This window comes from Dermacentor andersoni, chromosome 11, assembly GCF_023375885.2.
Source record: "Dermacentor andersoni chromosome 11, qqDerAnde1_hic_scaffold, whole genome shotgun sequence".
In the NCBI taxonomy this organism is placed as follows: Eukaryota; Metazoa; Arthropoda; class Arachnida; order Ixodida; family Ixodidae; genus Dermacentor; species Dermacentor andersoni.
This window is the reverse complement of record NC_092824.1, coordinates 56,315,514-56,387,602: the sequence shown is the minus strand read 5'-3', so window position 1 is coordinate 56,387,602 and position 72,089 is coordinate 56,315,514. Positions and strand designations below refer to the sequence as shown.

General features: G+C 45.0%; 1 long non-coding RNA gene and 1 pseudogene across 1 annotated transcript; one reads left to right on the top strand and one right to left on the bottom strand.

Annotated features, from left to right (window-relative positions):
* Positions 1-38,082: 38,082 nt before the first annotated feature.
* Positions 38,083-55,828, top strand: LOC129382062 (uncharacterized). The gene is made up of 4 exons (XR_008610134.2): positions 38,083-38,301; positions 49,958-50,094; positions 50,268-50,332; positions 55,742-55,828. It is a non-coding gene; the product is annotated as an uncharacterized lncRNA (long non-coding RNA).
* LOC126519793 (uncharacterized) lies at positions 47,200-47,841 on the bottom strand (annotated as a pseudogene).
* Positions 55,829-72,089: the final 16,261 nt, after the last annotated feature.

The window sequence follows — 72,089 nt, the reverse complement described above, 5'->3', positions numbered from 1 at the left end:
CAACGTGAAATTTCGGGAAAGTGTGAGTGGGTTTGAGAGAAAACTGAAATGTAGCATCGGTGCGCCCCCTTTTAGAGGGACGATCGGTTGGAAAAGGGTTGGAAGTTCCCATGAAATATGTTTAGTGTTCAGCGACGATGTCAGCCACCCACCACCGAGCCCAACAAGGGGACAAGGCTGGGTATGTGGTGAAACAAGCCCTGCCATGCCAACTGTACGTCGTCGCCATAACCACATATATTACAACCAAGGTAGGTCATACCACACCAGGTTAACCCTCGCCGCCAGGAATGTTGGAAGTTATCAGAAGAAAAAGAAGACAGGAAAGACTAAAAGAGAGAGGGAAAGACGAAGATGTGTGAAGAGAGAGACAGGAAAAGGCGACTGCCGATTTCCCCCAGGTGGGTCAGCCTGGAGGTGCCGTCTATGTGAAGCCGAGGCCGAAGAGGTGTGTTGCCTCCGCCGGGGGGCCTTAATGGTCCAAACACCAAGCATCAGCTCAACCGCCAGGATCCCCTTTTCCCCAGACACAGCTAAGCCGCGCACGACTACACGCGGCAGGGTCCAGCCCTCGTGTGCTTGGGTCCGTGGTGTCGCAACACACCAAACGCCTGCTTACGCAGACGCCCCTGCGGGGATGTTGTCATACCAAGCGCTGTCGAGGACAATGGCGTCATCCATTCATGTAGTCATTCGTGGTATGCTGACGCGCAAAAGAGCTCTCGCTTGACAGATTGCCTTGTAGAATATTTCAAAGCAATATCAGCTGCTTAGGTCTATGCAGAGTGCAATGATCGTTGCACTAGATGTCACCGGGTACTTCATTAAATGTTTGTATGATTTCTCAAATGGTGGCTGTTCTGGCTTGGGACCAAATTTTACGTTTGTGTTTTTTCTTGTGCGAATGAAATGTCATGTTGGGGTTGACACCGGAGTAAGTGACGCATGGGATCGTGTTATACTGGTAATGTGGTAATGTATTCAATGTACGTATAATGAAAATGACGAATGCGCGGCCTTTCTCCTGGGAGAAACAAACATGCCACCAATGTGCTCTATGTAGAAACAGATACGAGAACGGCTATTGCCGTAAATGCGTCAAAATATAAACAGCAAATGCAATTATCCTGCTAACCTTGCTAGAGTATGGACGCGAGAAAGTGCGCTGCCGTATAACTCCACTCCAATTTCAATCCCAACTCACCCAAAAAGACAGTGTTTCTCAGGAGCAACTGCAAGATTATTGGCATGCCAATATTTATCCTCTCCTTCTGCCAAAAAAAAATATCGGAGGTTGGTTACAGTTCTTACAGTGCCTACAGACGGATGTCATATGCATCATTCTCTTTGAGGCAATATGGTTGCTAAGGATGTCCACCCTTGAACAGTCCAGAACAATTTCGTGCCTACTACATGTCGGAAAACTTATTCACCATATTTCTAAGAATGTCAAGCTTATACCTGCTATTTCCGCTTCACGAGCAACATCGAGCAGACGTATGACTCAGGCAACTGGAATTCATATAAATTATTAACTTCAATGGAGTAAAATATTTCAAACTATTTTCGGCTGTGCAGTGACACCCACCATTATCACCAATGACAAAAACCTCCGAATATTGTGCGCTAATCCGAAGAGTCTTTTATAAGATTGCATGCTTTCGAAAAAAAGGAAATGACCCAGAGCTTACACCAGTGCATCGGGGTTTGCAAGATGAGACTCCAACTTGGGTTGCTGAACAGCAATAGTATTTTGCTTCGAGGATAATTATCTGGATGGGGCGGAAACATCTGATGACTTTCCTTTTTATAGTCCCTGTCTTTTGTGAAACTGAAGTAGCATTTCTATAACTATATTTAATCAGGGGAATAAATATGCAGATACAGTTATCCCAGTGCGTTTCTTGGAACATAATATTTATTTGCAGTACTAAAAAATAATAATGCTCGGTTTCGTTTGAGGCTTACAATACCACAATAAAGTGAGAACTGCTATGAATGAAATAAGTTCGTCATAGTCCTGCTATCAAGTAGGAAAGAACCTTGGTCCAAACTAGGCAAATTCTCGTTTAAAGTTGTGGTAGACTTCGTGAATATTGTAGCACCAAAATGACATATCGTACTAATCAATAAATATTGAACGATGGACTCGAGGGTCACCTTGAAGCATTCCTACAGCCCGTCTTTAATTGTGCTTTGTCTGGTGCATGAGGATTCAGCATGCGTAACTCGTGCATAAACATCAAGCGCGATTATGTTTTTTTTTTCAAATCCTAAGCTAATTTGCATGAGTCCTGTTTATGTGGTTTTTGTAAGTAGGAAAAAAAACGAAAGCGGCAGTTTCATCCGAAAGACGAAACATTGATTTGGATGAGAAATTATCAGGCAGTTATTCGAAGTAAAAAAAGTAGCTTTATCCGCTGTATAAACGGATGAAAACATGTCCGACAGAAGGAGATGATTACGCGAAGAACGCAAGCGTCATGTTTTCACCTATTTAGAAGCCAACAACGCCAAGAAAATTGTAGGTGAAATTACTTGTACCTAATAATAAATGAAAGAAATGATAAATTATAGGCAATGAAAGTGATTGAAACAAGTTGCCACAAATGGGGAACGATCCCACGTCTACGCAATACGCATCGCACGCGTAAGGCGAATACGTGGGATCATTCCCCACCGGTACCAAGTTCTTTTTTCATCGACTTTCATTGCCATTTATTTGTTATTTCTTTATTTCTGTGATTTCCCCTATGTTTTCTTCATGTCTTTGTTTGCTGGCTTCTCAAGATATGATTAATAAAAATGGGACCCCTCGGTTAAACCCCCTTTGTTCATGTTTTCACCTTTGCATTCTCTTCTTTTCTAATTTGCTTTCTACCTGATCCCACGTCACCAAATCATGAGAAAGAAAATTTCACACGTAAGCTCTATGAAGCCATTGATGATGACGTCAATTTGAAAACACACGAACTGAACACTATGTGTTTGATCGGTAAAGAAATTATGATACGCTGGAAGGTGTCACAGATGTACCATTTCAGCTGGCTGAAAGCAAATGATGTGCCCATTTAAAAAAAAATCTCAACATCCCTGAACTGATATTGGCATTTTGGAAATTGTCACTTTAAACACATAGACATAATAATGTATACATGCCTTTTACAAATTATGAAATTTTCAGCCACAAATTGCAGTCAGCTGCCGCGTGATATCCCCATTTCAAAAACTAAGGTCTTCTATTTCCTACCAATCTGAAAACAGCACGTTTTGTTTTTGCATCAGATTGCACTGGACAGCCTGGCGCTCCCTGGGAGCCACCGCGACACTGGAGAGATCAGTGGATAAGAGCTCGGGAAAACTAGACGAGCTGCTAGTTTTACTGCTATGACGCTCGAAGCGCCGTATGCATATGTGGAGTTTGCTGGCTCGTATTTGAAGCTGCGCTGGTCTCGTTTGTGTCGCACTGGTTCCACTACGCACGGAGAATTGGGGCTAATTAACATTAAATGTTTGATAGAATTTCTGCAGAAGATACTTGGCCCCGTCATGAATAACGCCATATTTTGCGTTCACAAACGTATGTCTCTGTCGCAGTTTGGAATAACGTTCCTTTAGCTGCTCTTTATATGATTGCATTTTTGGCACTGAAGATAGCTTTCGTTTTTGCATTTCCCATTTGACTTGGCTGATAGCAACATTTTCGAATAATATGACGGAAACGCAGGCAGTGCCTCGTTTTTTTTATTTTTTGTGCGCGACCGATGACTGCGGCTTATCAGCATTGTGGAGCCGACACAAAATAACAAAGCCAAGCAGCCTTTCAGCAGCAACATAGTAGGGATAATAAAAGTTAGTACATCGTGCGCTTTCACTTTCCCTTGTGTACTGGAACATAATTCCTAAATCATTCTGAGGCTCAAATATAAATATTTTACCATTTTTCAGATTGCCGCGCCGAGGTCATTCGCTTACTATAGATTTCGGCTAATTCTTAACCGCCCGTCTGGGGTCAGCAATGCAAATGCGTAATGAGGTCAAATACATCTGAATTTCAGATTTCGCATCGGTGTCTTTTAAAGAGACCGCATTTTGCGTGCGCACAGTGTCAACAGAAAAAGCCATGAGAGCCCATGTAACTCGTTATACGCATGCTTACATGTGCTGTCACCAAAAGCTGCCAGTCACAATGACAGGCTTCTCTGACGGAGATATGCGACTACACAGTCCTGTAGATTGAAGCGAATTTTCGGAATGCTAAAAACTAATAAATTATGATGTTTTGCCTGGCAAAACCACTTTCTGATTATGAGGCACGCCGTAGTGAAGGACTCCGGAAATTTTGACCACCTGGAGTTCTTTAACGTGCACCTAAATCTAAGTACACGGGTGTTCTCGCATGTCGCCCCCATCTAAATGCGCCCGCCGTGGCCGGGATTCGATCCCGCGACCTCGTGCTCAAGCCTAACACCATAGCCACCGAGCAACCACGGCGGCTCAATTTTGGAAATTAGAAATGTTGCATTTCTCTTGCGCGCAAAGAAACAAACTGCTATGATATCGGCAGTATGAACTATTAGAACATCCTGTATTGGCGGTTTGTTTAATACTTCAATCGGAGTTAAAAGGTCACAATACCAATGTTTCAAGCGAATCAGTGCTATGGCCCTTCGAGGGATACTATTTAAGAAGGATAACTTTTCTTTTTTTCGCTTCATGACACAGGCGTAAGATTTATTTGTGGTGCAATAGCGCGTCTTCCATATATTTACGAACCATTCTGTGTGAAAGCTAAACCACGGCGTGGCGAAGCTGTAGATTAATGGCATTTAGCGTCTGTAGGCGAGACCATGACCAGATCACTGTGACAAGAGATCTTCTACAGGAGCCCGTGATGTCCATATAATTGAATATCATTTACATAGGTTAAAAATAGTAAACTTGTGCTGTCGTGCCTAACGAAGTACATAATGTGGACTATAGTGCGAATTTTTAGTGTAGTGATCATCTGCACTGAGCATATAATTTCACTCTAAAGAAAGTAAGGCATAAATTTCAATATAAAAGAAATGGGAATAATTTAGGTATAAGCATACTTTTGCTCAATATAGTTGACGATTTCTTGATTTAGAAAGTATGATGTTTTGTTAAATGCAGTTGCTGTCAGACGATTCCATATAAGCATTTGTCCTTATGAATATACTATTTGCTTTAAATAAATATAAAGCCTGCGGTTCTATCTGCCAACAGCCTTATATGATTATGAGGGTAGCTGTAGCGGGGCACCCCAGATTCATTTTCAAAACTCGCGGTCTTTAACGTGGACCCAAAGCTTCTTATTTTTGCATTTGGAACACCATCGAAATATGAGTGCTGTGGCCGTGATTTTACCCAGCAACACTCGGCTCAGCCGTGCACTACCAAGACCACTACGTGACAAGGGGTTTTAAATGGCTAGCAGAAGGGTAGTTTCCAAGCTGTTTAGTTAGCTAGGACTATTCTTGCTTTTTTTTAAAAGTACATTTTTTGCTTGATCCTTCTGTTTCTTCACTAAAAGTCACAATTGGTAATGAAACAATGTGTCTATCTTTCCTTTTTACTGTGATAAGACTTGTTTTAGTGGCCTCCTAAAGTGAGAGGTTATTCTACCGTAGCAACACATCTTTTTTAGGAGTCATATGCCTTGCACGAAACCAGTTATATCTGAACAAATTCTTCAATATGTCATATATTCTCACGGCTGAAGTATTTTTAACTGTACGAATGTAGGCGAAACTGCTGTGGCCCATTTGTGATCCAATTGCATGAGTGAAAAGAAATTGTTGACTTTACTTTTTCTAATAATTTTTCTGATGCATTGCTAACTCTCACTGAAGCAACACATTCCACTTGGCTTCTGACAGTAGACTGGCCGTTTACTGAACCATGAGAAAGTCCAGTAAACACACCTTGTCAGATCTATGAATGGCTCTTGCTTAAAATCGGAGGACTTCACTACTAATGAATGCTTAAATGGGGTGCATAGAAATATGCCTAATGTGCGCTCTCTCATTAACAAGTAAAGGCCACTTTCCCCACAGAATTACTCTTTACTGAGCAATTAAGGACTAACCATTACAGCGACACTCCAGGGACACAACACTGCAGTAAGGTCAGCAGAAGTGATCGTGCATGTAGTGCATTGAGAAGAATTCTGATTGCATTATTATAGAAGATAGAAGAGGATGTGCACATCTCTTTCAGGGTGCATACTCTCGCAGGTTGCACAAGTTCGTTCACCTCCTATGCGCTCAGCTGCGCTCATGTTATGCGAGAATCTCGTTGAGTGACAAGGACAGAATATCCAACGCACGTGTAGTATAAGAACTCGTTCAGTCTACGAGAGTGCTCCAGTAAAATGCTCCGTTACACCTCTCCTAAATTCCGTAATTGAGATCTCATTTGATTTTTTTTTTCTTTACACAGATTAATAAAATTCACATTTGAGCATACAAAACAGTCTTACATGTCAACGATTCGCATCTTTCTAAAATTCCTCTCCGCATTGGGCGTTAGTTCCTACCCCATGTACCTAACGGTTATGGCTATAAAGGTATTGGGTGCTGGCTCGCCGTTTGCTAAGGCTTCCACTTGGAAGCGAAATGTTGGAGGAGAATACATGAATCACTTTAGGTTGCTGCGAAGAAACACCCAGCCATTCTTTAAAGCGAGGCTCTGCCATCTGCTATATGAAAGCCAGAATTCCAGCGCCGCCGGCAGCTTCTCCCGAGCGCGTGTCTTCCGACGCAGAATAAAGCCTGCGTACATAGGTCAAAAGGCATTGAACTGATTCTGTATAACACTTCTTTCTCGGTATTAGATTGCTGGTCCAGAAAAGTGCAGTTCTGGTACTCCAATGAAAAGCATTCGAGTATGTGTGCGAATGCTTAAGTGCCCTTTGCTGTGGTTACATTGTATTTTTTTAGGTTCGGGCTTTATAAATTTTTCTCGCTTTCTGTGGGGAGGTTCAGAAGCGAACAGGCATTGCATTTACTAAGGCCATATTTGCGGTTATGGCTTGCCTTTGTGTAGCCCGCTGTATTATTATTTTAGGCTTACTGCGACATTGAAATATGCAGTTAAGTATACGTTCCTATATATATATACAAATGATATTATTAAAATCCGCGTGGCCCGTCTGTTGGAGGACTGTGATATTGGCAGTGATGGCAACCTATTTCTGCCTAAATGATTGTTAAGTTGCGTAGAAAGTGAATAAGTACTGTAAAATGTCCCAGTTAGACAACCAGCTTATTGTTGCACCTTCTTAGGTCAAGAAATAGGACAGACAATTAACGATGATCGCCGAAAGCACAGTCGTCCGTTGGAGGCATTATTCTACAGGCAATAAAGGTCTCACGAAAATTCGATGGCTCTCAGGGGAACATTCATACAATCGAGAATTTAAAACAATATTCATGGCTCGCGCGCAATAAAATTCCACACTACTGTATTGTCAGAGAATGGGCAACAACATTCAAATAAAAGTCTTAAGGAAATGTCGATTCTAAAGAAGACAAGTTCCACGAATGCGTATGTTCAAATGACTTCTTGGGTTATGGCGAAATTAGTGCAGCCCAAAAATTTGGGCCGACAACGAATGACATTGATGATGATGATGTGTGGAGTTTTATGGCGCAAGGGCCAGGTGTGGCCAAAGAGCGCCATGTCTGTGGTAATGAGTTTGCGGTGTAATTATGATTGCTATGAAGTTGGTGTGAGGTGGCTGTAAAGAGGCCTTAAAATATACGCTCTATAGTGCGTAAAATCTGTATGATAAAATTATGGCGATGACGTATGACTTGTACTATGAAAATTTAGATGCATATAAAAAGAATGATACGATAGGTAAAATATATCACGATTATAAGAAATGCCAGAGCACTACTGCCTCCTTAGAGCCCTTGAAGCACAAGGGCCTGGAGGCATGTGCTACGCAAAAACAATTATCGCAGTGGCATCCTCTCGAGAGAGGAGGCGCTACGAATTCATGGGACTAATAACATGTAAGACGACATCTCTGAGGAAACCAAGCACTGAGTCTGTATTAAAAAGCGGTTCTGGACCGAGAAACATTAGAGGATGAAGAGGAATGTGCTGTCGGTATGCTAATGAAAAATGTTTCTTTCTCTCAGATTCGGCTTCCCGACACTCCAGGAGGACGTGGAGTACGGTCAGCCTCTCCCCGCATCTACCACAGGTTGGAGGCTCACTTCCGGTCAGTAGAAAGTTATGGGTGCCGTATGTGTGTCCTATTCTGAGACGACAGAATAGGACATCTGTTCGGCGCGATTTTGTAGTAGAGGGCCAGAATCCTAACTGGTTTTATCAGGTGGAGCTTATTATCCGTTTCCGCATCCCACATGTGTTGCCAGTGATCTCGCAGCCTCCTTCGCAAGAAAGGCCTCAGATCTGTGACAGGCACCGCAGCGGTAGGGTTAACCGCTTGCAATGTGATTGACGTGGCCATCTCGTCCGCCAGAACGTTACCTTCGATTCCCCTATGGCCAGGGACCCAGCATATTATGATATTCTGGTTAGATGAGTACGCTTTGCACAAGACCGAATATAATTCATTAAATACGGGATTTTTATGTTTGCTGAGTGACATTAAGGCCTTCACGACGCTGAGAGAGTCTGTATATATCGCCGCTTTTGGAAGTTTCGATTTTCTTATGTGCTTTACAGCAGAGAGTAATGCGTAGGCCTCGGCCGTAAAAATACTTGTTTCCGGATGCAGTACATCGCATTCCGAAAACGATGGGCCGACGGCTGCATAGGATACCCCGGCATTTGACTTCGAAGCGTCTGTGTAGAACTCTGCGCAGGAGTGCTTGTGCTGGAGTTCTAGGAAATGCATTCGGATTTCGGCCTCAGGAGCGTGCTTTGTAACTTTTATAAAGGATATGTCACATTGTATCACCTGCCACTCCCAAGGAGGTAAGAGCTTGGTAAGGTGCATTAAGCGATGCTCGAGGAGTGGGACATGCATTTCATCGCTAAGCTCCTTCACACGCAGCGAGAAAGGCTGTCTTATGGAGGGACGATTGCTGAAAAGTGTAGCGCACGTCATATCAGTAACGGTATCAAAACATGGATGTTCAGGATTAGAGCGTACTTTAAGGAAATATGTATAGCTAATGTATGATCTCTGTAGGTGGAGAGACCATTCATTTGATTCTACATATAGACTTTGTATGGGACTCGTTCTGAAAGCGCCAGTGGCCAATCGGATTCCTAGATGGTGGACAGGATCTAGGATCTTTAGTGCGCTCGGGGCGGCAGAGTTATATACTACAGCACCATAATCCAATCGAGACCGAATTAGGCTCTTGTATAGGTTCATTAAGCACTTCCTATCACTACCCCATGTAGTCTGGGATAGGAGTTTCATTAAGTTCATTGTTTTTAGACATTTTTCTTTCAGATATTTAATGTGTGGAATGAAAGTGAGTCTGTAGTCAAGTATGATACCTAAGAATTTGTGCTGTTTGCTGATAGGTATTCGTTGTCCACACAGTTCTAAGGAAGGATCCGGAACCAGGCCTCTCTTTCTTGTGAAGAGAACACAAGAGCTTTTGTTAGGATTGATCTTAAATCCATTTTTGTCTGCCCACATTGAGACTTTGTTCAGGCCGTGCTGTACCTGTCTCTCGCACACTGCGAGGTTACAGGATTTGAAAGCTATTTGTATGTCGTCCACGTAGACAGAATAAAAGATTGCCGGTGGTAATGAAGCGCGAAGCGTGTTCATCTTCACGATGAAGAGTGTGCAGCTGAGCACGCCTCCTTGCGGTACACCAGTTTCTTGCGTAAAAGGACGCGAGAGTACATTTCCTACTTTTACCCGGAAGGTACGACTGGACAGATAGCTTTCTATTAGGTTAAGCATATTTCCATGGATACCCATTTCTAACAAGTCTCTTAGGATTCCGTAACGCCACGTCGTATCGTACGCCTTCTCCATATCGAGGAATATGGATAAGAAGAATTGTTTGTGTACAAATGCGTCCCGGATATTTGCTTCTACACGTACAAGATGGTCAGTTGTGGAGCGCCCTTCTCGGAAGCCGCACTGATAGGGATCAAGGATTTTGCTCAGTTCAAGGAAATGGATAAGTCGCCGATTAATCATTTTTTCAAACACCTTACAGATGCAACTTGTGAGGGCTATCGGGCGGTAACTTGCCACTGAGGAAGGGTCCTTGCCTTGTTTCAAGACAGGGACCACAATGGCTTCCTTCCATGCGGTTGGAAGGTACCCTGCATCCCAAATGGTGTTGAAAAGTGTGAGTAGTGTAACCTGCGTGTCATTATGTAAGTTTTTGAGCATTTCATACATGATTCTATCAGATCCTGGTGCGGAGCTGTTGCATACGCTCAAGGCAGCCCTCAATTCAGCAATACAAAAAGGACGGTTGTAAGGCTTATTCTCTCGACCTTTTCTTCTTAATGGCTTACGTTCTTCTGTTTCTTTGTATTTGAGAAAGGACTGTGTATAATTTGTTGGACTTGACACGCTCTCAAAATATTCCCCAAGTGAGTCTGCCTGATCTTTCAGTGTTTCACCTTGTGTGTTTACCAGGGGGAGTGAATGTGTTTGCCGCCCTCTAATCCTATTTACTCTGTCCCAGGCTTTGGCCTCATCCCTAAACGAGTTAATACTCGATAAAAACTTGTGCCAGCTTTCTCTTCTGGCCTGTCGGCGGGTTCTCCTACCTTGGGATTTTATTTTTTTAAAGTTGACAAGATTCTCAGCTGTGGGAGAAGCTCGCAGCAACCCCCACGCCTTGTTCTGATTCTTACGGGCGGTCCGACATTCGCTGTTCCACCATGGTACACGTGGTTTGCATGCCAAACCACTTACTTCGGATATGCATTTTGACGCGGTATCTATTATGAATGCTGTAAGATAATCCACAGCAGCATCAATTTCTAAAGAAGACAGGTCAGCCCATGAGATGCCAGAGAGAGATCGAAATTTCTGCCAGTCGGCTGTGTCTATCTTCCACCTAGGAGCTTGTGGAGGATATTCGTTTTCTTTGGATGTTCTTATCAGTATGGGGAAGTGGTCGCTTCCGTAAGGATTGTTCATAACTTCCCATTGGAGTTCAGGCAGTATACACGGGGAAACTAGGCTGAGGTCAATTGATGAAAATGTTCTGTTGGCGAGAGAATAATATGTGGGTGCCTTCTTATTCAGCAGGCATGCACCAGAAGAGAAGAGGAACTGTTCAACAAGACGACCTCGCGCATCTATACGAGAGTCGCCCCACAGGCTGTTGTGCGCATTGAAATCTCCAAGTACAACGTAAGGTTCTGGCAATTCATCTATGAAGGACTGAAATTCATGTTTGCTTAGTTTGTACTGTGGGGGTATATAAATCGAACAAATAGTGATAAGTTTGTTTAGCAAAACAACTCGCACCGCCACTGCTTCAAGGGGCGTTCGAAGCTGTAAAGGTTGACATGCTATACTTTTATGTGTGAGAATCGCAACACCACCCGATGATGCGATGGCATCATCGCGATCTTTACGAAACGTAACATACGTACGGAGAAAGTTTGCGTGTCTGGATTTTAAATGTGTTTCCTGTAAACACAGCACTTTTGGATTATGTTTGTGGATGTGTTCTTGCAAATCATCAAGGTTTGTAAGGAGACCTCTAATGTTCCATTGAATGATTTGTGTATCCATATTTAAAATAAATTGGTGCTGTGTTTACGGAAACGGACGGGATGCCTTAGATTACAGAACCCTTTCGAGGCCCTGTAATAGGGGTTTTGTTCTTTCTGGAGCGTTCGAGGGAGCCTCGCCGCTCCTTAGGCGCTTGGTGCGCCTTGAGGATGGGTGTAGTGTCCATTGCCTCTTGTGAGGCGCCGGACACGTGCTCTTGCGAGCGGGAAGATTTCAGAGGGAGTCCCGCCTTGGAGGGCAAGACCCCTGCGCCCACCAGCCCGGAGGTCGATGGGGCTCCCAGAGGGATTTGGCTACGCCGGCCGTTGCCAGCGCAGGAAGGAACCTCGGAAGTTGAGGCAGCCTCGGCTGCGCCCTCCTTCGGGGTCGATGGTTCCTTCTCCTCGGTTGACGGAGCAGCGCTAGCTGCAACCGTCGCGGGGGCAGATGGCGTGACTGCCGACTCACTGCTTGTGGGTCGGACAGCTGCCGGAGGCCGTTGTGACGCTGCCCCCTGACGCGCCACTTCGGCAAAGCTTTTCTTTGGCAGGTATGCAACCCGCCTGCGTGCCTCCTTAAATGAGATATTTTCTTTCACTTTGATCGTTACGATTTCTTTTTCTTTCTTCCAGGATGGGCACGACCGCGAGTACGCGGCGTGCTCCCCATCACAGTTTACACAGTGGAGTGTGTTCGCACAAGCTTCAGTGGTGTGTTCGTGGGCACTACATTTCGCACATGTTTGGCGGCCGCGGCAGCTCTGCGAACTGTGGCCGAAGCGCTGACATTTGAAACATCGCAGTGGATTTGGCACGTACGGCCTGACACGGAGCTTTATATACCCGGCCTCTATTGACTCGGGTAGGACACTTGAGTTAAAGGTGAGTATTAGGTGTTTGGTTGCAATCTCTTTACCATCCCGCCTCATCTTTATTCTTCTCACATTGACAACATTCTGTTCACTAAAGCCCTCCAGGAGCTCTGCATCTGTCAGGTTAAGCAAATCATCGTCTGAGACAACGCCGCGGGTAGTGTTCATAGTTCGGTGGGGAGTCACTGTCACTTGAACGTCCCCAAATGACACGAGACTCGGTAACTTTTCAAATTGTTTCAGATTCTGGAGCTCCAAGAGGAGATCTCCACTTGCCATCCTTGTTGCCTTGTAACCTTGACCAAGAGCCTCAGTTAACGACTTTGAAACTAGAAATGGGGAGATTGTGCGTACTTGGGTGTCTGACTTTTCCGAGTGAATCACATGAAATCGTGGGAAGTTGGGTCTTTCACGACCAAAGAACTTGAATACATCTTCGGTGCGCCCTCTTTTCGGAGGGCGATCAGGGAGTCGAGGAAAGGAGCTATCCATAAATAGACGTGATATTTCGGCAGTAACGCCAGCCACCCACCGTGGAGTCCTACAAGGGGACGCTGCAGGACCTGTGAAACAGCCTGCAAACGCCAGCTGTACGTTACCACTATAACCAAATATGAAATAACCAAGGTTGGCTATTCACACAAGGTTAACCCTTGCTGCCTGGAAAATTTGGAATAAACGGAAGCTAGAAGAAGACAGGAAAGATGAAAAAGTAAGAGAAAGACGAAGGCTGGAGGGAGAGAGAGACAGGAAAAGGCAACTACCGATTTCCCCCGGGTGGGTCAGTCCGGGGGTGCCGTCTTTGTGAAGCAGAGGCCAAAGGGGTGTGTTGCCTCCGCCGGGGGGCCTTAAAGGTCCAAACACCCAGCATCAGCTCAACCCCCAGGATCCCCCTTTCCCCAGACACGGCTAAGCCGCGCACGGCTACACGCGGGAGGGTCCAACCCTCGTGTGCTCGGGTACGTGGTGTCGCAACGCACCAAACGCCTGCTTGCGCAGACGCCCCTGCGGGGAACGAATGACATTAACAATGCGTTTTTATAAATATATATCGAAACATTATTGTCCCCGTGCTGAGGCGCAAGGTGACGACATGAGAGAGCTGGCTAGTCCACTAGCATCATGCGCCATTTATAAACAGGCAGAGAAAAAATTCAAATACCTTCTACACTAAGAGTATTGCAGAAGACCGATTGCAGGACAGAACAAGATAATGTAGGTTTGGTAATATGGTACACATTTGCAGGAAGGTTACACAAATAAGGTGTTTAACAATGAGTTTAACAAGGGGCTGAACAAAAGTTGGGGAACCATGTTGTGTCCAAAAAACCCGCCAATACAAGTTTATGAAAATCGGGAAAATTTACGTTAGAGGTACGGCAACGCATATATATATATATATATATATATATATATATAGTAAACAAACAAACGTTAACTTCTCCCATGCAGGAGTCATGCAGAAGTCACCTCGCACAGCAACCCGACGCTATAGCCCTACACCAGAGGGGTCTGCACGAGCAAGCGGAATATATCATCCTTTGGCAATTCCCGCATACTAGCAAGCGTGTTGAGGGGCATGCTGCGTTCTGTGGCAAATTACTTCAATAAACATTCCCTGCAGTCTGTCCCTCATTGATTATTACTCATTAAAGTCTGCAGCACACTACTACGTGCCACTATGGTCCGGTCAGAAATAAAGAACGAGGACAGGCCAAGCACAATGACGGTGCGGGAACAGGGAAATGAAAGGAATCAGGCTTCCGCCTGATTGAGGGAGTTTGGCTAAAAATATATTTTGTTGACACCAGGCACCAGCGTCTCTCTGACTTTGCTTTACCCACAAATTGCTGGCTCCAGAAATCAAGTCATTTCTTTCAGCTCCGGGTCACTCAGCTACCACCAAGGCATACCGGCGAAGAGAGACTGTGCCCCATTGACTGCGCAGTCCGCCTTCTATCCCGTCAGTCATGGACTTGGACTCTCTCTCCCGATCAAGTGCTACCGTCAACGCCGCTACCTCGTGATCCTGAGGACTCCGCTCACAGGCTCCTGCAGTTCATGGCGTGGGGCTCGACACTTTCGATTCTTAGCTTCGTATCATTGTTCCGTGACACCGGCTCAGTTCACAGTTGACCATGTTTGACCACTTCACTGGAGCGTTTCTCTCTACTTCTGCTGCAATTTTTCCCGATCTTCGACGTACCCCGCCGGTCTGGACGGCGCGATCGTGACGAACAAAGCGGTCGGTGAGTTCGGATTGCAGTGACGTGAGCTGTAAATCGCGCTACTTGCCCTGCAATCACCTCTTTAGCTTGGAGGAGACGCGTCTAGCTGTCTGGAGCGGCTGCATCATGAGACAGATCGTCAGGAGGGCGACGAAGTGTGATCACGACGAGATACCGACAACAAACCACCGAATTCTATTTGCACAAACTAGCTTAGAATAGCTGTGTTTTTTTTTTCTTTTTAAAAGGACGCGTGACTGAAAGGACTGAAATGGCAGAGCACGAAGAGTCCAAATATGAAATGTTTAAAGCATTTGGCACGTATTCTGCACAATGCATTGGATCGAAGTTCATTGATACATAGGCTTAAACAAAAGTTGTGTGCTGCATTCAGCATAATACCTCGGCCCTCACGGAGCCCACGTCTCTTTACGGTACGCAATTCGTTCATTCAACAATACTCACTCAACATTTCAGGTCTTTAGCCAATTTCTCAATGATTGTGACATTTGCTTGGTAGCAAATGAGAACTTTATTTACTTTCGTCAGCTTTATTCTTTATTATACTGCAATTGTACAAGTCCTTATTGAACAGCAAATTTGCTGCGCTATCTGATTATTTTGCGGAAGTGCGGAAGGCACCTGCAACTTGCAAGGTGTTACGATAATGATTTCCCTCTCCTGTGGCCATAGTTTCAAGTCATGCTACAATTACCTGGGTTTCAGAGCTGATACCTATGCACTCCTCCTTGGCAGCGAATACCGTGGGTAACTACTTACTTTATATTATTTTATTGATATTCAAAAAGCATACATTGAAAGTCGTTGATAAACCCTCAACAACAAGGAACAGACCAAGGTTTTTAGACATTCTCATGATATTATTTGGCAGTCAGTGGCCACACGACTGTCAAGCTATGTTCCAAACCCCTCACACACCCCGACTAATTACTCACGCCGACTAAACTTTTACTGCGTTTATGTGGGTCCATATACCTTCACATCCGTCACAATAAGTGGCACAAAGTTACGTTGATATGTTAGCTGGCACAAAAAAGCACTTGAACTCGCACCCATCTTGCAACAGTGCATTGCGTTCGCATTTGCGCGCACTAATTGAAGGTCATTCACTTTGCTACTCATATGTATTCACATTGAACGACAATTATTTCTACCCCTAGTCATGCCAAATTATTCCCTTGCTCGCTGCTCTTTAAACTTCTTTCCGCAAAGAGATTTCTACGCATTTACTCGAACCTCCAAAGTTGGTGCAATTCTGATTCGTTATGGTGCAAGCGTGTGTGCCTGCCTATGATTATTCCATGGAAAATGAACCCAGCTGTAAATTAAGAACAGTTATGGTCAACTACCTTTGAAGTTAGGTCTCTGGTTATAATGACATTTTGCAAAAGCAGTCTTACAGAATATATACTACGATCGGGAATATTAAAAATCAAAATTATCATTTATTCTACACAGAACACCGCACTTAGGCGTATTCTTATTCAGGAACGATGTTTTGCGAAGGACGTGGCTCGAAGTCACTCGAAGTCAGGCGGCAGAAGCATCGCAGGTAGTGTAACGAGCTGAGGAACACATGTAACTCCTAGCTTTAACTGGGCCTCACCTAATCAGACTCGGAGTCTCAGTAAAATAATATCTGAGTTTTTGGGCACGTAGAGGTCGTTATATGCTTTTAAGTGTATAAAACGGTAATTATGCTACGCAAACAAATTCTATCCCATGGGGAACCACATGAAAAAATATTTCCATTTTCACACTTTCTGCCTACGGTTAGAAGAGTCAATGACATATATTGTCATACCAAGCGCTGTCGAGGAGAATGCCGTCATCCCCTCACGTAGTTATTCGTGGTATTCGGAGAGGCAAAAGATGGCAACATCTCGCTTGACAGATTGCCTTGTAGAATATTTCAAATTAATATCAGCTGCTTACGTCAATGCAGAGTGCATGATCATTGAACATGAAGACGTCTCCGGGTACGCCATTAAATGTTTGTATGATTTCCCAAATGGTGGCTGTTTTGGCTTAGGACCGACTCTTACGTCTTTTTAATTTTTTTCTTGTGCGAATGAAATGTCATGTTCGGGTTGACATCGGACTAAGTGACGCATGGGATCGTGCTATACTGGTAATGTTCAATGTGCGTATAATGAAAATGACGTAGAATGTGCGGCCTTTCACCTGGGAGAAACAAACACGTAGCCAATGTGCTCTATGCAGAAACAGATACGAGAACGGCTGTTGCCGTTCTCGTATCTCGTATCGTTCTCGCAAGGATAATGATGATGATTATGTGTGGTGTTTTATGGCGCAAGGGCCACGTTTGGCCAAAGAGCGCCATGACAAGTGGTAATGTTGACGATGAATCATGGAAGGTGTGACTTGGCTGTAAAGTGGCCTAAAATAGTCGCTGTAAAGTGCGTAAAATCTACGTGCTATAAAATTATGGCGATGACTAATGACGAATACTATGAACATTAAAATCCCTCGTAAAAGAATGATGCAAAATAGAAAATATATAAGATGGTAAAATTGCTTGGAGCACTGCTGCCTCGCCAGAGCCCTTGAAACACAAGGGCCTAGAGGCATGTGCTATACCAAAGAGCTATCACAGCGGCATCCTCTGAAGAGAGGACCCGCTACGAACATGTGGGGCTAACAACATGCAGGCCAACATCTTGAAGAAACTTAGGACTGCGTTGGTGCCAAATAAAGGTTCTGGGCCGAGTAGCATTACGGGATGAAGGGGGATCTGCTGCCGGTATGCTAGGGGAAAATGTTTCTTTCTCTCAGATTCGGCTGCCCGACACTCCAGGAGGACGTGGAGGACGGTCAGCCTCTCCCCGCATCTACCGTAGGTTGGAGGATCATTTTCAGCGAGTAAGAAGTTATGTGGGCCAAATGTGTGTCCTATTCTGAGGCGACAGAATAGGACATCTGTTCGCCGTGATTTTGTTACGGAGGGCCAAGAACCTAACTGTGGCTTTATCACATGCAGTTTGTTATTTACTTCTGCGTCCCACTTACGTTGCCAGTGGTTTCGCAGTTTCCTTCTTAAAAAAGGCTTCAGGTTTGTGACAGGGACCGAAGAAGTAAGATTAACTGTATGCAATGAAATTGATGCGGCCATCTGGTCTGCTAGAACATTACCCTCGATGCCCCTATGTCCAGGCACCCAGCATATAATGACATGCTGGTTAGACATATACGCTCTACAGAGAGTGGAATAGAGCTCGGTAATTATGGGGTTCTGTGTTTACAGTGTGACTTCAAGGCTTTTACGACGCTTAAGGAGTCTGTAAATAAATTTGTTTTTGAATATTTGATTTTCTGATATGTTTGACAGCCGACAATATTGCATGGGCCTCAGCCGTAAATATACTTGTTTCAGGGTGCAGTACACCGGATTCCGAGAAGGATGGACCAATGGCTGCGTAGGACACCCCGGCATGCGACTTAGAAGCGTCTGTGTAAAACTCTGTGCAGGAGTACTTGTACTGGAGCTCCAAGAAATGCATTTTGATATGTGTCTCTGGTGCATGTTTAGTGACCTGTACAAAGGATGTGTCACACTATCAGCTGCCACTCCCAGGGCGGTATTACCTTAGCCGGAGGCATTAGGCGTTGTTCGAGAACTGGGACATCCATTTCCGTGCTAAGTTCTCTTGCACGCAGTGAGAAAGGAAGTCTCATAGAGGGTCTGTTATGAAAAAGTGTTTTACACCTCAAGTCTTTAGCGGTTGTGAAACACGGATGTTCCTTATTAGAGTGAACCTTGAGAAAATACGTTAAGCTGATGTTGGTTCTCTGAAGATGGAGTGGCCACTCATCCGACTCTACATATAGACTTTCAACAGGGCTTGTCCTAAATGCGCCAGTGGCCAGACGGACACCCAGATGGTGAACGGGGTCTAACATATTAAGCGCGCTTGGTGCGGCAGAGTGATATACTACGGCACCATAATCTAACCGTGATCGAACTAGGCTCTTGTAAATATTCAATAGACACTGTCTGTCGCTACCCCACGTTGTGTGGGATAGGATTTTAAGTAAGTTCATTGTTCTAAGACATTTTTCTTTAAGATGTTTTATGTGAGGAATGAAAGTGAGCCTGGAGTCAAGAATAACACCTAGGAATTTGTGTTCTTTGTTGACAGTAATTTGTTGTCCGCCAAGTTCTACACAAGTATCTGGGACCAGGCCTCTCTTTCTTGTGAAGAGAACACAAGAACTTTTGTGGGGGTTGACCTTAAAACCGTTTTGGTCTGCCCATTTGGAGAATTTGTTTAAGCCCTGCTGTACCTGTCTTTCGCATGCTGTGAGGTTGCAGGATTTGAAGCCTATTTGTATATCGTCTACGTATATGGAATAAAAAATGGCAGGTGGTAGTGAAGCACGTAGTGTGTTCATCTTAACGATAAAGAGAGTGCAGCTGAGCACGCCTCCCTGGGGTACACCAGTTTCCTGCGTAAAAGGACGTGACAGTGCATTGCCGACTTTTACACGAAAGGTACGAATGGACAATTATTTCCAGCATATTTCCACACATGCCCATTCCTGACAAGTCTCGCACGATCCCATAACGCCATGTTGTATCATATGCCTTCTCCATATTGTCACGTAGTAGTGACGTTAAAGAACACAGTAGCAGTACTGTGAAAGACAAAACTAGCTTTTATTGGGCGAACCTGTGCCCACAAAACAGGCTACACTTAAAGCGCAACGATAGCGGCGAACACAGTCGGCGATCGTCGCAAATTTGATGAGCGGGTCAAGCGCGTCGACTTTGATAGAGCAGTCATCGAATGTTCCAGACTAAACGTTGGGACCCGCATGCCTTCTACAAAGATCTACACCATTCATGTCAAGCGATGAAATCAGATAACACAAGGTTCGGCGACAACAGACAGCGGATAGAAGCATCGATAACTTTCCAGAAACTTCGGATACATGCATGCGCGTCCCGCGCTGTGCGATAACATTTGTTAGGCGGCAAAACGTGTCGCCCGATAAAAACAAGTACACGTGTCAATATCGAGGAATATCGAGAGGAAATACTGTTTCTGTACAAAGGCAGCGCGAATATATCCTTCAAAGCGCACAAGATGATCTGTTGTTGACCGCCCTTGTCTGAAGCCACACTGATAGGGATCGAGTATATTGTTGAATTCAAGGAAGTGTATGTGTCTGTGATTAATCATTTTTTCAAAGAGCTTACACAGACAATTCGTACGAGCTATCGGACAATAACTTGCGGCCAAGGAGGGGTCTTTTCCCTGCTTCAGGACAGGAACCACAATCGCCTCTTTCCATGTAGATGGGAGGTAACCCGCAGTCCAAATAGTGTTGTAAACTGTGAGTAGTGTAACTTGTGTCTCAATCTTCCACCTAGGAGCCTGTGGTTGATATTCGTTTTCTTTAAGTGTTCTTAATAGTATGGGGAAGTGGTCGCTTCCGTAAGGATTCTTCGTAACTTCGCATTCGAGTTCAAGCAGTATGGACGGGGAAACTGTGCTCAGATCAATTGAAGAAAAGGTATTGTTTGCAAGACAGTAATAAGTGGGCTTCTTCTTATTCAGAAGGCACGCACCAGAAGAAAAAAGGTACTGTTCAACAAGATGACCTCGCGCATCTATACGAGAGTCGCCCCACTGGGAGCTGTGCGAATTGAAATCGCCAAGAACAACATAAGGTTCTGACGATTGATTTATAAAGGATTGGAATTCATGTTTCGTTAATCTATAGTGTGGGGGTACGTAAAGTGAGCAAATGGTGACGACTTTATTTAGAAGAACAGCTCGAACCGCCACTGCTTCAAGGGGCGTTTGTAGCTGTAAACGCTGACAGGAAACACTTTTATGAATAAAAATGGCAACCCCGCCTGATGATACGACAGCATCATCGCGATCTTTGCGGAACTTGACATACGGTCGGATAAAGTTTGTGAGTTGTGGTTTTAGGTGCATTTCCTGTAGACACAGCACTTTTGGATTGTGTTTTTGGATAAGCTCTTGCAAGTCATCAAGGTTCCTAAGAAGACCTCTAACGTTCCATTGAATAATTTGTGTACCCATATTGAAAGTAAATAAGTGCTGTGTGTATGAAAACGGAGGTGATGCCTTAGGTTACAGAGCTCTTTCGAGGCCCCGTGATGGGGTTTCTGCCCTTTCTGGAGCGTTCGAGGGAGCCTCGCCGCTCCTTAGGCGTTTGGTGCGCTTTGAGGGCAGGTGTAGTGTCCATTGCCTCTTGCGAGGCGCCGGACACGTGCTCTTGCGAGCGAGAAGTTACAAGAGAGAGTCCTGCCTTGGAGGGCAAGACCCCTGCGCCCACCAGCCCGGAGGTCAGTGGGGCTCCCTGCAGGATTTGGCTGCGCCGGCTGTTGCCAGCGCTGGAAGGGGCCGGGGAGGTTGGGGCAGCCTCGGCTGAGCCCACCTTCGGGGTTGATGGTCCCTTCTGCTCGGTTGGTGGAGCAGCGCTAGCTGCGACCACCGTGGGGGCAGATGGCGTAACTGCCGACTCACTGTTTGTGGGTCGGACAGCCGCCGGAGGCCGCTGTTACGCAGCCCCCTGACGCACCACTTCGGCAAAGCTTTTCTTTGGCAGCTATGCTGCCCGCCTGCGCGCCTCCTTGTATGAGATATTTTCTTTCACTTTGATCGTTACTATTTCTTTTTCTTTCTTCCAGGATGGGCACGACCGCGAGTACGCGGCGTGCTCCCCATCACAGTTTACACATTGGAGAGCGTTCTCACAAGTTTCAGTGGTGCGTTCTTTGGCACTGCATTTAGCACAAGTTTGGCGGCCTCGGCAGCTGTGCGAGCTGTGGCTGAAGCGCTGGCATTTAAAACAACGGCGCGGGCTTGGCACGTACGGCCTAACACGGAGCTTGATGTACCCGGCCTCGATTGACTCGGGCAGGACACTTGAATTGAAGGTGAGTATTAGGTGTTCGGTCGCAATTTCTTTACCATCTCGCCTCATCTTCATTCTTTTGACATTTATAACATTCTGTTCGCTGAAGCCCTCCAAGAGCTCAGCCTGAGTGAGCTCCAGCAAATCATCGTCCGAGACAACGCCGCGGAAGGTATTCATCGTGCGGTGCGGGGTTACTACTACTTGGGTCTCCCCAAATGATAATAGCTGAGGTAGTTTCTCAAATTGCTTCTGATCGCGGAGCTCCAAGAGGAGGTCACCGCTAGCCATCCTCGACACCTTATATCCTGAACCAAAAACTTCAGTAAGAGACTTAGATACAAGGAACGGAGAGATTGTTCGCACATGTTTAGCTGCTTTTTCTGCGTGGATCACCTGAAACGAGGAAAATTGTGGATTTGGGGTCCGAAAAACCGACATGACCTCTTCAGTGCACCCTCGTTTCTGAGGGCGACAAGGGAGTTTAGGAAAAGTGTTTTCCATAAGTACAGTTGGGTTTTCGGCCGCGATGCCGGCCACCCACCATGGAGCCCAACAGGGGGACGTGACAGGAGTTCCTGCTGGAGAAACCCTGCCAACGCCAGCCGTACATCGCTGTTATAACCAAATACAGCATAACTAAGGCTGGCTAGCTACACAAGGTTAACCCTTGCCGCCGGGAAACTAGGAAGTGAGGAGAAGTGATGAGAAGACAGGAAAGATGAAAAAGGCGAGAGAGAAAGACGAAGATTGGAGAGGAGGACAGGAAAAGGCGCCTGCCGATTTCCCCCGGGTGGGTCAGTCCGGGGGTGCCGTCTACGTGAAGCAGAGGCCAAAGAGGTGTGTTGCCTCCACCGAGGGGCCTTAAAGGTCCGAACACCCGGCATCGGCTCAACCTCCAGGATCCTCCTTTCCCCGGACACGGCTAAGCCGCGCACGGCTACACGCGGGAGGTTCCAACCCTCGTGTGCTCGGGTACGTGGTGTCGCAACACACCAAACGCCTGCTGACGCCGACGCCCCTGCGGGGACTACGCAAGGAGAATTGGGGCTAATGAACATTAAATGTTTCATAGAATTTCTGCAGCAGATACTTGGCCCTGTCATGAATAACGCTATATTTTGCGTTCATAAACGTATGTTTCTGTCGCCGTTCGCAATAACATTCCTTTAGCTGCTCTTTATATGAGTGCATTTTTGACACTGAAGATAGCTTTCGTTTTCTGCATTTCCCATTTGACTTCGCGGATAGCAACATTTTCGAATAATATGGCGGAAACGCAGACAGCGCCTCGTTTTTTATTGATTGTGCGCAACCGATGACTGCGACTTATCAGAATTGTGGATTCGACAAAAAATACCAAAGCCAAGTAGCCATGCAGCAATTACATACGAGGGATAAAACATATTTTAGCACATCGTGCGCTCTCACTTTCCCTCGTGTACTGGAAAATAATTCCTGAATCATTCTGAGGCTCAAATATAAATATTTTACCATTTTTCAGATTGCCGCGCCGAGGTCATTCGCTTACTATAGATTTCGGCTACATGTTAACCGCCCGTCTGGGGTCAGCAATGCAAATGCGTAATGAGGTCAAATACATCTGAATTTCAGATTTCGCATTGGTGCCTTTTAAAGAGACCACATTTTGCGTGCTTACAGTGTCAACAGAAAAAGCAATGAGAGCCCATGTGACTCGTTATACGCATGCTTACATGTGCTGTCACCAAAAGCTGCCAGTCACAATGACAGGCTTCTCTGACGGAGGTATGCGACTACACAGTCCTGTAGATTGAAGCGAATTTTCGGAATGCTTAAAACCAATAAATTATGATGTTTTACCTGGCAAAACCACTTTCTGATTATGAGGCACGCCGTAGCGAAGGACTCCGGAAATTTCGACCACCTGGAGTTCTTTAACGTGCACCTAAATCTAAGTACACGGGTGTTCTCGCATGTCGCCCCATCTAAATGCGCCCGCCGTGGCCGGGATTCGATCCCGCGACCTCGTGCTCAAGCCTAACACCATAGCCACCGAGCAACCACGGCGGGTAAATTTTGGAAATTAGAAATGTTGCATTTCTCTTGCGCGCAAAGAAACAAAATGCTATGATATCGGCAGTATGAACTATTAGAACGTCCAGTATCGGCGGTTCGTTGAATACTTTAATCAGAGTTAAAAGGTCACAATACCAATGTTTGAAGCGAATCAGCGTTATGGCCCTTCGAAGGATACTATTTAAGAAGGATAACTTTTTTTCACTTCATGACAGAGGCGTAAGATTTATTTGTGGTGCAAAAGCGCGTCTTCCATATATTTACGAACCATTCTGTGTGAAAGCTAAACCATGGCGTGGTGAAGCTATACAATAATGTTATTTTGCGTCTGTAGGCGACACCATGATCAGACGAGTGACCAGAGATCTTCTACAGGAGCCCGTGATGTCCATATAATTGAATATCATTTACATAGGTTAAAAATAGTAAACTTGTGCTGTCGTGCCTAACGAAGTACATAATGTGGACTATAGTGCGAACTTTTAGTGTAGTGATCATCTGCACTGAGCATATAATTTGATCTTAAAGAAAGTAAGGCATAAAGTTCAATACAAAAGAAATGCGAATAATTTAGGTATAAGTATATTTTTGCTCAATATAATTGACGATTTCTTGATTTAGAAAGTATGATGTTTTGTTAAATGCAGTTTCTGTCAGACGATTCCATATAAGCATTTACTATTGCATATTTATGCATATACTATTTGCTTTAAATAAATATAAATTCTGCGGTTTTATCTGCCAACAGCCTTGTATGATTATGAGGGTAGCTGTAGCGGGGCACCCCAGATTCTTTTTCAAAACTCGCGGTCTTTACCGTGGACCCAATGCTCCTTATTTCTGCATTTGGACACCATCGAAATATGAGTGCTGTGGCCGTCATTTTACCCAGTGCCACTCGGCTCAGCAGTGCACTACCAAGACCACTACGCGACCACGGGTTTTAATTGGCTAGCAGAAGGGTAATTTCCAAAAAGTTTAGTTAGCTCGGACTGTTCGTGCTTTTTTTAAAAGTACATTTTATGATTGTTCCTTCTGTTGCTTCACTAAAAGTCATAATTGTTAATGAAACAGTGTGTCTATCTTTCTTTTTTACTGTGATAAGACTTGTTTTAGTGGCCTCCTAAAGTGAGAGGTTATTCTACCGCAGCAACACATCTTTTTTTAGGAGTCATATGCCTTGCACGAAACCAGTTATATCTGAAAAAATTCTTCAATATGTCATATGTTCTCACGGCTGAAGTATTTTTGACTGCACGAATGTAGGCAGAACTGTTCTGGCCCATTTGTTATCCTATTGCGTGAGTGAAAATAAATTTTTGGCTTTACTTTTTTCTGTTTACTTTTTCTGATGCATTGCAAACTCTCAGTGAAGCAACACATTCCACTTGGCTTCTGACAGCAGACTGGCCGTTTACTGAACCATGAGAAAGTCCAGTAAACACACCTTGTGAGATCTATGAATGGCTCTTGCTTAAAATCGGAAGACTTCCCTACTAATGAATGCTTAAATTGGGTGCATAGAAAGGTGCCTAAAGTACGCTCTCTCATTAACAAGCAAAGCCACTTTTTCCACAGAATTACTCTTTACTGAGCAATTAAGGACTAACCATTACAACGACACTACAGCGACACAACACTGCAGTAAGGTCAGCAGAAGTGATCGTGCATGCAGTACATTGAGAAGAATTCTGATTGCATTATTATAGAAAATAGGAAAAGGATGTGCACATTTTTTTCAGGGTTCATACTGTCGCAGGTTGTACAAGTACTGTCACCTCCTATGCGCTCAGCTGCGTTCATGTTATGCGAGAATCTCGTTGAGTGACAAGAACAAAATATCCAACGCACGTGTAGTATAAGAACTCGTTCAGTCTACGAGAGTGCTCCAGTAAAATTCCCAGTTACACCTCTCCTAAAATCCGTAATTGAGATCTCATTTTATTTTTTTTTACTTTACAGAGATAATTAAAATTGACCTTTCAGCATACAAAACAGTTTTACATGTCAACGATTCGCATCTTTCTAAAATTCCTCTCCGCATTGGGCGTTAGCTCCTACCCCATTGACCTAACGGTTATGGCTATAAAGATATTGGGTGCTGGCTCGCAGTTTCCTAGGGCTTCCAATTGGAAGCGAAATGTTGGAGGAGAATACATGCATCGCTTTAGGTTGCTGCGAAGAAACACCCAGCCACTCTTTAAAGCGAGGCTCTGCCATCTGCTATTTGAAAGCCAGAATTCCAGCGCCGCCGGCAGCTTCTCCCGAGCGCGTGTCTTCTGACGTAGAATAAAGCCTGCGTACGTAGGTCAAAAGGCATCGAACCGGTTCTGTATGACGCTTGTTTCTCAGAAATAAATCGCTTGTATAGAAAAAAAGTGCAGTTCTGGTTCTCCAATGAAAACCATTCGACAATGTGTGCGGATGCTTAAATGCCGTTTGTTGTGGTTACATTGTATTTTTTTTTAGATTCGGGCTTTATCAAGCTTTCTCTTTTTTTTTTTTTGTAGGGTGGTTCAGAATCGAACGCGCATTGCATTTACTAAGGCCACATTGGAGTTTATGGCTCGCCTTTGTGTAGTCCATTTTATTATTAATTTAGGCTGACTGCGACATTGCAGTGTACAGTTGAGTATACGTTCTGATATATATACAAAAGAAATTTATAAAATACGCGTGCCACGTCTGTTGATGACTGTGCTGTTGGCAGTGATGGCAACTTATTTCTGCGTAAATAATGGTTAAGCTTGTGTAGAAGCTGAATGAATGCTGTAAAGTGTCCCAGGTAAACATGGAGATTATTATTACACCTTCTTATGTCAAGAAATAGAAGGCTGGCAATTAATCATCGCAGGAAGCACAGTCGTCCGTTGGAGACAGTATTCTACAGGCAATACAAGTCTCACGAAAATTCTACGGCTCTCAGGGGAACATTCATACAATCGAGAATGTAAAACAGTATTCATTGCTCGCACGCAATATAATTCCACACTACTATATTGTCAGAGAACGGGCAACAACATTCAAAACAAAGTCTAAAGGAAGTGTCGATTGTAAAGAAAACAAGTTCCACCAATGCGTATATTCAAAAGACTGTTATTGTACGTTGAATATATTAACTATTCTGTCTGATTACCAGGGTTATTGTTAAGTTATTTCGCACCTTTTTGATATTGCATTTAACACACAATTACTATGATGCCCTTCCGGTCTCCTTTCCCATCGCGCAACGATGGTGACAAACGTTTTATTCCTCAAAATTTGCGTTGGCCGACTCTCGTCCGCTAGGGCACTCAATTCCTGGTCGACATCCTGCGGCCCTTCCCGACAACGATAAGAAACACGCATTTGTGCGAAGCAGGCCTCACGAGCTTGCACTGTCTTCACGGCGTGGTGGGCGCGTGCTTAACGCACGTTGGCAATCTCATTGGCCGGTCTTGCGTTTAGCGTCGACAGCTTCCTTTCGACGCGGTGGCCATTTGCCGTTACAAATCACTCTGAGGCACGTAATATTATGGAGTTTCTAGTGTGGGTGTCTGTGGCACGGTTCTAATGTGTTGTAGTCGCGTGGTGCGGAACGATTTCGAGAGGTTCTGGCTCCATCTGGGAGAATATTACGTGATGTCAGTTAATACGAGGTTGTGGCTGTATAGGCTGTATAGCAGTGCAGCGGTAACTACAGTATGGGGAAATTTTCCTTGCCTCCAGAAGCGACATGCCTCATAAGCTGTGGCACTTCTATGTGTCGTAGACTATTTTAACGGTGGTGTGTTTTTTACTCGACGATGAGCAGACGGTCGAGAAATGTCCAACGGGAATTGGAAAATCTTGTCTCTGTGATCGCTTGGCGTACGAAAGAAAACATTAGAGCGGTCGTATAAGGCCAACCTAATGAGGCGTCGAAGGAAAGAGCAGATCCCGCTATAATGTTTTTGTCAGGCAACGGCATATGCCTTTCAAGCCAAGTAGACCTTATATCAATACGCTGTGTCGCTGATAGCGTCCTGTATGTGGCGTGTGGTGTTGCTTAACGCAGGGATCACTGCGTTTGGGCAACCAGCATAGCACATATAAGGTTTGCGCTTCGGCAATGCTGCCTTCTTTGTTCGCAGTTTTGTAGAAAGGGCATCGCATACTAGAAAAACAGAGGCTATTTATGTCAAAATAATTTCTGTAAAATGAGTCCATGCGTCTTAGGGGTTCGAACGACAGAGATGGATAAAAACCATCGCTTTTTGAACAAGTCGTTAGAAGCGATTTTCCACCACTTTCGGTATTGGGTACGTGCCCAGGCGCTTATCGGGGACTGATTGCTGTATACACCTAGTGCACCACTTGTAGAGGCGCCACTGATAGCCACCTAGCGGGTGCTTCCAAGAGTACGCGCTGGAGCAGTAGCAAACGATAACCCTTTTCAGCAAGGATGGCTGACGTTCGGGGTTGTGATTTCTCGTTTGTTCGGGTGCCAGACTGCTTCTTCTGCGGCGACAGCTGTGGGGAAGACGCTGACTTCTGCGGGAGCGGGTATAAATGCGATGTGTCCGGTGCTTGGGACAACATGGTCCACAGACGTGCCAGGTGTATCCGGCAGACAAACGCCACGAACCGCATTTACATGAAGTGGAGCTCATGTTAACTCGCGGATAAATTTTGTTGAGTAATGCGATATCTTGATTGTTTTTTAAGATTATACCCTTGACATAATGCTGCTTCTGCACCTCAATAATAAGCACCCGCGGTTAGTGCAGACTTACATCAAACAAATCTGCAGGGTGCGATGTCTGAATATGCCGTTCTGATTTTTCTGCCAGTGAATACTTGTGACATCACCGAAAAAGTGCAGTCAAAGTCGCCTCAAGAAGAGTAATTGCGGATTTATCGATGGAAACGCGCACACTAGTCACCGAAGTCGCCCAAGGCACGGGTAAAGAAAACCGCCTGTTAGCGCTGTACCGCCGATGCAAGTCAGCTGCATACGCCGATGAACTGCCGTTAACGCTACAGTTCTTACAATTTTAAATATCCCAAGGGAGCTGGTTGGTAACGTACAAAGCAAAAGTCTGACTAATTTTTCAGTACTTCTTTTTAAAATCTTACTAGAGAGAGGTGCCACATGACTTATTTCAAGCCAGGACAGTGCCATCCAACGTAGATTAGCGCTGGCTGCAAGGTCGGGCTTAGTCCTCTGCGGCGTAAGCATAATAAGAAACAATTCAGTTGAGTGCAAAATTCACATGCAAATAAACAATTCACTCGGCGTGTTAAGTCTGCTGAGACAGCATCGGAGGTGTGATGACTTCCCAAATGCGACGCGAACCTTTAAGCTAAAAGTGGAACAAAGTACCATATGCAGCAACTATCAGCAATTCTCACCCCCCTGAACTGCCTATTCTTTAAACACATTTCCCAATAAAATACAGTATCTAAGATGCCCTCGGGCGAAAAGAATAAAGCTGTTAAAGAAGCACTAGCTTGGGATAATTCCGATAAGGCACAGTGCGATTTATACCCTTTACAAACGAAGCAGGGTGAAAACCTCGAAGATCAAAAGAATAAACAAGAGTTATGCATGAAGCCACTAGCAACAGTTAAACATGTCCGAAGCCATGGATAAAATAGGTGTAAAAAGACGAAGTGCGCGACTGCTTGTGCTAGGATTTACTTGGCCACATAAAACGAACAATTTCAGTTCTTGTAAACTTCAGTAGCTTTATCGTACAACACAATGCGCTCGTGCAGTCCTGCTGCCTAGCTAGCGCAACCCGGCAAAGAAGCAGAGACAAGTATGAGCACGCAAACGGCATTCCGAACTATAGCGAAATGCCTTTAAACCGCATGCTGCACTGCAGACGAACTTCGTCGCTGACGTGTCTAACTAGGATCGAGTGGAAAAAAACCCCGAGGCGACAAAAGAAAGAATGAGGACGAGAAATTTCTCGCTGAAGCAACTATCCATTGCTGCCTTTGCTGCCGCTGATGAGGCTTTGTGGGGAATGATTATAACCGCATCGTCGGCATGTTTTGCCAGCGTTTGAGCTCCCCATCCTGCAACAAATCTTCTCCGACATTCCTTGAAGCTTTGGCCACCATACACATGCGAAGGGCGTTGCCTATTTTGATATGAAAAGGTTAATGAGGCAGAGAATTACTATCAACGACACAACAAACTACGGCGCGCGGCTGGCTCCTCGCGCGTGCGTCCTGCGCAAGGCCGCCACCAGTTGCGCGTCCGTCGGCGCGCACTGCGCGTATTAGAGGAGCATGAAAAACTCCGACCAATACCGAATATGACTATACCAAGGCGTTTATTTAAAAAACATATATGCCTACATCAATGTCCTGGTTCTCATGCGAAAGCTGACGACATGAGATATATGGCTAGTCCCCTACCATCATGTGCCATATGTACACAGGCTGAGAAAAAGTACAAATAACTTGTACACTAACATTACTCCAGCAGACTCGTTGCAGCACAGAACAAAATAATATTGGTTTGGTAATAAGGTATATATTTACACGAAGGTTCCACAATAAATGTCTTAAACCTCAACTTTAGTACAAAAAAATTTAATTATGGGGCTTTACGTGCCAAAACCACCTTCTGATTATGAGGCACGCCGTAGTGGAGGACTCCGGAAATTTAGACTACCTGGTGTTCCTTAACGCGCACCTAAATCTAAGTGCAGGGGTGTTTTCGCATTTTGCCACCATCGAAGTGCGGCCGCAGTGGCCGGGATTCGGTCCCGCGACCTCGTGCTCAGGAAACCAACACCATAGCCACTGAGCAACCATGGCGGATTCAACATTAGTAAAGGGATGAACGAAAATGCAGGCAATATATTGTATAAAAAAAACACGAATAGAAGTTTACCAAAATAATGGCAGTCTACACTACAGGTACAGTAACGGATGGTATTAACCACAAGATGGAACATCCTGAGGGCTTAGCAACATATATATATATATATATATATATATATATATATATATATATATATATATATATATATTCGGACTGGCAACGCCCACTGGAGGGCAAAGGCTTCTCCCATGATTCTCCAACAACCCGGACATGTGCTAATTGCAGCCATGTTGTCCCTGAAAATTCTTCATGTAATCCGCCCACCTAACTTCCTGCCACACTCTGCTTCGCTACCCTTCCCTTGGAATCCAGTCGTCAATCCTTAATGACCATCGGTTATCCTCCCTCCTCATTACATGTCCTGCCCATTCCCAATTATTTTTCCTAATTTCAACTAAGATGTCATTAACTCGCCTTTGTTCGCTCACCCAATCTGCTCTTTTCTTATCCCTTAACGTTACACTCATCATTCTTCTTTCTGTAGCTTGTTGCGTCGTCCTCAATTTAGGTCGAACCCTTTTCGTAAGCCTCCAGGTTTCTGCCCCGTAGGTGAGTACTGGAAAGACACAGCTGTTATACATTTTTCTTTTGAGGAATAATGGCGACCTGCTTTTCATGATCTGAGAACGCCTGCAAAACGCAACCCAGCTCATTCTCATTGGTCTGATTATTTCAGTCTCATGATCCGGATCCGCTGTCACTAGCCCTAAGTAAATGTATTCCCTTACCACTTCCAGTGCCTCGCTACCTATCGTAAACTGCTCTTCTCTTCCAAGGCTATTAAACCTTCTGCAGATAAATTTTTAGACCCAGCCTCCTGCTTTGCCTCGCCAGGTCAGTGAGCATGCATTGCAATTGGTCCCCTGAGTTACTAAGCTAGGCAATATCATCAGCGAATCGAATTTACTAAGGTATTCCCCATGAAGTCTTATTCAAAATTCTTCCCAATCCAGGTCTCTGAATATCTCCTGTAAAAACGCTCTGAGTAGCATCGAACGGATCGTATCTCCCTGCCTGACACCCTTCTTTACTGAGATTCTGTTGCTATCTTTAGGGAGAGCTACGGTGGCTGTGAAGCAGTTGTAGATATCTTTCGGTATTTTTACATACAGCTTGTCTACACCATGATTCAGTAATGCCTGCATGACTGCTGAGGTTTCGGCTAAATCAAAGGCTTTCTCGTAATCACTTAAAGCTATATATAAGGGTTGGTCATTTTCCACACATTTCTGTATCACGTTATTGATAGTGTCAATATGGTCCATTGTTGAGTAGCCGTTATGAAATCCAGCCTAGTCCTTTGGTTGACAGAAGTCTAAGGTGTTCCTGGTTCTTTTTGTGATTACCTTATTAAATACTTTGTAGGCAACGGAGAGTAAGCTGATCGGTCTATAGTTTTTCAAGTCCTTGGCGTCTCCTTTCTTTTGGATTAGGATTATGTTAGCGTTCTTCCAAGATTCCGCTGCGTTCGAGGTCATAAGGCATTGCGTATACAGGGTAGCCAGGTTTTCTAGAACAATCTTCCCACAGTCCTTCAACAAATCTGCTGTTACCTGGTCGTCCCCAGCTGCCTTCCCCCTTTGCAGAGCTCCCAAGGTTTTCTTTACATTTTCCAGCGTTACTTGTGGTTTATCAAATCCCTCTAGACCATCTCCTATTCTGTCATTGTCATGGCTGCCACTGGTACTGTATATATCTCTATAGAACTCCTCTGCCACTTGAACTATCTTATCCATATTAGTAATGATATTGCCGGCTTTGTCTCATCACGCACACATGTGATTCTTGCCTATTCCTAGTTTTTTCTTCTCTTCTTTTCTGCTTCCTCCTCTCTTGAGAACATCTTCAATTCTATCCATATTATATTTCCTTATACCAGCTGCCTTACCCTTGTTGATTAACTTGAAAAGCTCTGCCATTTCTGTTCTAGATGTAGGGTTAGAGGCTTTCATGCCTGGGCGTTTATTGATCAGATCTTCCGTTTCCTGCGATAGCTTACTGGTATCCTGTCTAACGGAGTTATCACCGACTTCTATTGCACACTCCTTAATGATGCTCATAAGATTGTCGTTCATTGCTTCAACACTAAGGTCCTGTTCCTGAGGTAAGGCTGAATATCTGCTCTGTAGCTTCATCCGAAATTCCTTTATTTTCCCTCTTACCGCTAACTCATTGATCGGCTTATGTACCAGTTTCTTCCGTTCCCTTCTCAAGTCTAGGCTAATTAAAGTTCTTACCATCCTATGGTCACTGCAGCGCACCTTGCCGAGCACGTCCACATCTCGTATGATGCCAGCGTTAGCGCATAGTATACCTCCTATTTCATTTCTAATCTCGCCATTCGGGCTCCTCCACGTCCACTTTCGGCTGTCCCGCTTGCGGAAGAAGGTATTCATTATCCGCATATTATACTGTGCGGCAAACTCTACTAATGACTCTCCCCCGCTTTTTCTAGAGCCTATGCCATATACGCCCCCTGGCTTGTCTCCCGCCTGTTTCTTGCCAACGCTGGCATTAAAATTGCCCATCAGTATATTGTATTTTGTTTTGACTTTATCCATCGCCCATTCCACGTCTTCATAGAAGCTTGCCACTTCCTGGTAATCATGACTGGATGTAGGGGCCTGTACGACCTTCAATTTGTACCTCTTACTAGGTCTCACAACAAGACCTGCCACCCTCGCGTTAATGCTGTAGAATTCTTGTGTGTTACCAGCTATATCCTTATTAATCAGGAATCCGACTCCTAGTTCTCGTCTCTCCACTAAGCCGCGGTAGTAGAGGACGTGCCCGCTTATTTGCACTGTACATGCTTCTTTTGTCCTCCTAACTTCACTGAGCCCTATTATATCCCATTTACTTCCCTCTAATTCCTCCAATAGAACTGCTAGACTCGCCTCAGTAGATAACGTTCTACCGGTAAACGTTGCCAGGTTCAGATTCCAATGGCGTCCTGTCCGGACCCAGTGAACCTCAGCACCCTCTGCAGCGTCACAGGTCTGACCGCACACATGGTGAGTTGCTTCGCAGCTGCTAGGGACTGACGGCTGGGGTTTGAATAATCTATTCATATAGGAGGTTGTGGCCAAGTCCTGCACGAGGATGGCCAATCCTGCTCTGGGGAGGGAGTGCGTTACCGGTTCTGGTCAGCGGGATCAGGCCACACTCCAGGCCTGTTTATGCAATTTTATCAACAAGCGGACTTCTTTTTCTTATGCGATGGAAAACTGCGTGGCACCGGGATTCGAACCACGGTCCTCTCGCGCGCGAGGCGGATACTCAACATCTACTCCACCGCTGCACCTATTTCTGCTTTTCGCCACCATCGAAATATGGGAGCTGTGGCCGTGGTTTTATCCATCGCCACTCGGCTTTGCAGTGCAGTACGGCGGCCACTACGCGACCACGGCTTTTCCTTTGCTACCAGAAGGGCAGTTTCCAAGTACTTCATTAGCTCGGATTGATCGGGCTTCTTTTAAAAGTGCATATTAGGATTTTACCTCTATTTCTTCAATACAAGTTATATTTGCTACTCAAATTGTGTGTCTAGCTTTCTTTTTCACTCTCATAACACTTGTTTCAGTGGCTTCTTAATGTGCTAGGTTTCTCTACCCCAGTAAGGCATTTTTTAGGAGGTATAAGCCTTGCAGCAAACTACCTATATCTGAAAAAATTCTTCACTACGTCATATTTTCTCAATGCTGAAGCAATGTTCCCTGTGCGAGTGTTGGCGAAACTGCTTTCGCCTATCTGGTATCCTGTTGCATGAGTGAAAAGAAATTGCTGGCTTTCATTTACTGTTTCTGGTGCCCTGGAAACTCTCACTGAAGCAACACATTCCAGTAGGCTTCTGTCAGCAGACTGGCCATCTACTGGACCATGAGAAGGTCCAGTATACACACCTTGGGATATGCATGGCTGGCTCCTAAAATTGGAGCATATCACTCCTAATGAAAGCCTGAATTGGAGTGCAGAAAGAGCTGCCTAACGTATTCTGTCTTATTTAATTGTAAAAGCCATTTTTTTTCCAGAAAATTACTCTTTACTATACAATTGTGAAGAAGCCATTACAGCGACACTACACCGAGTTAGGTCCGCACAGGTGATCGTACATGTAGAACACTTACAAGAATTGTGCTTGCGTTATTACAGTAAATGAGAAACGAATGCGGTAATATTTTTAGGGTGCATACTCTCGCAGGTCGTACAAGTTTGTTCACCACGTATGCGCACAACTGCGCTCATGATGGCCGAGAATCTCCGTGAGTGACAAGAACACAATATCCTGCACGCGTGCAGGACGAGAACTCGTTGAGTATACGAGTATTCCTGCCGTCTAAGACGGAATTGTTGCGTGCTACATTACCGCAGTTTTTGCACGATATTTCGTCAAATTTTCCACTGAGATCTCGTTTTACTTTATTTTACTTAGCAGATATAACAAAAATTGACCAATGAGGATACAAAACAGTTTTACACGTCAAAGATTGGCATCGTTCTAAAGTTCCTCTCCGTATTTGGCATTATAGTTTCTACCCCATTGACCTAATGGTTATGGCTATAAAGATATTGGGTGCTGGCTCGATGCTTGCTAGGGCTTCCACTTGGAAGCGAAATATTGGAGGAGAATATATGCATCGCTTCAGGTTGCTGCGCAGATGTACCCAGGCACTCTTTAAAACAATACTGTGCCAGCTGCTATTTGAAAGCGAGAATTCCAGCGCCACCGGCAGCTTCTCCCGAGCACGTGTCTTCCGACGAAGAATAAAGCCTGAGTACATAGGTCAAAAGGCATCGACTCGATTCCTTATCACGCTTGTTTCGTGGTATTAAATCGCTTGTTTAGAGAAAAAAAGTGCCGTTTTGATTCTCCAATGAAAAGCATTCGACAATGTATGCGGATGCTTAAATGCCGTTTGCTGTTTACTGTATTTTTTTTTAGGTTTGGGCTGTATCAAATTTTCTCGATTTTGTGGGGATTAACACGCATTGCATTTACTAAGGTCATATTGGCGTTTATGCCTTGTCTTTGTGTAGTCCACTTTATTATTATTGTAGACTGCCGGCGACATTGAAATATACAGTTAAGTATGTGTTCTAATATATATATAAATATATATATATATATATATATATATATATATATACATATATATATTTACATATACATGTATATATATACATATACATATATACATATATACATATACATATATACATATCTACATACATATATATATATATATATATATATATATATATATATATATACGTATATACAAATGAAATTTATAAAATACGCGTGCCACGTCAGTTGGTGGACTGCGCTATTGGCAGTAATCGCAACTTATTTTTGCGTAAATGATTGTTAAGTTGTGTATAAAGTGAATAGATGCTGTAACATATCCCAGTTAAACATCGAGATTATTATCAAACATTTTTATGCCAGGAAATAGAAGGACAGACAATTAAAAATGGCCGCAGAAAGCACAGTCATCCATTACAGGCAGTATTCTACAGCCAACACAAGTCTCACGAAAATACGACGGCGCTCAGGGGAACACTCATACATTCCAGAATGTAAAATAGTATTCAGGGCTCACGGCCAATCCAATTCCACACTACTATATCTTTACAGAATGGGCTACAACATGTAAAGCAAGTGTGGATTCTAAAGAAGATAAGCTGGACGATTGCGTACCTTGAAATGATTTTGGGATTGTACGTTGCATATATTTATCTTTCCACCGGACTACTACGTTTTTTGTTGACCGAATTCGTACCTTTTTCATGTGATGTTTAACGCGCAATTACTATGATGCCCGTCGGGTGTCCTTCACTGTGCAGCAACGATGGCGACAAGCGTTTTATTCCTCCAGACTCCTTCCGCTAGGGCACTCAATAACTGTCTGACATACAGCCGCCCTTGCCGGCAGCGATAAGAATCACGCAATTGGGCTAGGCACGCCTCAGGAGCGTCCACCGTCATCGCGATGTGGCTGGCGCGTGCTTAACGCACGTCGGCCATCTCACTTCCCGTTCTTGCATTTAGCCTCGACAGCTTCCTTTTGACGCGGCGGTCATATGGCATTACGCATCCCTCCGTGGCATTTCTTATTGTGGAGTTTCTAGTGTGGCAGTCTGTGGCCCTTTTCTGATTATTGCACTGGAGTGGTGTGGCACGATTTGGAGATGTTCTGGCTCCTTGTGGGAGAACATTACGTTATATCATGTCTTACGAGGTTTCCACTGGCTAACCTTTGGAGCAACGGTAACTATAGATAGTAGGCGGACATTGCTCTTGCCTGTCGAAGCGTCACGCGTCATCACCTGCAGCTCCCATAGGCCCTGACCACCGGGGGCACCGGGGCCCGAGCCCCCTCTAAAGAATAAAAGGGGGGGGGGGGGTGATTCCGATCATCATAGGCGCACTTATTAAGACGAGAGCCTTACGTGGCTCATGCCCGCGGCGGCGTTGTAAAAATCACGCCTTGTGGTGTTGTGGCACAAAACCATCACCATCAGCGATGACCCGTAGTTTCTAAGAAAGAGCAACAACAATAAAAACAATGGTTCATGCGTCTCGTAATGCAGAGGCTACAAGCAGTCATCAAAGTGAAGCGTAATCGCTTAGTCATCCGGTTGTCGTCATGCAGTCATCGTCAATCTATCTTTCTCATACAGTCGAAAACATCGCAGTGACCTAATGTTTCAGACTCCACGTTGCGGTCGTTATACTACCGTGGTTATTTAGGAATCGATATCGGATAGCAATCATGGCGTCATTGTTATATGCCTTTGTCGTTCAATTGATATCATGCCTTCTTCGTCATCCTATCCTCACTGTTTTGGCGTCATACAGTCGTCGTTATGCATCCGTGCTCAGGGGCGAACAGGGCGCGTGAACGTCATAGCAGTGTGAGACGCTATCCGAGTATGTTGCGTATATCCGAAGCTACGAAAGTCTTAGACTTACGACACATGTTAAATAAACGTGTCTTTCAGAATGCACTTTCTCGCCACATTGCTGGACTGTTATTCGTGTAACAATGCACAGTAATAAGGGGATTCGTCCTGCGGCAACATTTGTAGTAAATGCATGTTTGGTGCTGCCGATAGCCACCATGATCTACTATCCTCATTTTATGTGATACTCTAATGAGTTGATATCATTGCTAGTGATTCATCCTTCAGGCAATAGTGAAAATTTTTCAACTCTTCCCATGTCAGGAAGGATCGTTCCTTTTTGTTTCCCTCCAAATACCCATTCGTCTTCTGGCCTACGTGCTTGATGTTGCATAAAAATTGGTGCAGGGGTCGGGATGGAATAGCTTCTTCATCTTTTAGTTTGACATTTGACAACAAATCTGATGACGGCTGCGAAACCGGATGTGCGCTAAATGAGGATTAATAACAATAATTGCGCAAAGCATCTCGTATGAGCCTAAGGAGTATATATAGGCTGGTGCCTCCGGATTTTACAGCAGAGCGTCTGTGGCTCGAAAAGCGACAAATGGCTGGTGTGCCTAAAATTGCAGTGCTTGTTTTTGCCATTATTGCAGCAGGAACTCTTCACGATTCACGCGGCGAAGACCAAAATGTTTCGGACCAAGAGAATCCCTGGATAGAGGTAAGATTTTTAGCGAAACAGCTCCAACAAAGGAATAATACTGAATGTACCAGGTTTCAGTTTTCTATGTCCGCATATTCTTTATTAATTGATATTTACCTAATAAAAACGGCAATCACTGACGAAGTGAGCTGTTGATGTGCAAAAACAAGTTGTGATGTTTAGCCTTTGCGATGTAGAAGCCAATATCTAAGGTTACATGTAGTACTCATTTTCTTGTTAAATTTGGAGTCTTTAAGAAAATTTTGAATACGTAATTATTACATGCTGGGCATTGAATATTGATTTCTTTTGCGGGGCCCACCAACGCAATTCCATCGCTTTAAGAAACAACACGTCTTCAATAGTACTACATTACGATACTTTGGAACCTGCGTCTTAGAAAAAGGCGCTCTGCCACTAGATGGAGCGCGCAACATCTAAATATGTACGAAAATGTACATTAGCAACAACCGGAGCAATATTGCACACAGAAGGTTGGCTGTGGGTGTGTAATATTACTAAAATATGAAGCACTACTGAAGACCCACTGCACGTTTACCGTATGACCCAGATATTGTTAGCAAACTATTTAAGCAATATAATTTTTTAAAATATGATGCCGATAAGATTATAAGGCCTACGTGCTTTGTTGTAAAATGCCTAACGACCAAACATATATGGTCTTTTAGTGATGCACTACACAGTGTAGCTTTGAACTTTTTTTACAGGTTGGTTAACATTATCTCAGGTACATGGTAATAATGCATTTGAGAACACAATTATCGTTATGTATATTTACGTTTCTGTTGCGGCCTCTGCGCGCCCCTGGGATTGTGAATCCACACCGAGCGGGCGTATCCTAGCAGACGAACTTTACGTCACAGCGGCGTGAACCCCCTTTTGCAGGATCAAAATGGTTCGTGTGTACAACGAGCTTTAATTGCGTACAGCTGCTCCAGGTACCGGCTCTTTGAGGTACCTATCGCAATATTTCTCGCAGCTAAGGTTCACCCTTTTCACGTCATAGCACAAAAAATGACAATCAAAATACGTCAAAAAGCTGCTGTAACCGAAAGGGCCAGTGAAAACAAACTTGCTCGATGGCAACAACGACGGTCTGCATCAGTTTTCCTGCAATAAATGCAAATGAGGTTTAGGGCACGGGTCAGTTTGCCATCCATGCTATCGCTTTAATAAATGTGGCCTAGGCATGCGATAGCGCATTTACATGTATAGTGGTTCCAAAATATGGCCTAGTCCCTTTTTACTATCCCAAGCATGCAGGTAGTGGAGGCGCGTAAGCGGGGCTGGAACCGCCACTGCTACTGTCGTGCTGTCTTTAAATAAAGATCGGATGTGTGGGCCGCGCGTGGTGGTTAGGAAGTAAAGGGGGCGCGCTCTCCGTATTGCTTCAAAAATGACGAATCTAATTACACGCGCCATCACGCTCCACACGATGGCCTAACCAAATATGTGTAATTATTCCATTCCATGTTGCGAAACGCCGATGGTTTTTAGACGGTGTTAGATACGGGACGGTTTCCTGAGCCTACTTCGAGTTCACCAGACCACATCGAATCGCACCACAGCTAATTAAGGAGCGCAGAAGCACGGATACCACATTCCCGAGGCGCGGGACGTGCAAACAAGTTGGCGGCCCCCACCTTGTGTGCCGCAGGTGGAACTATTCACTGCTTGACTCTTCCCGAAAGTGAAGCGAGAGCCTGGCACTGTTCCAGGTAACTTGGGTCCAAGAGGCAAGACGGGTGTAATGCACCGTGAAACCCTGGCAGCGTTGCCCCAATCCGCCTATTGTGACGGCGCATTGCAAGTCACCAAGGAAAGACCGCAGGGAGAAGTAAGCCCTCGGACAATTGGAGACGAAGCAGCGACCCTCTCCGCCGGGTGTGACACCATCGCACGGGCGCCTACCATTGGCCGTAAATGACGACACCTCAGCGGGCTCGTCGATTGGCCGAAAATGGCGTCACCTGAGCGGGCTCTCCCAATGGCCGAACGTAACGTGTCTTCGAGACACCGAAGGGCTTAAAAAGACGCAGGCCGCGAGCAGCAGAGGAGCATTCCTAGATCATTCCTTGATTCATCTCTTTCGAGCTTCTTGTCACGGGCCGCAGCGTCCGAGTTGCTGCCGGCCCGTAATGAACTTTAAGACTGTTGGTTGACTCTCACTGTAAATAATGTAAATAAACCTCCCAAGTTTTTCATCCCGACGTCCTCCTCAACTCGTACAACGGTCGTATCGCCTGTATTTTTGACGCGATAGGCCAGTAGCCGCTGTGTCGTGCCTGAGTTGAATGAACTGGGCAAAATTACTATTCGTGCCAAGGTTCACTATATATTCAGCTATGTTTCTGTATATTGCGCAGGAGCCCAGTACTTGTATATTGTTACAAATAAAGACTCATTTAACGTGTTTCTTAGTGTTTTTGCGCAACATGGTACTTTGCCCTTGCAAGGCTGTTATCGTCTACTTAATGCAAGTAAAGTGTTGTAGGGAAAAATCTGCAGTTGTGGAACACTTAATAACGTCATAAAATCAATGAACCGGAGTTTTTCCGGCAGAGAACGCCACTTTTCTCACTCACTTGTATTTGTTTTCTTCCTGATTCCGGAGCATATCTCCGGCGAACAGCCATTGTTTCTGAAAAGGGTTTCAAGCGGACGTCCCCCTGTCAATGGCGTGTATGCTGACACAAGTGGCTACCACGTCTAGGAAGCAGACGTGCGTCGAAGGCCTCTCATTAGTGAAGCACGCCGACTGTAGGAGCAACGCGGAATAAAACAGTCAGCACGATTCCATTTTTACCAGAACTCTCTACCGACAACCTACGGCTACTCAACACAGAGTCTGTCGCAGTGCTCCGTGAAGAGGGGGTGCCAAATGAAGTTTCGGGCGTCAGAGGCAACGCACAGAAAATGAACGTTTGCTTGCGTATCCCTCTGGGCAGTGGTTCCAAAATTGGTGTTATGTACGACGTGTACGTCTCAATCTCCAGTGCTGACTTGCCAATTCTAGTGAAGCCAGCTGTTCATGGCGTCACCATAACTAACGTGTCTCTTTTCCGCGCGTGTTGCTTTGTCAAAATATATTCAAGGCGAATCTTTCCCTACCCACGTTAGGGTGGGACACTTCAGAGACTCCCGTGGCGCAAACACTGCAAGCCACTCCAGCCGCGCAAGTTCATGAAGCTACAGCTCGTGAGCACCGCGTGCCAGAACACGAAAGTTTACGCACACTGCTCGGAGCTCCATGCTTCAGGCCCCAGTGTAGCTGCAGTTCCCAAGTGCTCCTTTTCCTTGGGTATTGGGCCGCCTGCTCAAAGGACTGCCCCAAATTTAAGAAGGAAATGGTGGTCTTGAAGCAAATCGTGAGAGATCGTTTGTCTCATCAGGAACCTTTTCGGCCGTTAGAAAATGGTGCTCCTATCGCCACCGAACTTCAAAAAACGCCGGCGCCGCTGTTAAGAGCTGGCCACACATGCCGATTCCTCCTCCTCTGCACCCTAGGTGTGCGGTAATCAAGTATGCCTCTGAGAGGAAGGTATTTCCAGAAACAAAAATACTGAACCTTGACCCCTTTTACGAAAGCGACGGTAACAGTCACAGCCGATATCATAGCCTATGCCACAAGTGAATCCACAGCCGGTACGATAATAGCTGCACGCGATACAGCGCACCACGGTAGAGTTCACAGCGCCGTATTCCGACAGCTCCCATTGGCGTGATTCCTTCGGCCAGAATTACAATCTAAGGCCGCTGGCTCCCGTGCTCAATCAAGTTGTGCAACAATGTTTATGCGTTCTTAACTGCAATAATCAAGCATACGGTAAACTTGTTGAGCACGTCACTGTGTCCCACTGCCGAGGACAACATCAAGAAACCATGCGGCAGCACAGAATACCGCCAAGTGCTCTCGCATTCAGTACCTACGGTCATATAAAAAGTCGGGGTTCGCTGCCCTGGGGAAGTTTTCCGTTTCTTGATACATTTTTTTTTGTGACAACGCACGATTCTATCTACGATGCGCTCTTGTTCCAATTGCTCTTGCATAAGCTGCCAGCTAGCGTGCAGGTGGCCCTGGCAGTTGCTTCCTCTATGGATCTAGAGGACTTACCTCGTTGGCCGGAAAGAATAAGGAGGGAGCCACTTCAAGCATCACAAACGCCACATTGTGTTCCGCAGGCAATTAAACCGCGCAGCTTATGCTTTCCTGATCTGCGCCAGCACAATCTTCTCTCTACTCTCTTTGTGAACGTTTTTATCTCATCGTATCCACAGTGGAACGTCATTGCAAGTCATTTTGTCATACGTAGTGTGCAGGTCCAGACGCTCAGACGAGATTCCAGCGACCACAACAACGTCTGGCTTTCCTTTCGGTCACAGCCATTTCAGGAACCATGTGGTGGCGATTTGTCCACTCAACCTACATCACCCTATCGACACAACGGGCAGAGTCTCGAGGCAGCAATATGTCCTCCATAAAAGAGTCGATCTAAGCCTATTTTAGCCAACACTCCTATAGCAAATCAGCGCTTGTGTCTTTCTTGCAAGCTATCAAGGGCGCCATATTTCCAATGTTCTCCTCACGCTCCATCATTAGCCTTGGCCACCAACAAACATTCAAATTACCTTCTATTTTAGCCAATACCAAACGTGCCTTCAGTATGTCAGACTTCCTGCAAAACTGTGGAGCCCTTGTTGACTTTAGGTTCGGCAGCATGCTCACATTGGGCGCAATGTGTGCATCTGCTTCGCGCTTTTGAACTTCAAGCTTTGTCGCTGTTGTCGCTTAGCCTCTTACTTCGGTTCCAGCAGCACCACGTCGAGACTCCTCAGTCGTTGAACTGCAGCTTGCGCCGCACGAGCAGCAGAACATTGCTTCCGTATCTGAACTTACGAAACTGTTTTTCCACGTATGCGGGCCCACTTTTGCTTCACTATGATTAGTGTTTCGCTGGAACTTCTGGGCCTGCATCCTGGCAACAAGCGGGGGCATGTTTGCGTGATTTGAGGGACGCGAAGCTTTGCTAGGGATAGCAGGCATCATGTGGTACCATTCTAGTAGCACACCTTGGCTACTACATGTGACAAAACGATGACAGAAGCCGACAGGGTCTGGATCGTCTGCGTAGCCTGTATTACAGTTTGTTTTAAAATTCAAAGTTGTATTACTGGAGGTACAAGAACACAGGCGCTTCTGTGCACCAGTGTCTGCTAGTGAAACATAAACGCCTAGACATATCGCCACCTGACATTCAAATGTTGACGCAGAGGGAAACTGTATGGTTAGCGAAAAGAATGTTCATGATAAAACATAATAAAACTAAGGGAATCAATATATATTTACTTATTTGCTTGTTCAAAAACCTCACAGGCAGGTTTATTGCGTGGGAGGGGGGGATTATGAAATACAAATCTTAAATACAAATACGCGGCGCACAGTGACAAGAGACAGCACGCTCGATAAACGTTGCACCAGATAGAACACTTCCCCTCAAACAAGATCAGAATCTGTGATACGTCAGACGATCCGGCTTCCGCTTATAACGAGCGCTGACCCTGGGCAGCACAGGTGAACCGGCATCGCTCTGTTCTGACGTTGATGCACTTTGGGCTCCACGTGAAAGTGGGTAACCATCATTCCGATCCAACACTGGCCGGTTTGAGGCGGGTGCAAGGAAACTTTGACCTTCAAGCAGTTCACTTGCATGTGGCAAAGGTACATCATTTTCTTTCACACCACCACCAGGCTTTACACAATAATGTCGCAAATGGTCCGCGTGCACAAACGGCGTCTGTCCATCCACAACCACAAGGTATGTCATTGCCGCTTTCACATCCACAATGTTGCCTGGACGCCATTTCACCTGTTCCCCACGTACTTGACGCACAAGCACTCTATCCCCAACAGAAAATACTCTGGGTGAACTCCTCTTGTTTGCACTGCATACACTCCTCTCCGATTAGGAATTTATGGCATCCTGCAGATCTGGTTTCAATAAAGACACCCCTGTGCGCAACTTCCTCCTCACGAATTGTTCAGCTGGTGTTTGGCAGGTGAATGTATGCGGCGTTGTTCTATAAGCGAACAGAAAATTATCGATTCTGTACGGCAGTGACCTGGAACTTATTTCTCTAGTCTTCCAGGAATTGCGTGAACAGCGACTGCTTTACTGTTTGAACCGCAAGTTTGGCCGAACCGTTGGACTGAGGATGATATGGCGGAGTAAGCGTGGGCTTAACCCCGTTTGCCAATAGAAAGCCCTCAAACTCTTTTGCACGAAACTGCGGCGCGTTATCAGTGACTACCTCTGTCGGTAGGCCATGACTTGCGAACAACGAGCGCACTGTTTCCATCGTGGTTTGCGCGGTCATTGACGTCATGACTTATTTCCAAGCATGTGGAATAGGAATCTACAGCTAAAAAGAACATCTTTTTTCTTTTTCAGCAAAGTTTAGATGTATCCTCTGCCAACTGCTTGTGCACCATTTCTAACATGAAACCGGCGCTAGTGTCACCACAGATATTGTGCTTTGACAAATTTCACACTGGTTTATAGTTTGTTCCAAGCAGTTGTCTATCTTTGACCACGAAACCATTGACCTTGCAAGGGCTTTCATCTTTATAATGCCAATCTGTTGCTCATGCAACAAACACGTAACTTCACTTTGAAGCGAATGTCGTATCACGACTCTTGTTCCCCACCACACAACCGCAATCCACTGAAAGTTCAAATCACCTCACGGAGAAAGGCTGATAATGAGCGTCCACAGCACGCGGCCCATCCGTGCCATACTATATCACGAACAGCAGTGAGAACTGGATCTTTCACAGTTTCAGGCTCGATATCTTTTGCAGTTATGGGGAGTTTATTGACAGGTGAAAAATAAAAGATTTATTCTGCCTCGTCACCGGCTTCCGGCGGTGGAAGGCGTCATTATCCGTCTGCATTGGCTATCTTTGTTCCTGGTCTGTGGAAAATACGAAAGCTGTAGTTTGCAAGAAAAATTCCCCAGCAGTGCACACGAGCTGCAGCTACTGCATTTGTGTGATGCTTTGCCTCAAATATGACTGAGCGACTGGTGATCAGTGATTACACTTAAAGTACGCCCGTGCAGATATTTATGAAATTTCTTTACTCCAAAAACAACTGCAAGAGCTTCTTTTTCCAGTTGCGCGTAGTTAGATCAGCAGGCGTCATCGTCCGTGATGCAAACGCGATCGGTCGCTGTACGCCCTCAACCACGTGCGACAGCACTGCGCGTAAGCCGTAAGCAGAAGCGTCACATGTCAGCTTTATTTCCTCCGTTACATCATGGCCAGGTCTTAACTTATCAAATTCTTACAGCCACTGAAACATGGGTCACACTGGCTCAACCATTTCCATCTGCTGCCCTTGCGCAACAGTTGGTGGAGAGGTTCTAGCACATTAGCTAGGTCAGGCAAAAATTTGGCGTAGTAGTTTAATAGGCCCAAAATGCCTTTAGCACAGTCACACTACTCTGTTTTGGCGCTTCTCGAATCGCCTTTACTTTTTCCGCTGCTGGGTGTACGCCATGCTTGTCTAGCTTGTGCCCCAAGTAACAAACATTTTCTTTGAAAAATTTGCATTTCCCTGCGTTTACACGAATGCCGTACTTACTGAGCGCTTATAGCACTTGCTGAGAACGGTGATAGCACTGTGTCAGGTATTTACCTGATATTAACACACCGTCCAGATAACAGGCTGTCCCAGGGATGTTTCGTAAAACCTGGTCCATCACGGCCTCAAACATTGCAGGTGTGCTTTCCACTCCATACTGCAATCGCCGGAACCTGAAAAGTCACATGCGCTTACTCACCGTGAGCAGTTGTTGTCCCTGCTCATCCAGCTCAAGCTGTAAATAAGCCTTTGACCAATCCAGTAAGGTGAACACGGTCCCTCCAACCAGTGACGCGAATATGTTCTCTGACAGAGGCAGTTGATAGTGGTCAAGTTCAAATTCCCGATTGACCGTGACTGTAATCGCCACATATACTCATCTCTTTTCCTGTTTTCTTTGGCACAATAGCTAGCTGTGTAGCCCAATCACTGTGCCCGACTCTGTACACCACACCTGCTTTCCCAAGGTCACGCAAATTATTCTCCACTTGTTCCCGCAAAGCATATGCTACTGGTCTCGCCTTACAAGAAGTTGGATGCACATAACTATTCATTCGGATACTACCAGTGAATACTTTGATAGAACCATAGCCTGGCTCAAGCACATCACCGTACAACTGTTTCAACTTCTTTTCAGCTTCCGCTGCTACCATCTGCCAGCCCTCCTGTACGTTATCCACGTCACGTCGCAACTTCTGAACAGCATTCTGCCGCTCAACTTTTAGTGTACTCATCCAATCGTGACCTAAAAGCGGCTGCATGCGGGCTTCATTTTCTTGATTTGCAACTATAAGAGGCAGATCGTAGCTTCGGTTCTGATAAGACATTTTGACGTTTGCTACGCCTCTCACTCAAAGTCAAAGGCGTAGCACCTTCCACTTATACACTCCTAGACGCATGCCTTCTTTGGAACATTGGTAATTTGGAAAATTTTCACCAAGTCTCTTTCAGACCTTATGGTCACAGCTGCTCCCGTGTCTAGTTCCATCGGAATCTCTTTGCCGCTTACTATTACTTTAAGCACAATAGGTGGAGAGCTATGAATTTCGTTAGTCGTACCAAGAGTAAGTAAGTCTGTTGGCGGCAAGGTCTCCTCAACTTTGTGCACGACCTCTGTTTTGCACATTTTCGCTACATGCCCTCGCTTCGACCATTTGAAGCAGGTAATGTTGAGAAAAGGACAACTCACTGGCGTGTGCAGTCCGCCGCATCTATGACAGGCGCGAACAATGCCTTTCCCGCGTTGCTTCCTTTAACTCTTACGGGGGGCACGCTGCTCGTTGCTAGCGGTCTTCGTCGCATGTCGCCTGCCTTGCGTGGTGGGCTTCCGATGCCAGTAAACGTCGGCAGGACTGGCGGGTGACCCCTCCGGTAGCATTTCTCGGGTGTCTTTCCGGGCCGTTTCCAAGGCGGTGGCAATTTCGCATACTCGCTTCCAGGTGACTTCGTCGTCTAACAGGCCAAGAAGACGGCATCGAATCGAATCCGTCCTGATTCCAGCAATCAGTCGATGCCGGAGCGCTTCTTCCAAAAAGCTTCCAAACGAGCACGTCTGAGCCAGTCGTTTCAGCTCGACCGTGAACTGTTTTAGGCTTTCCTCCGGCTCTTGGTTTCGCTGGTAAAAGTGATACCGTTTGGTAACCACTGACCGTTTTGGAGCATAGTGCTTTCGGAGAGGTTCTGTAGCTTCGTACTTGACTTCCGTTGGTTTCTTCGGCAGCAGCAGGCTACGCAGAGTCACGTAAGCCCTTTCACCCAGTATTGTTAAGACTTGCTACTTCTTACTTGCGCCTATTCCATTGGCGGTTGCATACAAGCCGAAGCTTTCCAGGTAGACTTCGATATTGCCCGAGTCTGGGCAGAACTCGGCCAAAGATCCCAGGGTGGTGTTCATCACTGATGTCCTCGCATGCCATGGCGTTGTTGCCGTTTTATCAAGCTTGGTCATTGCCTCTGCCCGAACAAACCCATCCTCGTCGACATGACAGCAACGATTCAGTGGCTTCGCCTTATCAGGGGAGCATGGATGCAACCAAGGCATGCCATTGGCTAGCGATACAATAGCACATGTGAACAGTGACCGCCTGCATGAGATAAGCGGCGCACGGTGACAAGAGACAACACGCTTGACAAACGTTGCACAGATACAACAATTGCCAACTACCGATGTTAGCGAGAAGCGCGTACATAATTAAGGCACAATTAAGTAAAGTTATTGGTAAGGAAAAATTGTTGTTACTTCATGACGAAACTTAACAGGGTCATGAATGTCAAGACATTCATTATCAGGGCGACTATTCCATAGTTCACTTGGTAGTAGTAAGACTAATGAATTGAAGACGTTTGTATGCCCAAAGCTACGTTTGAAGGAGCGGTTGTTGCGCAAACGGCGAGGCGGCCGTAACGGTTGGGAGAGAGGGAGGGCGAATTGGTGCTGACATTTCGTTAATTTATACAATAAGCAGATTAGGGTAATCTTTTTGCGTGATTCTCAGGAGGATAAGGACAGAGAAGATTTAATATTAGTGTCAGTCGAATGACGGCTGTAGTTTTTGGCGATCAAACGCGCGGCGCGATTTTTAGCACGTTCAAGAACGTTGACTAGATAAGTTTGATGAGGTTACCAAATTTATGCTGCTTATTCAAGTTGAGGAAGGACGAATGTTATACTAATGAATTGGCCGAAGTAGGAGCGTCGTGAAGGTTATGTTTATTGTAGCCGAGAGTGCGCGATGCCTGCACTGTGATGTATGTGAGTTGTTCATGAATCTTTTTGTGAAGGATGCACGCGAAGGCAATACTTTGTGTTTGCTAGGTGGCAATTATTAGGAGTGTAGTTAGATGCTGCCGATGATTTATTGCGGGTGAAGGTCACTGGTTTACATTTATCGGTATTAAGAGACACTTGCCAACGTGAGCAGCGATTAGTTAAGAGATCCATATCCTGTTGGAGAGGAGGATGATCAGCAGAAGAAGACATATTACGGTAGATTACGCAATCGTCTGCGAAAAGTCGCTTGTTAGAGGAGATATCCGCTGGCAGATCATTGATGTCAATTAAAAATAATAAGACACCCAAAACAATACGCTGGGAGGCGCCGGAGGTGACGTCACTAATAGTAAATGAGGATAAATTTTTAAAGGTGTAACAGTCGTGGTGTACTATTATTCAGGAAACAGTTTCGTGGTCCGCAAGGTGTTTGCAAACCGTGAACTTTGCAGAACCTAAGCCATATAGCAACGCCGAAAAATATTTTGAAATCGCCGCACAATTGGCAAAGGATAGACAATTCGCAGCAATGTTTCAAATGGCGCTTTCTTAGACAAGAGTGGTAGGCAAAGAAATATATCCTGGCTATGTTGTACGGGGAGCTGATCCTGCTCACCTGCTCACGGTTGCTTCTACGTTTAGCCAATAGTTCGTTAGGGGCATTTCGTTTCATTTCTTTATTAATGTTATGACAAGAAGCCTATATTTTTATGGTACTTCGTTTTATAAATTCCTTAGTATTTTGCAAAAAGTCTGTTTCTGGTCGTGTTGCAAACAATTCAATACAGGTTTTTCTGGAAATGTTTTGTCATAATTAAAAACTATTTGCAGTTTTGTCTCGAAATATTCGACTACATTGTTGAACTCTTTTTTGCAGGAAGGTCACAATTATGGTTTGTTATTTGATTAGGAAAATGACGTTAAACCTAAAGCACATGAGAGTAATTATAAATATTTCCATAGAAAGTGAACTGTGTTAACGTATTTTCGGAGTACGTAATATATGCCACATTTACTACTACACTGTAAATTACGCAGTAAACTGTGGCCAAATGATAAGAGCCTAAGTACAACTTATCCTGGTCATTTTTCATTTTCATATTTGATACGGTAGCGAAACTCTAGCAAATGTGACCATGCTAATAATGCACTATCAATGACGGTAATTTTTTTTTTTCAGGACTTGCTTTTGAATTCAATTTGCTGACACAGCAACCGTGTTTGTCTCTTATAATTGCAGTTTTGGAAGAATCACAGCCTTGTATGGACGTCCCGAACAACTGCTAGTAGCCTCTTGCAATGCAAACGGATTGAATTTAATGCTTCTAACGAGACTGGTGTCATGCTCACAGAGAAAGGCATTTATGCTGCCGAAAGGTAAGTTATAGGAGTAATGAATTGTGAACAAGCTGATATTCTATTCTGAGGAAGAATAGCCCTCGTGTCGTGTTTCCTTTTCTTCCCTTGTTAATCGAGCTATGGTGCGTGAATACGCAAGTTATAAGGACGTTCGTTTCTTGTTGGATTATTATTCACTTTTTCTTACGCAGTTATTCGGAGCAGCAATTTTGGACTTTCGACAAGAACGGTTCACTAAGTGTTGATTACAAAGACAGTGAGTGTTATTCATTATTTTCCAATCATTCGCAATCTCACAAAACGTATCTTGCCTATGGTCTGGCGGTGAAGACCTCTTCTATTTATTTGATCTGTTTCATTTATTAAATATTTATCAGCATGCCAAAAATTTCGTTTGATTAACCTCTCCTCTGTAGTGAAAATTTGTTTCGACAGCGCGCACGTATTTTAGGGTCTGGTTGATATAACGGCTTGCTTGCGATACACCCTTGGAATATGCAAATGTGTACAGTGTAAGTGGACTGCGTGGTGTGAAAACAGAATGGTGGCAATGTGTGTTTAAGAGACTTTCACCATAGGCATGCGACCTGGCGTAACGCTGTACCTATATAATGAGCAGTTCAGCTTACAGGACCCAAAAGGCTAAATATTCTTTTTCGGTATTACTGTATGTAAACTATATTCATGCGATAATTTATTTCATTTTTCTAGCGCAACAATAACATAGTTTTTGTACTAAATCCATTTCAAAGCCAATAGATATCCATGCAAAGAAAGCTGTAAATTCTAAACTTATTTTGTGGTGACGAGTCTGGAGGCAAATATCACGTTGGCTTGAGTGCGCGGCTTCCTGCACAGCGCAGTTTTTTTTAACACTGATCTCAAGGCGGTTTTCTGTTGACTTACTTCCTTGGTGGAGGCGGCACCTACAGCAATAACTCGCCAAGTGGTATGCATTTGCCCTAGCTCCTGCCCAGCTATGCAAATGCCGTGGCGTAGATATTTCAGGATTTTATAATTCGCCCCTAAGCCGGTGATTGCAGGAGCGCATATATAACTCACAACCGATGCTCACTTTCTTTTTGTAATGAAATTTGTAAGCTGCGTTTTCCTGTATTTGGACGTTGGATAATTGTAATGCGTGTTTTTTCAACAATAATGAATGTAAAAGCGGTGTTAAGAGCTAAACAACTGTAACGCCACATTCCTATCCTGGTCATCAGCGAAATTGTTTATCGACAGCACATCGACTAGCGTGTAATTAATACTTCATTAAGGTCGTTGGTTGATTGTTTTGTGTCTAGCACAATTGAGTAGTACAAGCCACGGAACTGAAGAGAAAGCGGTGAGCTAAGTCCGTCAAAAGTACTCGAGGATCACTGAGCATTAACTCCGACTCCAAGACAGTGTGTGGCTTCGGTTGCTCAGGAGGCAAGCAAGGGTTGAATGGCTTATTTGGTAACCACAGCAATAGACACAAATTTTGCGAAAGTAAAGAAAGAAAAAATCCGAGTTAGTTGAAAATGTGAATCATGAAAAAAATTATATGGTATATCAAGAGACTGAAGAAGACAGTCCGGTTAGATGAATGGCTTCTCAAGCTTTGGCAGAGTTATGTGGTGACGTAAAGACGCACACGATGACATATGCCAATACAAACAAATCAGTGTGTTCCTACTTCTGTGGCACACCGTGGTGGCCTGCCGCCAGGGCGTCATGGAGTTGCGCGTGACTGCTTATATTGTGTGTTCGAGAATAACAACTAACGAATAAGATACATCAGGGGGACGTTTCTACGGTACAAGGTGGCATCCCGAAAAATATTAAGCTTGTTAATAGACGCATTAGAAAATTGAGCACTACGGCTATTGTTGACCTTGTTCGGGAAGACGTAGGCGTATAATTCAGCCTTTAGTTCGGAGAAAATAGTTCAACTTATGTTTATTTTTATCGCAATGGTGGGCGTGTTCGGCAAAATATAAAGCATTTCATGTAAAGCTGGCCGATCATTCTGTGTACTATATGTGCGAGAATGATAGCAGGAGTACAACATTAATAAACGAACAGAATTCGACGAGAATTTTACTTTAAATAAAGCGTAGTAAAAGGGAAGCAGCATCACAGTACAGCTGTGCAGGTTGCAAATAATGAAGAGGATGAAAATATACGGTCTTGTATATATGCAGTAAGGTTGCAGAACTTTGGCGTCTTGGGAAAACGGTAGGGTTACTTCTGAAGACCGAAACCCTAGCGACCCAGTGGACCAAGTTGGCTCTCGCAATGATGAAATCCCGCAAAGGACGCGATGATACGATAACGAGACGCACCTAAACAACAAGAAATGCAGACAATTTTTTTAGACTAAATTTACGTATATGTTAAAGAACTGCGCTCATAATTGGGATAGTTTACTTCCAAGTGCGAAATGGCGGCTGCTGTGTCCACGGTAAACATTTTTCAAATGGCTTCAATCTCATGGCGTTAGCATCATTGCGGACTTCCATGGTATCGTAGTCATGAAAATGGGTTACAACTGACAGTGAATTCAGGAGTCTGATGAACGCCAAGAAGACAGAGATCTGCAGGAGGCCACATGTATATAAAATGACTTTCTAGGCTGCACGACGAGGTGGCGTACTATTGTTATGACGTCTTTCGACATTCCCCCAAACTATGAACAGAGGGGGGCAAAAAGTATGCAGGAACTCCACTGAAGTTGTAGCTGTATTCATAAGCATACGCTCAAATTTCAGTTAGCACACCCCACAAATTTAAGTTCGCGCACCTTCGAATTTGAAATTTCCAGTTCACCCACCTCTAAATTTGAAGTTAGCTAGTCTAGAAATTTAAGGTTGCCCACGCACAAATTTCGAGTTGGCTCAACCCAAAATTTCCCTTAGCCAACGCCTGAATTTCATGGTGACCTGCCCCGAAAGTGGAGTTAGCCCACCCCTAAATTTCAAGTTGGCCTAAGTCCAAATTTTAGTTCGACCACCCCTGAATTTGAAGTTGACGCGCAGCCAAATTTGTTGGCCCAACCCAAAATTTCAAGTTGGCCCACCCACAAGTTTAAGTTGGCCCACCCCTAGGGTTAAGTTGGCCCACCCCCAAGTTTATGTTGCCCCCCCCCCCCAAATTTAACATGACCCACACCGAAATTTGAGGTTGGACCACTCTGAAATATAATTTGGCTCCCCCTCCCCCAATTTCCGTTGGCCTACCTCAATATTTCAGTTGGTCCACCCAAAAATTTAGCTTACCCACCCCTACTATAGGCTTTTCCATGCATATTCTATTGACCCCTGTGTATACCGAAGGCTATGCAAAAATCTCATGATATGGGTTTTCTCTCTAATCAATTCTTTTTTAATTGTCGCTTGTTGATTTAAATGCCACATATCATTATATTCACACTACTCTAACATTTACATATCTAAATTGCGGAAATTACGCATTTTTTGTACAGATACAAGGCATTACACATTTTCGTTGACTCATTTTGCTGGGGTAATCGCCAAAGAATGCTTACGATTTGACATGCGGGCATCTTGCCAAATGAAAAAGGGCTTTGATTGTCAGGACAGCACTAAAATATAAAATATACAGTAAGAATTAAAAAACCATAACTTTGACAGAGTGGCCAAATATCGAGACATATAAATTGGCTGCAGGACAAGTTCTACTGGTACAGATACAAGGCATTACACATTTTCCTTGACTCATTTTGCTGGGGTAATCACCAAAGAATGCTTGCGAATTGACATGCGGGCATCTTGCCAAATGTAAAAGGGCTTTGATTGTCAGGACAGCACTAAAATGTAAAATATACAGTAAGAATAAGAAACAATAACGTTGACAGAATGGCTAAATATCGAGGCATAAATTGACTGCAGGACAAGTTCTACTGATACCTATTTGTGCGAAAGAAGGTGACAATTGACGGCTAGTGCCGAAGAAGGGTCCAGTAGGTTCTGTGGCCGGCGCCAGCCCCCACAAACTCTGCGGCGACTGCACATATAAGTGAGCTGCCTGGTCTTCAGTCGTTACGGGGTGAGTCGGGTCTGAAATTTGGGGGGCGGACCCCATGACATTGCACACAATGTACTCTACAGTGTCATGCTTCGAAGGCTGGTACCAATTTACGCGCAATGAGGATGCGAACGTACTATCTCATGTGACAACTGTCGCCTTCCTCAAGTTGCCAACATTTCTAATGGTGTCCTTGACAGTCGCACAACCCTTGAACATAAGTAAGTGTGAGGAGTTATGCCCGAGGCATTCGCGTATGTGGGCAGCCAATTTGGCACTGGATATCTGCTGGTCTACATTGCGGCTATATTATAAAAGCGGATGGACATCATGGTAGAGAAAATGGAGAACAGACAATTACCGCGTGTATTACTGCAGAATAATCTTAAATAGCAGTCTTCTCTGACACATGGTTACAACCATAACAGGAGAGTATTTTGACACCTAATTGCAAGTACTGTATATGTCATGCCCAAAATGTACCTGGCCCTACGGCCAGTAATTAGAACTTAATATTGTGAACAGCTTCGACCATATAACGTTAATGGAAGACTACTCAGAGACAGTTTGCGCAATTCTTGTACAGTGCTTTTGGCAGAAGGTGCAAAACTAAGTTACCCATGTATTCATCTGAATATTTAGGCACATCTCGATCGGACGGCAAAATAACTAGGGAAATAACTTGATGCACATTAGCGAAACCGATAGGCCGAAATCAAAAGCAGCCCACAACGGCATCTCTCGATGACGCTGTGCGTAGTTCGGTTGCTAAGAATGTTTGCCGACTGAAGTAAACATGACATGGATTGCTACCGAAGATAACCCTAGCCTCTTGACTTCGCAGTATAAAAAAACGTGGTTGCCCCTCGCGAAACCTTTCCAAAACAGAATGTATCATCGCTCGCCGTCACAAAAGGTTCTTGGGATGATAAGTCATTCCCAGACGACGGGTGGCTACGTTTTGTCAAGAAAACTGATAACGCTGGTGGGACAAGCATTGTGGTGAATTTCAGGGCGCAGGTATAGCTTCTATATTTTTTATTTGTGTTTTGCTGACGTCAACATTACGTCACCACCGCAAGCTTGAAAAGTTCAAGGTCACTACTCTAGGAGGTAGTACTCATGCGAACAAAACCGGGATGTCTAGAAAAGCTGAATACGTTGAGCAGGAGCAAGCCAGCCTGCGAGGTGTGACGTAGGCGATGTCACGTCACGTGAGGCCCAGACCTTGTCATATATATAGGTGTTGGCCTAGTGTACTATAACATCGGTGTCTCATGTTCCAGGAATAGGTCGGCGAAATGAATGGAACTAACTCAGACGCGCATAAATGATATTTCATGTCTGATTCTTACGTACCTGGGTTACTGTGTATGTGTCACGGACAGGTGCGACTCACTCAGCCGCAATGAGACTTATGAGACTTAGCTCATTCAAACCCTGACTCTTCAAAATCCTAGTTTGTCGGCCTCAATATGACTCAAGGGTATGTCTGAGCTTTAGTTAGCCATCTCATCAGCTATTCTGGCGATCGACGTACTAAAGTCAAACGCGCACTTTTAGGCGGAATCTGGTCCATGCTTGTGATTGCAGGTAGAATTCATATCTCAATGCCTGTCTTCTCTTATGCACACAGGGTATCAATTGAATGAATGGTTGCAATATGAAAACACTACCGCGAACTGTTCCGTTGTTAGGATTGACAGGTGGAGTTATACCGATGGTAAGTACTTTATTTTGCTCATTTTATTCCATGGAAAACTATGTAAATAATTATAGATGACGATCTACAAACTCTGTGTGTGCTCAGCCCACAAAACTGTAAAGAGCACTGCCACTGAGGGGTTTGCATGTGAGCTGGGAAAGTTGGTTACCGTAGTACGCAGATATTGAAAGAAAGTCTGCGGTGTGACGTGAAGCAAGTTCATGAACTAAATAATTTTATCCGTATATGCACAAGATATCTCAGTTTATCGCATATTCAATCCAGCCAACTTAGATTCCGAGGCCACAGGCTATTTATATTTAAGTGCTGCCTTTTGACTACTTGCCAAAATAGCTTTCTTTGTTGATAGTAATTCATGTTGAGTTCATAATATGTCTATTGGCACTAGTAAAAGCCACCCTAATGCAATAATATTGTTACGGATTAGGCGTGTGTATTGAGAGATGATGAATCAGATGAAGGAATCCTGGAATGACCAGTCCAGCACCGGTTTCGTTTTGCGCTCCACAAAAAAAAAGGGACGACGTTTGCTTCTCATTTTTTCGCTTCAACCAAGGCGTTACATCCCCATGTAGTGGACAAATCCCATCATGGGAGTTAGGGGGGATTGATAGTGTGATCTCGCATGAGGCGCGTAATTTGCGCAAGTTGAGTAGCGCTAGAGCGGCGCCCTCGTGACCTTACACGCGCGACCACATACGTAAATCACTAATGTGCTCAATGGCTGTGAAGGGACCAGCATACTGAGCCAAGAACTTCTGGCATAACCCGCGTCTTCGCTGACGTGTCCACAGCCACACCAAGTCACCTTTTTCGAATGAAACCGAGTCCAAACTGAGTCCGACGAGCGGTCATACCGCTGTTTGGAGCGATGTTGTGATGCCAATATACGCAGACGAGCAATTTGTCGGGCTTCTTCAGCACAGTACAAAGTACAATAAGCACAAAGACGATGTTTCTCGAAAAAATTGAGAAAATTAGAAGATTGCCCTCTGAGTGAACAGACAGTACTGGAGCACCATCCTCACCGATCATCGGCTCAGAAGGCAGGGTGGGCACTTTTCAATTTTCTCAGAAGGTATAGTTCGCACGAGCCGCTTCAATTCAAGTACTGTCCGTGCACGTCTCTATACCTTCTCTCTTCCTTCTCTTTCTTCTCCTTCTCTCTTCCCGCAGCGCAGGGTAGCCAACCAGACTCTCGACTGGTTACCGGAATTCCTCTATTTTCCCTCTTACCAATAACTCATTAATCGGTTTCTTATGTGACACTTTCTTCCTCTGGTCACTGCAGCACACCTTGTCGAGCACGTTCACATCTTGTATGATGCCAGGGTTACCGCAGAGTATAAGGTCTGTTTCATTTCTAGTCTCGCCATTCGGGTTCCTCCACGTGCACTTTCTGCTATCCCGCTTGCGGAAGAAGGAATTCATTATCCGCATATTATTCTGTTCTGCAAACTCTACTAATAACTCTCACCTGCTATTCCTAGAGCCTATGCCGTATTCCCCACTGATTTGTCTCCAGCCTGCTTCTTGCCTACCCCGGCATTGAAGTCGGCCATCAGTACAGTGTATTTTGTTTTGACTTTACCCATCGCCGATTCCACGTCTTCATAGAAGCTTTCCACTTCCTGGCCATCATGACTGGATGTAGGGCGTCGACCTGTGCGACCTTCAGTTCATACCTCTTATTAGGTTTCGCAACCAGACCTGCCACCCTCTCGTTAATGCTATAGAATTCCTGTATGTTAGCAGCTTTATCCTTATTAATCAGGAATCCGACTCCTAGTTCTCGTCTTTCCGCTAAGCCCCGGTATAACAGGATGTGCCCTCTTTTTAGCACTGTATATCCTTCTCTTATCCTCCTCACATCGCTCAGCCCTATTATGTCCCATTGACTGCGCTCTTTTCCTCCAGTAGCACTGCTAGACTCGCCTCACTAGATAACGTTCTAGCGCTAAGCGTAGCCAGGTTCAGATTCCAAAGGTGGCCTGTTCGTAAACAGGTATTCTTATCACCCTCTGCTGCGTCACAGGTCTTACCAAGGCCGGGGTCAGTTGCTTCACAGCCGCTGGGAACTGAGGGCCGGGGTTTGATTTTCTTATTCATTTGGGAAGTTCTGGCGAAGTACTGCACCAGGGTGGCCAATCCTGCTCTGGTGATGGAGTGCGTTACCGGTTCTCGTCATCGGGATCAGGCCGCACTCCAGGCCTGTTTATGCAATTTAATCAACACGCGGATTTTTTTTAATCCGGTAGAAAATTGCATGGCACCGGGATTCGAACCACGGCACTCTTGCACGCGACGCGGATACGCTACCTCTACGCCACCGCTGCACTGCTAAGTGACGGCATCTCAATGGTAACACGTGCTCCACAGTTCGTAGTATGTGAGCCACTCATCCACGTCTTCTCCAAATTCGCCTCCAAATTTGCGAGGCTCTATGAGGTACTGACGCTTCCAGGGACAGGCCGCGGCTGAGGCAGGTACCGAAGGGGCCACTGTAAGCTGGTCAGGGGCTGCAGCTGTAGGAAGTGGGACATTGCGGGTTACCTCTTCACCGTGATACATCTCGAGCACCAGTGTCGACCGGGGTAGGCCAACAAGGCGGCGGCTTCGGTGTAGATCAGGTGGTTGCAGAACCGTGCTGCCTAATTGAGTACCTAGCACTTCCACCGCGAAACTGTCACGGACGAGGTGTGTTTATTAATAGATTGTGAATGAGATGGATGAGTCCAGAAAAAATGACTTCAGCATGGTAGTACCGGTTTTGTTCTGCGCTCCACACCAAAAAGATACGTCGTCCTCTTCTTCATTTTGCCGGAACAAAGGTGTTACAAGATTGTCTTTTTTCTCTTAGAAGCTTAAATATATTTTGCACGATTCTCTGATTTGTTTCAACATGAGACTTGTAGAAAAAATGTTCACGGTGGAGGAATAAACACAAGGGTACTTACAATATTGAAATGCTAACAATAAAAGAAGAGGAAGAGAAAGGCAAGAAGCAGGAGGATAGCGTAGCAGAGGGTCAAGGGAGTAGTTTTGGGTGTGTCGTGTTGTGCTTGGAGCCCATTCAAGGCTCCGCATTTCTGTTGAATTTTGGTGGCAGCGGTAATGTTAAATTGCAGCAGTCAATTTGCTTCTCCCGCACTTTACTCCGCTCCTCCCCTTCTGCATTTGCTGTGCGATAACTCAACCTATCAGACAGCGCACTGCGCCTTTACACTTTAAAATTCTGTTGGCGTCCAAGGCAACCCTTCTGCCCTGCTCCGTCCTAACAACAGTGCAACACTCAACTTCTGCATGGAATGGCGACGGCTCCGTCGACCGGAATGTGTTCCATCTTGGTCCAACCTTAATGTCATCCAGGATGTCCGATATCCAAGCATTGCTGGTGAAATTTCGAAGGCTCATGGCATTTTTAGCGAGGGAGCTAGCTTGGTTGTGCTGTTATTGTTCCTTACAAAATCAACACTGGCTTTCGTACACACGTTCGACACAACCCTCGTCATGTTTCTGCTTCTGAATGTGCTGGCATTACAACTCAAGTAGAACATATGTTACAGCGTCGCATCATCCCTCTCTCGCTCAGCCCTTGGTCGTCCCCAGTAGATCTTGTGAGAAAAAAGGAAGGGACTAAGCAATTTTGCGTAGCCTACGGCCGGCTCGTGGCAAGAACGCTATCGAGATGAAGAACGCATAACCAAGCGAAAAACAAGAACTTTCGCGGGTTCTCAATTGCTAGTTCAGCAGCAGGCCCAAGTAGGCAGCGGCCGCCACTGACATCCGGCCGCATTTAGAATGCAGTGGTTGTCGTTTCCCATTTGACCGCATTAACGCAATCGCTCGCACTGGCGGTATAGCACTCGTCTCACACTGCTGAGAATGACGCCCAATACTTCAAGCTATTGCTCGGACGACGGTAAGAATTTGGCAGGAAAATACAGCGGTACTAAGCGCTGAGAGAGCATTTGGCTAACGATAACATGCCTGAAGAAGACGACTGGTGTGGGCTGCTAACAGAGCTGGGCGAGGTTATTCTGTCTAAGCTATACTAATAGCCAACCAACTGAAGAAACAAACTAATTGTATCTGTAATTGATGTGTGCTTCAGGTATTCGTGATGCAACACCAAAACGCACGTCTTCAATGAACACAACGTGATAAAATGCAGTAACACAAGTACGATATTGGCACAACTGCGCTCTCCATTTTTCTTCCTCTACGATATGCATCAAACGCGCGATCAGCACACACGGGGGCTGTTTCAAACTTGACGTGTTTGGTAACAATAACTTGCAACACATTCTCTTGTCGGTAACTTACTAAAAAGCTCGCGAAACGTGGCGAATCGTTTCAATATTTCAAGCGCTCTTAGTTCATTCATGGTGCGCTCGACGCAATGCCTAATATGTTTCAACGACATCGCGGAAGCGGTGGCTGCCACGATACCACTTCTTGTTGACTGTCTAAAGGCTGCGGAGGAAGCTTACCGTCGTTGACTCTAGAAGCACGACAAAAAATCGCAATTTCGAGCCAAAAGCTTTGCCCAAGGATTGTTTTGATGACTTAGACATGTAACCTGTTTTCTGAAAGCGTTGTCTAAATGTAATAGAGACAGATTTATTTCACGGGTAATATATGTCTCTAAAGTGCCTTAAAAAACTTAAGCATAAACCGTCTCACGGTGATTGTAGACGGTAATGAGTGTAGCACTGAATCAATACCACGGAAATTCGTACTAGCTCCATGTGAAAAAAGTTATGTGTAATGCGTGTACTGCAGCAGGACTCCTCTCGTGGACTTCCGTAGGAACCGTCGGCGCCATCACGCACTGCCACCGCGAAGCCTGCGCGTTGCCTCCCAAATGCGTGGCGTGTCTGTGCGTGCGAACGCTTTCGAAACGCGTAATGCAGCAATTAGGCTCTTTTCAAGCACAACTCTCTGGACACTCTGCACCGACTACCCTATTTGGACAATTTTACGGCGCCCCCGATTGTAACGTGCCGGTATATTTCCCCCAAAAAATTTTAAAACAATTACTTGGCGCCGATTCTACCGCGCATCTGAAGTAACGAAACCTGAGTGGATGCATACCGTTTAGAAACAACTTTATGCAAGATATAATTACACACTGACGCACACACATGCACATCTTCGCAGATAGTTGCTATCGGAGTATGACGCGCATTACTGACTACAGGCAGTCATCCTCAGTTCCATCGAATGCATGAAAAATGCCGCCAGTACAGATACGGGAAAATGGTGACTGCAAACCAAGGCATAAAGAACAACGTCCGTTTTATGGCATTGCATCTAGCTACTTTGCATTAGGCCACTCTGTTTTTTTAGTTGGAAGCAATGAGATTTTTTATAATGAGTAGAATTAGATACGATTGTAATGTGCATGCTTACTTGAGTTCACTTTTTATTCAGAAAAGGTGCGCGTTAGAATCGCACAAATACGGCATTGTCGCTGTCTCAAAAACGCGCGCGTGGCATCTGAAACGAGTAGCGTTGAGCGTCGTTGCCTGAGAATGCTGAGAGTCGTCCAATCATTTGCAGCACAATCAGTGGCACATACTCTGTGACCGAAGATGGCGACATATTCATTGAAGAGCGACACATACACAGTTAATTCCTGGCGCAGCTCGCTAGAGCGTTGGTGTCAAAGATGTTCATTGAAAAACGGCGCATTCGCAGTCAGTTTATGGGGCCCCTGCTAAACCATCGAGTTGTGCCTGACCAACCCCTTTGACTACCATGTGATTCCGCTTAGAAGTGGATAAATTTGGTATCTGCTTTGTCATTTTAAACCGTGACAATCCTAGTAGCATATTATGCTGTGGACCCAAGTTTTCATCAAGGACGTTCACTGCAAAAAGGCATTCATTAACTGTAACATAGCCTGTGACCCAAGTTTCCATCAAATTGTTTTCTTGAAGACCAACATTCACCGAAAGGCACATTCACAGGGCTTTGAGTCGGTGTCAAAGAGTTTCATTGAACAGCGGCGCCTTCCAAGCTCCCATTTACAGGGACCCATGAAGGCTCGAAAAAGGGTTCGCTGAAGAGAGACACGTATGTGCACACTGCCACATACTCAGCGACCCAAATTGAGCCGATGGTTGGTTTTGAACCCTTTTACCCCAGCACACCTGCCCACTCCGCTACCCATTCGACCATGACCCCCATAGGCGGGGAAACCGCTATGTACAAACGAGGATAGATGGACAGACAGCTAGCCACTGGACAGTGCGTGAAGTGCCTTAAGAATGATAACAAATAAAAATTAGTTTGCTATTACGTATCGCTTAAACTTACATCTTTAGGTCCTTGGCTTGTTTTATGATTGTGTGACAATGAACCTCTTTGACGCTAACTTTGCTGACTCGCTACTTGCCACTAGGTATGAGCCGCTCTTAAATGTGGCTGTTTCCTGCGATTTTGGGTGACTGCGTACGTGTCGTTCACGGAAGAAACTATAACGCCGACTTCGGCCACTGAGTTTTCGTCACTGTGCAGAGTCCTCTCTTCCATGTTAAGAACTGCAATGTGTTGCCAATGCTGGTTGGAATCTATTCTGCGTCCCATGAGCAGCCAACCTTGTCTGAACATATGTGCACGCACGCGTGACGCGTGTGTGCACATATTTTTTTTTACGGCGGCAATACTGAATGAGGCAGTGTGTTTAGAGGAAAGTGCGATAGAGAAGCGCGGCCGCAGAAACGCCTCACGGATGAACAGTTTGTACAAGGAATGTCACTGCTTTGCTTGTACACTACCTTTTACTTTATTATCGTCGACAACAATTGCAATATCGGTTCTGCCGGAATTCTTATTCTATAAATTATATTATACAGGCATGCATTCTTTGTGTACATGCATGATTTGTATTAATAGTTTGATAACTTGTATGGACGCGTGGGGTGCATTTATGCGCTGACGCGCAAAGAATGTTCAATTGCTTCTTTCAGCCATTTGAGGGGGGAACTCTTACAAAGAACATTTGATGGTTTTATATTCTGATGACTAGTTCATTTCTTTGAACGTTAAAAATGATGGCGTACACAACCTGACATTGCTTTCCTATTTTTCTTTTAGATGACTACAAGACTAGCTACCGTAAGCAGACATTTTCTTTTACAATTTTTTTATAGATGGTGTAGTGTGTTTGATTGAATTATAATTTCCCTAGCTTTCACGTTCTGCATTACATTGTCCTTAGAGTCCTTTTAAGCAAGCATAACTGTGTAATTTGTAGGGGATCCATAATTGTACAGAACCAAATCATTTAAACGTCGAAGTACGCCTAGAACATACAAGTAATTGGTATTCATTGGAACATTACAAAAGAAATCCAGATATATATGACAATAAAAATGATCTGTTTAGATGCCATTATGTGAATTGCAACATCGAAAGAATGTTTCTTTGATTGCAAGGTCTTACTCTACGTGAGGAAGTATTGTTTCCGGCATTTAGACAGATAAAAATGTTTCTCGAGGACTCCTTTATGGACCGTGCCATAACAGAACCTCGGAACCACGTCTTATTTGGCCAAATAAATATAAACAAGTTCTCTTACGACAGGCAATAAAGAAATGCGGTTTATTGCGCTTTTTTTCTTTTCATCGCTGGCTAACTTTTAATAATGATTGCGCAACATAAACAAAGGTATTTGCTGCTAAGTGCATTGTCCTTTACATAGGTCTACAACTTCCTTTCGCATTTCTTGTAGATTAAGTGACCTTCACTGGTAGATCATCAATTACATCCTTGAAATATATACGCAAATTCTTGTGGTTTGCTTCATTTACTGAACCACAACAGGCTTTGAATTGCTTGTTCCGACGACGCAGTCAAATACAGTAAAACGCTGGATAAGATTACCGGAGTGACCCCGAATACGGGACTTGCATGAATCTGATAACGCTGCGGTGAAGAGAGAACACCGATTTTTCGCCATCAGTTCGACTGATTACAAGGACAGGTTCTAACTGCTGGGTGGCTAGTTAACCCGTACTTCAGGTGTATTTGAAAATGCAGCTTTCTCTACTAACCTTTCAGGACTTTCCTAAGCGTGGCTTGATATTACGGCAGAAACATTCCTCGATGATTGTCTATTTGGATGCGAAGCGTTTCTCCCGTGTGAGCGCTCATTCGCAGACCATGCATGTGCTAAATGCTTGTAACTGTATGAAATAACTCATTCCGCATTAGGAAAATCAGCTCTTGTAGCAGTCTTTATGCGATCTGTGAAGTAGCGCGTACATACTGCGTAAGTGCCTTGACGATTATCGAGGCCTAATATGAAAGTTATGTTAAATCGGTATGTGGTGCTGGACAGAAAATTTATTCATTCGTATACGATTCTATTTTCGTAACTATAATTTTCGTAACACAGTGTGAGGTCAAGGAGAACATGGAGAAATTATTAGGCACGCAAATTATTACTGGCCACACGAACAAAACAATAAATATAAGTAGCAAAAGAGAATTTGCAGCCGAGTGAGTGCATGGGATGTTCTTCTATACGGAGCTACGTTAGGCTATGTGCTCCATTGCAACGTATTAGGGATTTGTCTGCGTGTAGCAAGCCTACCCGTGAAAGTGTTAGTGAGTGTCCCTCCAGGCTGTGGACGCAGATGCGAAAAAATAGGATCACCTCTGTCCCCTAAATGCTGAATGTACCAGCAGGAAAACAGCAATAAACTTTCTCATGGGACCCTAGAGGGAGAGACAGAAGAAAGGGGAAAGGCAGCGAGGTTAACCAGATGGAAAGACCTGGTTTGCTTCTCTACAGTGGGGAGAGAGTGGAGGGAGAGGTAAAGAGATAGCAAAGTAAAGTAAGAAAGGAACATAGACGTACAATCACAGTCGGTCACTGTCACTCCATACCGGCACGGCACAGCACAGTAGCTCTTGCAGCACTATAGACCTCTCTCCAGGCTACAGCCACTTGTTCAATTCTCTTTTCCTTGCATAAGACCCTAAAGCATCAATCGGCCTAGAGGATAGGTCATTTCCTAGTGGCATTTGGAACAAAACAGCCGAACAGACATGAGGCAATGGACAGTAAGTAAGTAAAGCTTTGTTTCAAGGGAAGAGAGAGAGAGAGAAGTTTAATGATACGAAATGCTGAGAGGTCGGCCTGAGGTATATTCCTCTAGCCAGCTACTCGGCATTGGGGGAAGGGGAAGAGGGAAAGAAAGTGGGAAGAAAGTGGTGCATGATGGGTGACGATGATGATAGAAGGAAGATATAGAACATATGGCAAGCAATTTGGCATGCTCAAAGTCTGCAATCCAGGCCCGTAATTTTTAAAAAGTTCAGTAATGCCTGGATGGCCTTGAAACTTGATTGAGCATCTGGCCAAGGGCCTAAAATAACGTCCTCCGACAACAGTGCGCTGTCGAGACGCGTAAGGTCGTTGTCCAACCTTTCACGCTCTTCCACGTACTTAGGGCAGTCACAAAGCACATGACCTGTAGTCTCAGTCACATTGCACACCTCACAGTGTGGAGACTCGGTGCGTCGCATGAGGTGCACGTATCCACGCGTAAACGCTACCCCCAGCCTTAGTCTGTGCAGAAGACTGGCACAGTTTCGTTGAATTTTCGGTGGTAGCCATGGTAGGGTCCAATCTCTGGAGTCGTCTGTGGCGATTATCCGGGTTCTCCCAGTGCACTACTGTCAATTTTCGGATGACACTGGAGAGGAGACAGTTGGCGTCCGCTCTTGGAAAAGGAATTGAAAGCAGTGACTCTCGTTCTTCGAGTGCTTTCTTCGCTTCGGCGTCGGCCAGTTCGTTGCCCTGTATACCACAGTGACTGGGAATCCACTGAAATGTGATGTGGTGGCCGTTTTCTTGCGCTAAAGTGTAGAGCTCGGCAGTTTGAAGAGCCAACACTCTGTAAGCGCTTTCTTTCAACACCACTCTAAGTAGTTGAAGAGCCGATTTTGCGTCGCTGAAGACTGTCCATATTTGAGGAGGCTGTCACGAAATATATTGAATGGCCTCTCTGATTGCCACTAGTTCCGTAGATGTTGTAGTCGTCTTGTTATGCAGACGAAACCGTCTAATGACTTGATGCGCAGGCACGACGAAAGCCGCACCGGACGCATACGACGAGACCGATCAGTCTGTATGCACGCTCACCGAGGAGTCATATTCTTTCGATATATATTCAAGTGTTAAATGTCTGAGGCCGATGGTAGGTATTCGCGATTTTTTAGAAATTCCGGGAATAGATAGACGTACCGGTATTTTGGACATTACCCATGGGGGCATATGTGGAAGGTCAGCCGGGGCAAAGTATGCTGGTATGGCAGATTCTTGGCATTTAACGGCTCTTGAAAAAGTGGAGTCCGGCCGTATATCGGGTAATGTCGACAAGGGATGGCGTCCATGACGGCAAAGCAGTCGCAGGAATACTCGAAGAGGTTCGCATCGTAGATAGGCATGTAGAGGGGTCACGCGAGCCTCCTCAATTGTTCCGTGGGTTGAGGTGCATCGTGGAACACCGAGACATGTTCTCAGCATCTGTGCCTGGGCACTTTCCAGCGTACGCAAACATGACGGGCTCATACTTGATAAAACTGGCAGGCTGTACCGAATGTATCCGACGTAGAGAGCCTGGTACAGCCGGAGTAGCGAATGCTCAGATGGACCCCACTTCATACCGGCCAGAAAGCGAAAAACTTGAGCAAGCCCAGTTAATTTTCGCTCTAACATTGCCACATGTTTCGACCATGAAACACCGCGGTCAATGACAACGCCGAGGTATTTGTGGCGGGTGACATATGGGATGGCATTTCCATTGATCATAATCGGATACCAACACATGAGCTTCCGTGTGAACGCGTGTATTATTATTAATCGTCGCTAAATGAAAGCAGAACGTAATAGAGTTTATGCGATGGCATTTACATTGATCATAATCGGATACCAACACATGAGCTTCCGTGTGAACGCGTGTATTATTATTAATCGTCTGTAAATGAAAGCAGAACGTAATAGAGTTTTTCAGCAGTAACTACCGAAGCCAACTAGTCATTCTATGCAAAGAAGACTATTTGCATGTGTTTTATAACCTTTCTGAAATAGCGCGAGGTATTCTTTTTCGCGACGCCCAATAATACTAAACAATTTGTCGTTGGCTTTGTAATTATTTCACTATTTGTGATGATAGTGGTTTAGAAGCCATAGATAATAGGAAGAGACGTGAAAATGACATTCAGCAGGATGGACACCACGTGTTTGTAAGAAAGAACGGAAATGAATGAAGCGTAAGAAAGGACCATGTGACTACACTCATGCGGGCCCAGCATATCAGAGCCATCGAATAGATTCGACGATAATCCAGCTGTTCTTAATGATTACCGCTAGGAACTGCGCATTTTATTGAGATTTGTTTCAACAAGTGCCAGAAGTATTGGCATGCCGTATAAATGACAAGTTTGATGTTATTTTTGCATCTCCATCCCTGTAACAAATAAACAGATTAACCTGCCACCCATGTACTTCGCCTACTAATCCACATCTAGTCGCGTTGTCGCATCGTTGTATACCACGTTCTGCACATCGCATACTGCCACTTCTCCTGAACACAATAACCACTCGATGACTTCAATAGGCATGCAGTGAACTTTTATTGCATATAAAAATAAAATAATAGTATATGAATGGTAACTTCGGTAAGAAACATGACGAAAGTTCGCAGGAAAGTTTAGTTTTGGCGCGATAAGCAGCAGTCGAAGAAGGACTCTCAATGGAGGGATAGTTTTGAGAACTGAACTTGTGTTCGCAAGGGCAGCAGCTGCTTTCCGTAGCAGCGTTTTTATGTATGGCTAGCCATCTCCCTCAACACTCAATGGGTAAGGAGAATAATAAGCGTGAGCATAGAGTAAGAAAACTGGAGTCATAGTTCTTTGAAAGAAACAGAAAAAGAAATGGATGTGGGAAGGTCACTTCGTACTTTGACGGAATGAACAAATCGTGGTACTGGCGACAACTTTTTTTAAAGAACCGCCAAAAAAACTACGAACAGAAAAGATGTACGCGTATAAGTAGGTGATGCAAAATAATTGTTCCCGTTTTTACTAAAACTGTAAGGATGAATGAATTGGCCCGAATTTTTAATAGAAAGAAGTGACAGCAAGAGTGAGAAGTGTACCAGGTCTAACAAACTTTCGTCTAGCAATATGTGTTCTGCTGAAAATATAACCAAACACCGAAAGTGCACAGCACGCGTAGACGCACTATCGGGAGAAATAGAAATAATAAGAAATCCGAGGGCACTTAAAGACTTGTTATAACTTGAGAATGAAAAGGAGTTATTGTCCAGCTGTACGTCGCTGAGCAGTCCCTCCGCTCATGAACTGCTAGCGGGCGAGCGAGCTTGTTGAGACGTTTTCACTTGGCCTTACCGATACGCTGTTAGAACTTTGGCGAGAGCTTCGCGGACAAAGAATGAATGTATAACACAGGCTTCCGGGAGGAACGGTGACGTGGCGTCGCGGCGATGCCCTTTCCCCTCAGGAAATACCGGCGGCGCTAAGCCAACGCCTCCTAGATAGTACAAGGCCTGTGCACTTTGATTAATGACGTCATGCTACCTTGCCCGACTGCCATAGAATCTAGTGGGTATGCTCCCTAGTAAGCCGCTGTGATTTTGACGTCATCCGCATTCGTCACACTGGCTTGACAGTGGAAATTTAGGTCCAAGGACCTTGACGTCATAAACCAGAGTGCACGGGCCTGGTATTTAGGAGGCGTTCGCTAAGCGGCCGCAGCTTCTCCCATTCGCCGGCTCTGGTCCGTCGAAGCGCGATCTTGATAGGGCCTTTGCAGCCAATGGAAATTGACCTGCTGTTTCGCTGCCAAAGGCAACAGACACTGGCATTTTCGCTCAATGGTCCATTAGACGCTTTCGCATCAAAAAGCTGAGAGAAATAGGCACTGATCTAATACTGAGGGAGTTTCGCTCCGTAAAAATTTCAATTCGGTATGCTAGTAAATTAGCAAAGCGTTGCTTACAACAAAGTAGGCATTTTTGAATAGATCACTAAAGGAATGAATTAGTGAAGGGGGCATTATAATAATTCCAGATACAACTATCCGTAAAACCGCATTATGATATTTAAAATAGATAAACACCATCCAAGATACTGGTGAGTGTTCTGTCATTAGTGTAGTGAATATACTCCTGAGTCTCTTTTCACGCAGTCATATCACCTTGATAGAGTATTTGAAACACGTGGATCAGATAAGACTATATTTTCTACTTTTGGTGAAGCAAAAGTTCGACTGCAGAATGAAAGAAATGTCACTATTGCTTCTTGATATGCGGAAGTGTGGAACCACTGTGTTTAGAAGTTTAATCTAAAATACATATTCTGTCCAGTATCGCTGATCTCTTGCTTGCGGTAGAGCGAAGATCTCAACATATCAGTATTGTGTCAACAAGTCCAGGTAAATTTATTGCGCCAAATAAATGGCAGTGCTTTGCGTTTATCTTCCATTTTGAAGGAGTTTGCCGAACTTACCTTTAGAGCGACAACAGATCCTTAAGCCCATGGTAGACTTTAGGTCTACGTTTGCATATACAAACAAGTTTTCGGTGTATCTACTTTGGCGATAGATGAATCATGGCGCCTTCCAGAACACTTTCCTAAAGTGCTGATTTCTTAACAAATATTGTGTAGGATTTCCTTTGGATGTAATTTCAGTTTGAGAGCATAACGTTTAAGTTTGGTAGAACTGCTGGTGGCTAGTTACATGCCTTTGTAAACTTCTCCACATGATATTTGTGGAGAGTTTAATGCTCGAAATGAAATTCGGGACAACTCAAACGCATATGCACGAGGAGCCAATTTGACAGAGCTTCTCTCAAATGATTCAATTGAACCTCTAAATGATGGCAGTCTAACATACCTCAGAAGCCTATGCACTACCAGCAGCATTGGCGTGATCTTCGTAACAAGTTCTGTTCCCCAAAACTTTGCCTCGTGTGCTGAATTGGAAACACGCAGGCGTGACCATTACCCAATTTTTATGTCGGTTGTTGGTATGCAGATGTTACGAATAAAAGTCCTTACAAAATCTACAGATTAGGATGCATACAATTGCGGTACAGGCAGGGTAATTACTGCTGTAATCCAGAACGAGGTCTTACTCATAACAGTGGCTCATTGTCTGAGGAAATGCACATGAATTTCAACTAGAGCACTGCCTACCCGCAAATGACGAGAAATTTAAAAGACTGTGTGCCATTCGTAGGCGTGCTGAATGGAAAGCTTTACGGACACATTGCCTTGAAGACCTCCGTGCATGCCGATGGACATAACTTCATATGCGGCGATACCTGGATAAACGTAGTCGGCAAAGATGGTGCGACATCTGTTCCACGTGAGATGTGCGTCAACGAGTAGCCAAAATTTGGCGGATCTTTGGAGCTATGCGCGCACCGAACCAACAGCTTCACCCCTTTTCTGCACTCTCTTTGTACGAACGAAGCTCTAAAAGAAATCTCAGATGAATACTGCGGACTACTATCAGCGGGTTCAAGGCCTCCGATCCTCTCGGCAGATAGTCTGGCTTCCCACAGGCGGCAGCACTAGCTTTGTATCAACCTTTCACAATTGAAGATCTCACCACCGCTATCGCTGAATCAAACAGAAACGTCTCCGGGCCATGACAAAATAGGCTGTGAAGCCATCTGTGCTCCGGACCTCCCGCCTGCGCCTCCTGCAATATTGATACGTGTACTAGCTTATCTCTATCGGGCAACCATGTTTTGCCACCTAACAAATGTTATCGCACAGCGCAGGACGCGCCTGCATATACCGGAAGTTTCTCAAATGTGATCGATGGTTCCACCTGCTCTCTGTCACCGAAGGGTGTGTAATCTGATTGCATGTATGCCTGACGTGGGATGGTCTAGAACTTTATCGAAGACACTTGGATCCCAGCGATTACTCTGGAACATTCGACAGCTAATGTATAAAAGCCCACGCGCTTGACCGCTGATCTGATTTTCTACGACCGCCGATCATGTTCGCCGCCATTGCTGTCGTTTCAATGTAACTTGCTTTGGTGGGCACAAGTTCGCCCAATAAAACTAAATCACTAGTTTCACCATTCACCGTTTTGCTTTCTTCGCCATCACTACCACGTGACATCTGGTGGGGGTGCTTGTTAGTTCATGTACCGGATGCCCCCGATAAGCCGTGATCCAAACCCGGACCGCAAGGACAAAACCAACGTCATCCCAGATCATTGAGCAAACTGCCCACTGCAACAGCTGCCCCCGCAGCACAGACTTCTACCTGAGACAACCAAGACGATCGTGGCCAAGACAACCCTAATGGCTGCCCAAGCGTGCCCCATTTTCCTGCACAACCTCGAGACTCTCCAACCTTCCATGGATCAGTGACTGAAGACCCAGAATTCTGGCTGAAGACCTATGAACAAATCACGACTTTCAACAACGGCGGCTCCGACGACAAGCTGCGTCATGTATACTTCGCCTTAGAAGACGCCGCCAGAACGTGGTTTGAGAACCGGGAGTCGACCTTCACAACATGGAACCTATTCCGTAGTAGCTTCCTGCGGGCCTTTACGATCGTCATGCGGAAGGACGGAAACTCTGCTTGAAATCCGAGTGCAGCTACCAAACTAGAATGTTGCCATCTTTACAAAAGAATTGATCCCTTATTCTGCCATGCCGACCCGGAAATGTCCGAGGAGAAGAAAGTCAGCCTACTCATGTGTGGTGTGAAGCAGGAACTTTTGGCAGGAATGGTACGAAGCCCACCGAAGACCGTCAACGAGTTTCTTCATGAGGCAACCAGAATTGAGAAGACACTGGAAATGCGGATACTGCCATTAAACCACGGCGCAAACTCAACAAACCAAGCCGGAGTTCAGTCACTAACCACCGCCTACCTGCGCGAGACTATACGAGTGGTCGATCGGGAGGAGCTACAGAAGCTGTTTCCTTCATAACAGCCTCAAGTGGCTTCGATTGCCGACGTCAGACTTGAGGAGCTCCAACAAGAACTCAGAGTAGCCCCTGAATCGTCGCTGCCTCAGGGGCAAGCGATGACATATGCCGCTGTAGCCCGCTGTCACCTTCCTCTTTCGCGCCACGGCAGGGCCCAGTGACGACCCAGTTCCGTCGGCCACCTCCACCCCCACCGCCAGCCCGCTAACCCATCGTCCCAGTCAGCATTCCAAGGAAGACTGACGTAT